General features: G+C 35.0%; 1 pseudogene; it reads left to right on the top strand.

Annotated features, from left to right (window-relative positions):
- The first annotated feature begins 23,681 nt into the window (after positions 1–23,681).
- On the top strand, positions 23,682–36,085 carry LOC114712122 (tetratricopeptide repeat protein 5-like; annotated as a pseudogene).
- The last annotated feature ends 16,003 nt before the right edge of the window (positions 36,086–52,088 follow it).

Raw genomic sequence — 52,088 nt, forward strand, 5'->3', positions numbered from 1 at the left:
TTTTTAAAATACCAAAACCCCCACTGGCTGGCCGGTCACTTGAGCTCCGGCGGCGGCAGGTATCAAAGCTCTGGCGATCAGCCGACAATTGTCACCGGAGCTCCAACAGTCCGCAATAATTTTTTTAAAAATTTTTACAAACTTCAGTGTAGCAGTTAACAACAGGTTTTCTAAGAAATTCAACAAGTTTCGATGGCCAGAAACAATTTTTTGAAAATTTTTACAATTTCAGTATAACAGTTAACAACTTGTGACGTTATTAACAACTTTAGTATAGCAATTAACAACAGGTTTTTTAGAAAATTCAACAATTGGTTGCCGGAGCTCCCGCAGCCGGAAACAATTTTTTGAAAATTTTTACAACTTCATATAAAACAGTTAACAACTTTGTGTAACGCTATTAACAATTTCAGTATAATTAACAGTTAACAAGTACAATATTTTCAGTTAAAATGCTACAATTTTTGAATTTTTCGTTAAACTTGTTGTTAACTACTATACTGCGGTTTTTAATAACATTACAAAATTTTGTTTACCGTTGTATACTGAAGTTATAAAAAATTTCAAAAAAAAAGTAATTGCTAAAGTTGTAAAAATGCTATTTTTTTGAAGTTTTAAGAAAACATGTTGAATGCTATACTAAAGTTGTTAATAGAATTACGGAACTTGTTAACGGCATTATTGAAGTTGTAAAAATGCTACCTTTTGAATTTATCAAAAAACCTATTGTTAATAGCTTTACAAAAGTTGTTAACCGTTATACCGACGTTGTAAAAATTTTCAAAAAAATTGTTTCCGGCCATCGAAACTCCAAGCGAGCAATTGTTGAATTTTTCTGAAAAACCTGTTGTTAATTGCTATACTGAAATTGTTAATAACGTCACAAAAGTTGTTAACTGTTATACTGAAGTTGTAAAAATTTTCAAAAAAATTATTTCCAACCACCGAAGCTTGTTGAATTTCTCAAAAAACATGTTGTTAACTGCTATAATAAAGTTGTTAATAGCGTCACGAAATTGTTAACTGTTATGCTGAAGTTATAAAATTTTTTTTTGACCACCGGAGCTTGTTGAATTTTCCAAAAAACTTGTATTAACTGCTATACTGAAGTTGTTAATAGTCTTATAAAAGTTGTTAACTATTATACAGTTTCAGTAGTTTTAAGTAATGGTTTTCACGAGTTTTGTCAAGCAATTTTCACATAACCACCTTAATTAAATTTTTTCCTTCCACTGCATCATTCTGACAATCGATTGTACAATATTAAACACAATACTTTATCATAAAAACCAAGAGAAATTATTGACGGTCTCTTTGCCTATATTTCCCTTATGAGTCATCGCATTGAACTTTCTGCCTCTTTGCTTCATGGTAATCTAAATAGTTTATGATAAGGAGGAGGAAGACAACTAGCAAGGAAAAAGGAACATGAAAGATTAACAACTATTTATATATGCATGAAAAAGAAATCACCTAATTAATTAATTGGTCTAAGAATTGCAATTATAATTAATCATAATTAAAGGAAAGCACTTTGGTGATAATAGGAAAGATGAAAGAAGGACGAGTGTCTACTTTTTTTTTTTTATAATAAAAGGAAATCTCATTAGGTAACCACAGGATTGCTACCAACAGTATTGCAATCTAAATCCAAAATAGAAACTACCTCCTTAGGTAATTTGCATTCTCATCTTTCTTCCTTGGTCACAAGCTGAAACTGACACACACAAACTTGTCTTTCTCATCCTTTGGCTACCCATGATAATAGAGATAGCCACCCAAATGGACAAATCGCATAAATGGAACATAAAAAGCAACAAGGTATCAAGTTAACAATAAGAAAAAGTTAGCATCACACCTGAAATTGGATGCCGAACACCAACCCCTTCAACGACAGGTCACGATGACACCGACGAGCACCACTTTCACTGATAGCTTTCGAAGCAAAAATTGGAAGGAAATGGGAACAAAAGGCCACAAGTTTTAGTTGGTTTTTGCTAATGGTTGATGCAAGTAGATTGGGTGAGATTTTCAGCTTCGAATGGAAGAAACGCTGATGAAGTTTGTGTTTGTTTCCCTCTTACTTTCTGCTTCTTTCCAAGGTAGAAATGTCTTTCCACGCTTTACTAAATTGCATTAAAGTTCTTTTGGGACTTCAAAAGAATTATCATATTTGAAGGGACTTTTTTGCTGTATACTTACTTGCGTGGGACCTCAATGTCATTTTCCCTAAAATCTTTTTAAAACTATTATTAAAATATTAAATTATAAAAATATAAATTATAAATTATAAACTATATTAAAATTTAATTTTAATGATTTGCAAGTGCACTAAATGTTCCTAAAAATTTTTTATAAATAGTTTATAAAAATTAAAATATAAACCATTGAAATACGTTAATCTAACGGTTAAAAAAAAGAGAGAGAGGAAAAAGGATGGAAAGAGAAGAGAAGAGATTCTGAACCGCGTGTCATTCTACATTTTGGCAAAATTTTCTAAAGTTACTCTTTTGGGCTTAAAATTAATATTTCAGATTTTAAATTAAATTGTTTTATTCCCAATGTTTTAGGACCCGCGCGGGTTGAAACTATGGGCACTATTAACAAAAGAAATTTCTTGAAATAAATGAAATTGCTATATCTTATAGCTCACTATAGAGAAAGAAGATTGTTAGAGTAGAATTAAACAGAGCAATTCCAAATTGAGTGCAACTGATTGCTCACACATTATAGGTGAAGACTAAACATAAATGTTGAAAACCTCTCTAAATAATATTGTTAGTCTTGTTACTTGTTGTCCATCAGTATCCAAGACTAAAATTTTCATACCATCTTTCTGCATTATACGGGATACAAAAACAAATAACTGTCCGTGAATAAATATTGGCCATGGAAGAAATAAGCTCACAATAAACAAATTGAGCCCCTAACTTTTTTTTTTATTGTAAGAGTATCACTGTGAATCGATGTCTACATAGTGTGAATAGATATCCTGAATTAGATGGTAACAATAGTTAGCTACGTTATTATTACTTTTTGGTTGGTCATAGGACCTGTTAAGATTTCACATCCAGTTAGGAGCCGGCAATCCAACCCCACAAAAAATGCTAGGTTCAAAATCATATATTAAGGATGAAGAGTAAATATAAATACTACCTCCGATCTTTAATATAAGACATCATTTGACTTTTATTTTTGTCATAAATATAAAACTCTAATCCACTTTGTTTCTCATATTGATTCATTTTTTCCCCCAAAATAGTCCTTCTAATAATGATAGTTCTAACTAGTAAACTTGATTAGTTAGATATTTTAGAAAAGATAACACCTATGTATTACAAATAACTAAATTAACTTACTCTTTTCATCTATTTAAATGAGTCAACTAACTCTTATATTTAGGACTGGAGTTAGTGTTATAGAAAACCTCTTTAATACTATGAAGTCTCGTTTGTTGGCTGTAAAGTTGACAATCAAGTTGGGCCCACCAGCCTAACCCATCAACCCATAGAAGGGAATAGGTCCAGATTTAGCCAACCCACCAAGAAGCAGGACTTTGGTCTCTTCGCCCATGCCACTGAAGCTGGTGCCCATGGCTGATTAACCCAAAAGCCACAGGATAACGTGGAATTTTTTTTTTTTTTAATTTCGTTTGGAAAATCATATCTGGACTTTGGTTGTTTTAAATGTTTCGTTCTTTTGTTCATGGTATTTTCGATAATTTGCTAGTATTTTCTATTAAATTATAGATTGTTAGTGTTAAGGATGGTTTAGCTGGTTATTTACATTTAGTTTTACTAATAAAATTGAGTGCTTTAAATATAACATCAATATATTACCAACAAAAATGTATCCCAAAAAATAAGATAGTACCTCTGGTACTTAATATAAACTATCATTTGACTTTTATTTTGATCCTAAATATAAGACCTTAATCTATTTTGTCTATCATATTTATTCAATTCTTTCAAAGTAGTCTTTATAGTAGTTCTACATATTAAATATTTAATCAAATGATAGTTTTAGTTAGTACATTTGATTAGCAAGGGTATTTTGAAGAAGACAACACTTGAGCATTACAAATAACAAACTCAACAAACTTTTTTAATCTATTCAAATTAATCAATTATCTCTTATATTAAAGATCGAAAGTAGTACTACCAAATTAGAATTTGAATTAACCAAGAAGGAAAGAGTATAAAGAGCTCAAGATACATTGTATAAGAAAAAAATGACAACATAAAATTAAAAAAAAAAAAAAAAGCCCACAAAGGTGAGGTTGAGTTAGCCTTCTCGCAATCGAGCCTTCACGGCCCGCACCACCCGCAACCCATGTCAACAAAGAAATCATGCTTGCATATCCCTTGAAAGAAAAAAAAAAAATCAAAATCTTACTTTTAAATTTATAATAAAAATAGTCTTAATTGATCCTAAGTTAGGGAGTTATGATTTTTTTAAAAATTTTTAGATTATACGAATTAAGATAACAACGGAAAAATGAGTGAAATTGAAAAGCTATTTCCCTTGATGATTCTCTCATCTGCTTATTTAGCCACCCTCCAAAATGAAGATTAGAAATGAACTTAGCTATGATATTTGCTGCGAAACGTAGTAAAAGTGAAATATTCTAGAGAAGAATTAAACATAGTTAAAAAAAAAATCTAAAAACAAAAGAGAGAAGAGTCACAGCCCAGTCATCAAATATCAAGTTCATTTAGAATGATAAAATCTCCAGAGGAGCTTTGCAAATAAATTGCTATGCCCACAACTAATTTGCTATTGATTTTATTTTTTATATTAATGTATGAAATTAATTATGAATTTACTTAGAACATATCATATATAGCAAATATTTTTTATTTTTGGAATTTTAAGTGGTTTTTAATTATGGGTCTACACTCAAAAGTTTAGCAATTATTTTTACTAAGTGAGAAAGTGAACATATGTCCTATATTTATACTTGCTATTGATCCATTCTATTTTCACATGTTTTTAATAAATTGTATTATTTTTATATTGACATGATTTTAATTTTCTTATACTTATGCACGAAATCAATGCTGAGTTTTATTCAAAACATATCATATAATATTTTTTATTTTTAAAATGTTTAAAGTTTTTTTCAAGTATGTATTTGCGGTTTAAATGTTCAGGAATTATTTTCATTAAATAGGAAAGTAAACATGTGTCCCATTGTGATATTTGCTGTTAGAACCGCGCGATTTTTAGAGCTTTAAATAAACTCCCTTGTTTATATTTTGGATTGTTATTGATTTTGTTTTCTATACTGATATATGAAATTAAGAATGAATTTATTCAGAACATATTATATATATATATAGCAAATATTTATTATTTTAAGAATTTTAAGAGTTTCTTAATTATGAGCCTTCGCTTAAAAAGATTGGGAATTATTTTAACTGAGTGAGAAAGTAAACATTTATCGCTTTTTTATGCATGCATTGACTCGTGCCATTTTCACTTTTCCTTAATACACTGTTATTTATATATGACTCTTTCTGTCTCATATTATAAGCAACAACTACCATATTTACCTTGTCCCTAAATATAAGCAACTTTTAACAGTTGTCTTAAATTTTTATAACAAATTTCCTGTTTTGCCTCTAATAAATACTTATTTTAATATAATATCCATTCATTATATATTCTCTCTCTTTCATAATTCTCTCATCATAAATAAGGGTATTTTGTAGAGAAAAAATTTAATTTTTATACATTTATTGTCTTTAACCAATTTTAACTATCACTTTTATTTACGTAATCTAATATAAAGTTGCTCATGATATGGGATGGAGGGAGTAACTTGCTTATTATTCTTCTAGTTTTTAATATAGGACTTAATCGTTGAATTTATTTTAGTCCTAAATATAAGACCTATCTCTCATATTTATCAATTTTTTTCTAAATTATCCCTATTGATACTCCCTCAACCATAATCAAATAGTTGGGGGTGGTGGAAAGTTGGGGGTTGAGTTTAAAAAACCCCCCTCTCCCAATAAATGTGTGGGGGTGTTAAATACACCCCCAGCAATTCATTCTTCCCCCCGGCAGACGCAAGAGGAAAGAGAAAAAGAGAAGAAGAAAAGAGAGAAAGAGAGTTGGAGTGTGCGTGAGAGAGAGGAGCATACCGGTGAAGGAGAAAGTAAGCTTTAAAGATATTTTAAGTACATAAAATTACTTCTTTTTATCAAACTTTCTTTATGAATATTTCCTGTATATTTTGAGCTTCCTATTTACATTATTACTGTAGTGATTGGAGAAAATTTTGAGACTTATATATGATCTAAGTATTGAATTTTGACAAAAGATGACTATAGAAATTTAGAAGTAAATGAGTTGTTAATGTTAATCAGTTAGATTTGTCCATTTGTTGGTTTTTAGTATTTGAATTAGTTTTTCTAGTTGAAAAATCTGTTATATATGATTTATATTATATTTTTACCGATTAAATTCAAGTTAAGTAATTTATTTGGGTTGTTTGGCATATTATTAAGATTTTAATCGGTTTAGTTTTATTTATTGGGTGACTGGAGGTTTTAAAATAATTATTGTAGCTAAAAAGTTTATTATTTGTGGAAATATATATATATGTGGTAGTTATACCATTAAAGGTTTTTATCACATTATTTATTTATAAATACTTGAAGTATTATTGAATTTTTGATAGTTTGATTTTGAGATTTAAACTTAAAATGAGATTTTTAGAATTTAAAACATAATAATTTTATATTTAGAAATTGTGGAAAATCCTTTTTATTAAGGTAAATAATTTGGAGGTGGTAAATAAATAATTTGGGTTGTTAGAAATTTTAAGTTGTTTCTAAAATACTTAATAATTTTTGGGTTATGAGAGTTGCGAGAATTTAGAATAAAAATTTAATTAAATTAGAAATTTAACTAATATAGAGAAGTTAAATTAATTAATTAGTTTGCATTAATATGTGGTTATATTAATTGTGTAGATTAATTTTTGGTTGAGCAAAGGATTGACCTTGTGGAAATTCTTAGTATTGCTTTGGTAAGAGGTAACCACTTTCCACTTGTTATATGTGCTAATATGTTGTTTGTGAGTATTTTCCTATTTTTGAATAATATTTGTTATTTGGAATTCGAGTAGATATATTATATTTGTTGAGCTATGAAAATTGTCTGGTGGGATTTTTGGAATTGTGATTGAGAAGTTTGGAAAAGATATATAATTTATATCTTATGAATTATACTGAGAAAAGATTGAGACATTTTTATTATATTGTGAATGATTGGTTGTTATTTGGATTTTGGGATTGAGTCCTATCCTACCACGTGGTAAGGCCGCCATTGGTGCACATTGGTTGGCTTCTTCTTTCGTCCTCCATAGTGAGGGATAGGCCTTTGTGGCTTCTTATTCGTCCCTCAAAGTGAGGGATAGGCCCATATGTTTGATTGATCCCCCAGAGTGAGGGATAGACTTATGTGGCTTGTGTGTTGACCTCCATAGTGAGGGTTTGGATGATTGAAATTACATTTTTATGGATATATCTATGTTTCTCGAGAATTAATAACTATCCCACTTGACACATCACGAGCACGTGTTAGTATGTATGATGAGTTGGAAAGCTGGTTACTGAGGCATTTGTCTCACCTCGTGGTTTAACATTTTCAGGCGATAGTTCAGGTGGTGGCCCATCAGGGAAGGCTTCGGAGACATAGTGTGCTGTTATAGCTTGTATAGCCTCCCTGCTTTTGTTCTATGTGCTGACTTGTTATATATTGCCACATAGGGCTCATCTACTATCATGATGTAAAAGAATACTTTTAATTACTACTATCTGGTATGATAGGGCCGTGAGGAGGCCCGAGACATCTTAGACTCTGCATGTAACGCTCCTTCGAAATTGTTGACTTTTGACTAATGAGCTTTATAGTTTATATTAAATTGATTTATCAGTTCGTATGTTTGAACATATAAGTTTGGTTTGGGCTAATGGTTGAATGATATTTCTGGACTTTGGAAGTCCAAGGCCCAAGGTAACGATCGATGTTACTCGTATTATAAGTTTATTTCTTTTAACCATGATAGCGATTTAAAAATGTTAAGGTTTCTTCTTTTCTATCGTGGTTAATCATTCAAATAAATTGTTGAAAATTTTGATCTAAATGGGTTTTAAAGGAACGGTTGTCACAAATTGCATTGTTTATATTTTGGTATGGGTTAAAATGCAATTTTAACAACACTACAAAATTATACATGAAATTGTCAAAATGAAGCATCTGATATCATGCCATTAACGTCCGTTAATTTATTGTTAGAGGGGTCCATAAAGTCAGTTTTAAGATCTATTTTTATCAACAAAGTTTATATCAGGAGGCACTAGGCATTATAAAGTTTATGTGGGTGCAAAAAAATATAAGAACTTTCTAAAAGGAAAAAATAACAAAATTTTTTAACTCCCACAAACATCCATTAATTTTATTCTTTTAGGTCTCACCAAATGCCATATTTGTTTCCATCAATTTTTACTTCCAAGTTGATCCATCTTTCTCTCATCATAGTCAACAAGCATATTCCCTCTATCATGTCGTTTTCTCAGCTTCCAAACCTTTTATATGTATTTGCACAAAACGACGTCTTTCCCTTTTAGGATATGAGGTTCATTACTTGCACCCAAATACTACTTCTAGTCCTTAATATAAGAAGCAATAGACTAATTTGAGAAGATTAAAGAAATTAAATAAATTACTTTAAGGTATTATACTTATTATTTTTTTCCAAATTAATTTGCTTGACTTGTAAACTAATATATAATCTAATTATGCATATAAATATTTTAGAGAGATCATATATTTAAGTAATTGTTTTGCTTTTTAATTTTTTTCCCCCCAAATTTGTCCATTATACTAAAGAGAAGAGGAAATAGAAATGAAAAGAGAGAAAACATGATATTTTGTGGGACCCAAAAAATTAAATTAATGGATGTTTATGTGAGTTGGAGAATTTAGTTATATTTTTCTCTTTTAGAAAGTTCATGTATTTTTTTTTGCATCCCCGTAAACTTCACGGTGCCTAATACTCCTTGATATAAATTTTGTTGTTAAAAATGCACCTTAAAACTGACTTCATGGGCCCCTCTGATGGTGAATTAACGAACGTTAACGACGTGGTGTCAGATACCCCCTTTTGACAACTTCAAGTATATTTTTACACCCAAATAAACTTTATAGTGTCTAATGCCTCTTAGGATAAATTTTGTCGTTAAAATTGCACTTTAACCTTTTTGGTATTAATTTTATCTCTTATATTGATATATGAAATTAATGCTGAACTTATTTATATAGCAAATATTTTTTATTCTAATATTTTAAATAGTTTTTTTAATTATGGGTATGCACTTAAAAAGTCTAGGTTATTTTGACTAAGTGGCAAAATGAACATTTGTTTTTCTTTTTTAAGGTTATTTTGACTAAGTGACAAAATGAATATTTGTTTTTTTTTTTTAAATGCATGTCATTCACCCAGGCCATTTTCACTTTTTTTTAATACGCTATATTACTTTTGAAGCTGTGCTACTTATCATGGCCAGGTCCATTAGTTAAGTGAAAGGGTAACCTAACTCACAATTCTAAATCTGCGGACCCTAATTCCTATACCTAACTACCAGCAGTCTATGTAATAGCTTAAGCAAAGGCCAAGCATGATCATTACTTTTGAAGCCGTGCTACTTATCATGGCCAGGTCCATTAGTTAAGTGAAAGGGTAACCTAACTCACAATTCTAAATCTGCGGACCCTAATTCCTATACTTAACTACCAGCAGTCTATGTAATAGCTTAAGGCCAAGCATGATCATCAATGGCAAATAAGAGGGTATAAAATATGCAATTTTTTAGGGTTGGTCATGTTATTAAAAGTGTCTATATTCATCGATTCACACTCCACAAAAAAAGACCAAACATATCAATTTTCTTCCTTAGAGTAAAAGATAGCGGGGTGAAATAGGAAAAAAAAATGGCTTGATATTCTCAAGCAGTGAACTGAAGCCTGGCAGTAGTTATTCCCACATAAAATCTGCAATAGACAGACTTCGCCATTATAGCTTCAAAGTTCACAAATTAAATAATATTATATATTATATAAAATATATATTTTAATTTTAATATTTATTAACATATATTTGTATTTGTATTTTAAATATTAAATATATGTTTTAACTATATCTCAAATTTTAACTATATCAAGCTAACTCTATATATAGCTGTTCAAAAAAATCTCTATATATATATCTCTATTTAGATTTAGAATTTAGAATTTTATATTAATTAGAATAATGAAATTCTATTTAAATTAAATATGAAAGTAATAATATTTAAATATTAATTAAACTTTTAAACTATAAACTTATAAACTAATTATTGTTATTAATTTAAACTATTTATTAAGTAAAATAACAAAATTTGAATTCAAATTCAAAAATGAAAAAAGGAAAACCTTACCATACTAATTAAGATATTGATATTAATATAAAGATATTGATCATTAATATTGATTGTTGAGAAACATAATACATATAATAAATAGATTGAAATATATTCTATTAATCCTTATCTTCAAATTGTTAACTTACACTGAATGCCATTAATATAAATTTCATAGTTTTTTCTGATTTTTTTTTATAGTCACCAATTAAAAAGAAATATTTATTACATTTAAAACCCACATATATGACAAAATTCTAAAATGGAAGAAAGGAATAAATGTATAGTTGCCTAGTAAACTAAAAATAAATGCAAGATACAAAGGAAGTAATTAAAAACATGAGGATGGACCCAATAAAATTTCAAAAGTAAAAATAGAAGACGACAAACTCTGTTATCGAAATTTGGCTTTAGATTTCTGAGGACAAGATTCTTGATAGAGAAGCCATCGGATAAAAGAACCATTGAAAGAAACCCTAAGAAACTGAAAGGAAAGAATTTTCCCAACAGTTTCACCTGCCTCCTGGAAGGAGTACAAAAGAGCATGGAAGCTGTTGATTAGATGACCAGTTGCAGTTCCATTTGGATATGTCAATTTAAAGCCAATGATCATAACCTGCAACCGAAAGAAAATATCAAAAAACAGAAGCTTAAAGTGGTGAAGACATGAAGGATTATACTACTAAAGTTACTATAAAGAGATAGAGAATATGCAGGTTCTCTTGTGGAAAAAGCTATGTAATTCTAAAACTTCATGTGAAAAAGGTCCTACAAATTCTAAAGTTACATGGTTCTATGTAAAAGTGCGACGAATTGATTGGAATGAGCTGCATCTTTGGGTAGAAGGTACAGTTTGGGAACATTTATGGGAATGAACTATGATTTAGAAGTTTTGGGAGTTTAAATGGACGGGCGCGTTTATTTTTAACTACTTCTAATTGACACAAAGTAAAAGTAATTCAAGCATTAGTTTACTAACTAAATGCAACCAAATGATCAACATAAAAAGAGAAATACTTTGGCATAGAAAGATGCAGCTCTAAGAGAACCCTTTGTGGAAAAGGCAGCTTCAGCCTGAACACAAAACATCCAAATCAAAGGCCAGAACTAGCTATATGGCAAGAAATTTGAAAGGGAAAAATATCTGTAGCCACATCAACGATTGTCTTGTCACTGTAAAGATATATGAACAGTACCTGAACTGTTAGAATAATAAGACAATGGATTGAAAATGTATCGGGTCGAATCTTCTTAGCTCATGCTTAAGCTAGACTATAAAAGTCTAAGCTTTTAAGTGCACAGTAGAGCACCTCTTTGCAAGAAAGAAATAAGAGAGAGAGAGATAGTAGGAAAGCTCAACTACTAGAGTGATTTGAACTGATGAGGGGAAGCCTCTATTTATAGCTTTTGTCAGGGGTATTTTGGGTAGCCAAAAACATCCACTGAGCCCATCAGATAAAATCTGAGATGGGATATATAAATATATCCTTATAATATCATGATATTTGAATTCAAATCCAGAATCAATCACAATTAATTCTAAATATATATACTTAATATATATTTAATCTACACAATATAAATTAATTAATTTAATATAAACTAATCAGATTTATATCGTAACCGATTGGATATGATTCAGGTTGTTTGACCAAGTCAAACATATCATAATATCGCCTGGATATTTGACTGGTATATTCTCTTTATACCCGGTCAAATAATCTGGCCCATCAAGGGCGGATCCAAGCCCAAAATCCAACATCTCCCACTCACACTTGATGGGCTGCCCATCATGCGATAGCTAAATCTTTCATTGCTTCATACTAGCTATCTGTCGTGACCGCGTGGGCATGATGTCATCGATTCGGGTACTTGTGCACTAGGAATCCTTTATGCAAGACCAGCACACAAGGACACCCTTGGTGTACCTGCAAATTGTATGCTTGTTGCCTCGAATGCCCTAATTTTATCCATATACTTTACTTGTGACATATCTAATCCCTCTCGAGTTATTTGGTTTTAATAGCACCGTACAGACTTAAGTTCCAAATGCACTCCAACATTTGAACCAGGAGCTCTTTCATCACAACTATTTATGATGTCTTACTGGTGAAGAGTTCCTTGTCTAGCTATAGGTCTCATGGATGACACATTATCCATGATTCGGCCCAGACTTTTATGCGTCTCATCTCAGTCTTGCTGAGGCGACATTTGTGCAGTGATTCTTCTCTACCATCTCATGGTGATCATCTACTGTCAAACATTCTATGTCCCATGAGAACATAGCGAGGCAGTTGCTCGTGTGAGTGAGCCAACCTTGTGACCTGTACGACATATTTGTATTGCATATCTCGTGCCTATGCATGTATAAATACACAAATGTATATACAAGAAAATTTTCTTTGAACTAGATAAAATGCATTGAATTACTAAGTAAGAGGAAACGAAAAAGTTCAGTACAACATGCCTTGTGCTTGCGTATTTGAACAAGAAAAAGGAGTTCAATACATCATGCTCTACGCATGCTCAAGGCCTTTACATGCTTGACAAAAGGATCTCTAGCTATAAGCTTGGTTAGGAGATCTGCCAACATCTTATGAGTGGACAAGTATTGAACTGTCACTTGTTTCTTAGCGATCATATCCCTTACAAAGTGATATTTTACGTCTATATGCTTAGTACGATTGTGGTACTTAGGGTCCTTTGCATAGGCTATTGCTACTTGACTATCACAGTGAATCAGAGTTGGTCCCTCACTTCCACCATGGATTTCCAATCGTACTAAGAAACTTTTGAGCCACATAACTTCTTGGACAGCTGCAGAACATGCTACATATTCTGCTTCCATGGATGAAAGAGACACACACATTTGTTTCTTGCTGCTCCAGGAGATTGCTTTGTTATTCAGTAGGAAAGCATAGCCTAACGTCGAGTGTCGCCTGTCCAAGTCTCCTGCCCAATCAGCATCGGAATAACTCTTCGCACGAAGGCTGTTTCCTTGATAGCACAACTCATAGTCCACGGTTCCTTTTAGATACCTCATAATCCTCTTTACAGCTTCCTAGTGTTTTACTCTTGGATTGGATTGGAATCGGCTCACAAGTCCAATTGCGAAGCATATGTCTGGCCTGGTACACAACATGACGTACATTAGGCTGCCAATAGCACTTACTCTTGGATTGGATTGGAATCGGCTCACAAGTCCAACTGCGAAGCATATGTCTGGCCTGGTACACAACATGACGTACATTAGGCTACCAACAGCACTTGAGTATGGGACTCTCTTCATGAGTTCTATATTGCATTGTTTTGTAGGGCACATTTCCTCGCTTAGGTTATGTCCCTTAACCACAGGAGTATCTATAGGCTTATAGTCTCTCATATTGAAACGCTCAAGAGTCTTTGCTATGTATGCCTTTTGTAACAATGACAGCAATTTTCTAGAACGATCTCTTCTTATCTTAACGCCTAAGATATATTCTGTTTCGCTCATGTCTTTCATCTCGAAGTTCAAGGATAACCAATCTTTGATCATTTCTATTAGTTTAAGATTGGTACCAGCTAGGAGTATGTTGTCGACATAGAGGGATAGAATGACAAAGTTGTCTCCAAACCGCTTCATATAAACGTAGTGATCTTCCTCTATCATTTCAAAGTCATAGGAGCTTATAGCTTTGTGGAACTTTAAGTACCACTGCCTAGATGATTGCTTGAGTCCATATATGGATTTCAAGAGTTTACAAACCTTTTGTTCGTCTCTTTCTATATGAAGCCCTCAAGCTATTCCATATAGATTTTTTCATCTAGTTCTCCATTCAGGAAAGCAGTTTTTATATCCATCTGATGTAACTCTAAGTCTAAACTTGCTATTAGAGCCAGTATCAGTTTTATCGAGTTGAAACATGCAACAGGTGAGAAAGTGTCTCCGTAATCCACTCCTTCCTGTTGCGTATACCCTTTGGCAACTAACCTTGCTTTGGGTTTATCAATTGATCCATCAGCCTTACGTTTGTACTTGAGAACCCACTTGCTCCCAATTGCCTTTCGGCTAGGTGGTAGATCAACTAATTCCCATACTTGGTTGGATTCCATGGAATCCATTTCCTCTTGTAAGGCCTTTTGCCATTTTTCCTTAGCAGGTCCTGTTAGTGCTTCTTTAACACTTACGGGGTCTTCTTCATTGTTTTCTGGACTAACAATGAAGGTTGCTCCTTTAATTGAGAAGCGTCTTCTAGGAGTTTTGTCTCTTTTACTTCGCCTAAGTAGGGTTGCTGCAGGACTTTCTTCCTGTGGCTGGGTTAGACCTCGTTGTGAAAATGGTTCAACCCTCCCACTCAGATCAGTAGACTGAGGAACACTTTGTTGTACCTCATTGCTATCATCCTCATAAAGACAACTTGTTCGATCAATACTCCCTCTGCTAGGAAATTCGATTTCTATGAATGTTGCGTCCCTTGACTCTATCTCAGTCACTGAGCCATCATCATTTTCACCAATGAAGACATACCCCTTAGAGTTCTCATAGTATCTTATGAAGATACACTTTTTGCCTCTTAGTTCTAGCTTGTCATACTTATGGGAAGAATCACGAATGTAGGCCACTGACCCCCATGGTCTTAGGATGCTTAGATTTGGTTTGCGGTTTGTCCATGATTCATAAGGGGTTGTGGTGATTGATTTAGAAGGCACTCGGTTAAGTATGAATATGACAGTTAGAAGAGCATCTCCCCAATATGAGGTTGGAAACTCAGCTTGTGCCATCATTGATCTAAACATATCGGGGAGAGTTCTGTTTCTCCTTTCAGCAACTCCTTTTTGTTGAGGAGTGCCGGGGATTGTTAGTTGCCTAACAATACCCCTTTCTTCACAGAGCTCCTTGAACTGATCAGAGACGTATTCTCGACCTCGATCAGTTCTTAAGGCTTTGATTCTTGAACTTAGCTGATTTTTTACTAAATTGAGATATTTTCTAAAGCACTCTAATGCCTCATATTTATGGAAAATCAGGTAAGTATAGCCATATCAGGAAGAATCATCGATGAAGGTAATAAAATACCATGCTCCGTGACATGCCCTAACACTCGTTGGTCTGTAAATCTCAGAGTGTACCAGTTTAAGAGGGTGGTTAGCCCTGGTTGCCTTTCTAACAGGTTTCCTTGTGCTCTTGCCAGCGAAGCAATGTTCTCACAGAGACATTTTCTTTTTGGACACGTTTCCTAGCAAACCTTCTTTTGCCAGTTTGGTCATGCGTTCTTGACCAATATGTCCTAATCTAGCGTGGCATATATCGTAATTGACATCGAAAGAAAGTGCATAGCAAGAACTAGAAAAATTGTCATTAAAATTCTCTAAAACAAAGAAACCATCCAAAACAGAACCGGAAACTGAAAAATTAGTCCCATACGAAATGTCTACTGTGAAATCATGAAAAAAGACATTGAAATGAAATTTAACTAAGGAAATAACAAACACAATATTTTGTCGAATTTTCAGAGTGTAGAGGACATTTTGCAGGACTAGGGTTTTTCCTCCATGCAGGGTCAGCTCACAAGTACCGATCCCTTTGACTTCTACTCTCGCATTGTTCCCAACATAAAGCCATCTGCTTCTTGCTGGTAATCGATGAAATTCTGTGAAGTTGCCACGATCCTTGCTCACATGGTTTGTGGCCCCTGAGTCTTTTTCTGCTTAGGGCAGTCCTTGACATAATGCCCCTTCTGTTAGCAAGCATAGCATTTGATGGTTGCTATGTTCCGCTTCTTTGCAGGTTTCTTACCTGTCTTGAAGGAATTTTTTCCCTTCTTCACTTTAGGGCCGCTTTTCTTATTTTGAGAGCCTTTGCTTCTCTTGGATTGGTTTTGGGAGGTCGTTTCTCCCTTTCCTTTAGTTAAATATGCCTTACTGATAGGTTTCACAGTTTCCATCCGGTCATCCTCCATTTGGAGGTGGCGAGCTACATCAGCAAAGGTTTTTATACTCTCGTTATGAGTAATGGGGTGTTTCATGGTGTCCCAACTTGTTGGGAGAGATCTCATGACAGCTTAAATCTATTGCTCATCAGATAAGGCGCCTCCGGCTTCCTTAAGCTCCCTGATTAAGTTATGCGTTGCCCTTAGGTGATGCCTTATGGGAGTGTTAGGACCCAGCTTAAAATTATCAAGTTTGACAGTGAGTCTCCTAAGCCTTGCAGCAGAGGTACCGTCAAATTCGGATTTCAACACTGCCCACATGGCAGAGGCAAAAGGGTGTGTTTCGAATTGCACCAACACATCATCAGTCATGGCACTTAGCATAGTAATTCTGGCGATAGTATCCCTTCTTTTCCAGGCCGTGTAGCCGTCCTGGTCCCTTCACGATGCATTCGCCTCAGGCTCTGGAAGAAAAGTTGTCAACACATCAATGACTCTTGTTCTTTGAGGAAATATGATATCTTACGATGCCACATGCTGTAATTGTCTTCATTCAGCTTGTCACCTCCTACGAGGTCAGCTATAATGGACTTGATTCCTCTTTGAGACATTGTGCTATCATATAGACAACAATGCATTTTAGTATGGTATGCAACATACACGTTATTCAAGTAGGTCATAGATCGTCCGGGTAAGAGTCTTGCCATTTTCATGATTAGGAGACAACTAGGTTGGCTCCCATCTCATTACTCTTGGTTAGCCTCTTACCTTTCTTATCTTTGACTTTCCTTGAACATATCTCCAATTTGAGTTTTCCTTATGAAACTTCCACTCAAGTAAAGCATTTATAATAAAAAAAACTTTATTAACGAAGCATAAATGTTTACAAAGATTTGGATAATTCAAAAATAAAGTCTCAAAGAGTAAACATAAAATGAAAAAGGAAAAAAAATAAACACGAACAAAAACTCATTCGTTTATGATATATTTTATCATGGGTTCTCTCAAACTTTTTTTAACATCCTTCCAGCATCTACAAAGACTTTGCTTAAAAAATCCTTCACTAAATATGTGTCCCCTCCTTGCCAGTTCCTCTCTGTATTGGATTGCAATGTTTGAGAAAAAGAGTGCGTCTTGCTCATTGATAATTTGTTTAGCATAATAACTCAATTTTGAAAATAGACATTTTTTTATGCTTGTATTCATCAGCATGCTTTTTTGCTATTTGTTCTATTAAGTTTATGTCCTTGGGTCTGCAGACTTCTTCCTCTTGTTGGTCAGGAACACATTTCCTTTTACCAGTGCTCCCCTCAGGTACATTAGAGTTCACTCATGATTGAGGCGTTTTTCTTTTATTTGTACTTTTTTCAGCATAATTATTTGAAGACATTGAAGCATCAGAAATGGGAGAATAACTTGGATATATTTCAAAAGAGTGGTTAGAATTTGAGTTTGCCATTTCTTAAACCCAAAAAAAAGAAGTTAAGAAAATATAAAAATAAATATTCAAAACATTTATTTGGAGCTTATGATTTTAGAAATATTTCAGGTCAAATAGGGCCCTAAAATAAGCCCGCACGCTCCCTCACACGCCCCAATAAGCATCTCAAAAAAATTGTTTTTTTTAATTATTCTTTTTTGGGTCGGGTCAGTCTACTAACCTGACTTCCAGCGAGGAACCGGGTCAACCAGACCCGAAAATGCAGCCTTTCACTTAAAGTGAAACGCTGTGTCCTGGGCAGCCCAAAACGGCCGTTTTGGGCTGGTCAGGTCGTCCCTGACCTCCAGCCAGGTTGCCCAAAATCCGGCTGGAGCTCCAGCGGGTCCGTTGCGACCCACCAATTTCAAACCTCTATATCTTCCACCTCCGAGCTCTTTTTATGCATTTTAAGTGTCTATGAACTCATATTTTCATGCTCTACAACTCTATGGGTTCATTTTCTTTTAAAAAAAAATATCATTTTTAAAGACCCAAAAACGGTTTTGTACGGTCGATGTTAGAGCTTTTCAAAAAATGGATTTCGATCACGTTTTTGAACCTCACGGCATTACAGGTAATGTTTTCGAGCTTCAAATATATAGGCAGAGTGTGTATTCAAGTTTAAAACACAAGCATATCAAATTCAAATGATATACGGGCATATTAGTAGCAGCGGAAAAAAAACGAATATATATATTGAAAGCCTCAAGATCATCGTGGCTCTGATGCCAATGTTAGAATAATAAGACAATGGATCAAAAACATACGGGATCGGATCTAGGGTCGGGTCGGTCGGATCTTCTTAGCCCACGCTTAAGCTAGACTATAAAAGTCTAAGGTTTTAGGTGCACAGCAGAGCACCTCTTTGCAAGAAAGAAATAAGAGAGAGAGAGAGAGAGATAGTAGGAAAGTTCAACTACTGGAGTGATTTGAATTGATAGGGGGAAGCCTTTATTTATAACTTTTGTCAGGGGTATTTTGGGTAGCCAAAAATATCCATTGAGCCCATCAGATAAAATTTGAGATGGGATATATAAATATATCCTTATAATATCATGATATTTGAATTCAAATCCAGAATCAATCAAAATTAATTCTAAATATATATATTTAATATATATTTAATCTACACAATATAAATTAATTAATTTAATATAAACTAATCAGATTTATATCATAACCGATTGGATATGATTCAGGGTGTTTGACTAAGTCAAACATATCATAATATCGCCTGGATATTTGACTGGTATATTCTCTTTATACCCGGTCAAATAATCCGGCCCATTAAGGGCGGATCCAAACCCAAAATCCAACATGAAATGTATATACTTGGTCCCTTCAAAGACGGTCACGACAATTTGCCATAGCAGCTGCATATTCTTTCTTGTCAACATATACCTTTCGCTTATCTTGACCAACATCATTAATAGACGCCTAAACCACATTCAAAAGTTTCATAGATTTCTAGTTAATTATGAGAAAGTAAAAAGACGCACTCGTAAGCTTGTGCCACTTTCTCCTCCTTATGATATTCACCTACACATGATAGGCAAGAAGCAATAAAAACAGAAATCAATATCTTCTTAAAGCAAAATGATGATTGACCTTGAAGAGTATCTGATGATGCTTCTGTAGTTAAAGCACTCAATTAAATTAGGTTTCTAATTAATTTATAGTTTAGGATCAACTTAGGTAATTAGTTCCAAGGAGCAAGTTATGAGTTTCTCTATATAAAAGTTTAGGTGATGAAAAATGCAATAAAATAGACCTAAACTAAAATGCAAAATTCTAGTTCTAAATGCAAGATGCAAATGTCCTAAAATCTATACAAAATTAAATTAAACTAAATGAACACAAATGTAATTTTTGAAGAGGTTTTTTAGAAAGAAAAATTAAAATGATAAGAAAAGAAAATTAACTAGAGAGTAAAGAAAATTAACAAGTAAAGGTGAGAGGTTTCTTTTCAAGTACGGTAGAAGCTAGAACAACTTAAGATTCACATAGAGTTAACTTTCATAACCTAAATCAATTAATTAGACCAAAAGAAGGTGATAGTAAAATTAATAAGTTTGACTACCTACTTGAAACAAAGGAAACTCTCAATTTCAAAAACTCTTAAACCATTATAGAACTCATAACGGTATAAGATTAGTTAATTAAACTCATTAAAATCAATGACAAATAATTCAAATTAATTCTGAAAATTATGCTTAGAATTATCCAATCAAACAATTAGATAATTTTACCAACTCAATTAAACAATCAAGAGATAAAAGAACCCGGGGAGAATGACAAAAAAAGAAGTTGGAAATTACAAATCCCAAATCAGATTTGGTAACACAACTTTATTCGATATTGATGAGTTTGAATTTGCAAATGACAACAAATTTTTGTTGACATTCTTTATTTGGCATTAACAAAATTCCAGCTTCTTTTTTTGTCATTATCCCAATAACCCGAATTTGCAATTCAAACAACATGGGTAATTAAATCCATAATGAAAATTTAATTAATAGTGTGAAGTTTCATAAACATAAATTTAATTGATTCATATAATCTCCCAAAATTATGTCATTTAATTTAATTGATTCATATAATGTCCCAAACTTATATCATTTTTACCATATGATAAAAAATATGGGGTTTAAAATATTTTTAGCTATTTGAAAGGAATCTAAAAAATAAGTTTCAATATGTTATAAAAACAAAGAAATAAGTTTCAATAAATGTGATTAAAAATTAAAAATATAAAATTTTATGATATAATCTAAATTAATAAAATTATAAAATATTAAAAGTTTGAAAATATATGTATTTGAATAATTTTTATAAAAATTATTTTTAAAGATGTTTAAATAATTCTCATATTAAGAAAGGTATTTTGGTCAAAATAAAATTTAAGAGTCAAACTTAACGGTTAACTTGGATGGATGGAAATGAATTCTGAATCATATAAAGAAGGTTTGTGTAGCACACTTTTTAAGTTCAATGTAGGTTTACATTTTCAAATTAGAGGGGAAGTTTCTGTAATTTAAGTAAAGTAAAAGGATGATTAACATATTTTACTCTATTGTCTAATGGATATTTAGTTTTGAGCTATGTGTCCTTAAGATTTTTTTTTTTTCGTGTGCGTTCTTATGGATTATAAATATTCACATAGCATAGCACTTGACTCCTGAGATTATTATGTCCGGTTGTAAGTGGCTAGGATGTTGCTCAATGTGCCCGGTAGTGTTCATGTCTTTTGTCTGAATTAGTGAAGATTGAAATTGGGTAAATTTTGAATTAAATCAAATTAAAATTGGCGAAACATCTGTTTCGATCAATGTTTTAAAAATCGGGCAGAAAGTTGAACCGGAAAAACCAATGAATTATAATTCAAACAGGAGAATTGCTCAGACTGATGATGTAATAATTAAATAAAAATAATGTTATAAATAAGTACATTTAAATAATTCAAAATTATGATGACTAGTTTCTTAGTTCTTCTGTTAAAAATAACTCATCATTATCTTATATGCTCTCAATTTGAGTGTCCGTGGATAAGGAACTTGAATGTATGCTATCCTATCATAATATTAGATAAGTGAATAGTTATGCGAACAGTGAACATTGCTAGTGATGGTATGAGATAAGTGAATAATTATGCGAACACTGAACATTGCAGTGATCACTCCGTCCGGTCCTCCATATAAGTAATTAACAACAAATCAAATCACATAAATCAAAATGTTTGTTGAAATTAGTTAAAATGAACAAATGTGTAAGATGTCATTTTTTTCGAAGTATTCTCTTATTTATTGAGAGGAAGGAAAGAGAAAAGACGAGAGGGATTTTAATATTATCCTTTTGATGAGGGGAGAGGAGAGGGGAGAGATTTTTTATAATCTAATAAGAGTGCCACAGTTACCATTCCTTTCCCGCGTGATTTGAGATCAAAAGGATAAACTAATTATAGGAATATTAGTAAGAACAAGCTTAAATATTATTATTTCCCTCCAAATTCTTCCAATTCACGAGGGGAGGGTTATGAGAGAAGAGGATGGAAAATCTCAAAAATTTTTCTCTCCTCCTAAAAATTTTAGTAACCCAAACAAGGGGAGGAGAGTCAAATCCCTCCGGCCTCCCTCTCCCTCTCTTCTCCTCTCATGCCAAATAAGCTCTTAGTGGTTTCAATGTGAGCAATATATAGTTGTCTATCATAGTTCACGCAAAAGATTGATTTTTAGTAGTCAATCACACAGCCATTTAAAACTAATACTTAAAAATTATGATTGTTCTATTTTTGGACCTTTTTTTCTCTATTTACTCAATAATTTAACAAGCACAAATCCCCGTATTTATAGGCTTATGATACTTGCCTATATTTTAAATCTAAGGGGATAAGTGGAAGCTTTTTTTTGGCCATTCGATAAGTAGGGATATTATGTAAGGTAAAGAGTTTTCATTGGGAAATTTCTGGAGACAGATTTGTTATTAAGCAATATAATTGTGGTCTAAATAGGTTTGTCCTAATGAATTTTTATAGTGACGGTTTTAAGAGGTTTCAAAGCTTAAGTATAGATGAGCCTTGCTAGAAAAGGGATGGAAAATTTGGCTTGAATTATAGTGGGGTGTGTAATTTGATATCGAAAAGAAAATTGGAAGGGAATGTCAATATGATCATACCGTAATAAAATTTATTTTACGATTTTTTGTATGTTTTGCATAATTTATTTAAGGATTATTATGCAAGAAATATATTATTAAGATATTTTAAATAGATGAAATGGTAATAAATGATATTTTATGGGAAGACATCAATGGAAGTTTCTACAGGGGGGCGCAAAGACTTTAACTTTTTTCACTCACAGAGAAAAAAACTCTACAATTTTCAAGTTAGATTTATGACTATCCCAATAAACATATATGTGTTTTTATTATTTATACGTTCAACAAATAATGGTGGCATAATATTCAAAGGATAGTCATCTCATAGTAATTCATAACGTTATATGTTATTCTTTGATCTTTAATATAAGATCTATTTAACCTAATTTAATTATATTAAAAAAGTTAGGTAAGTTAGTTAATTATAAGAAAAGTAACACATTTTTCCTAGAACACTATAATCATCTTTCTTAATACCTCTCTTCCTCTTCCACTTGATTATGGTTGAGAGAGTATCTATAGGGATAATTTAGAGAAAATTAATTAGATATGAGAAATGAGTCTTATATTTAGGATCAAAACCAATTTAAAAATTGAGTCCGATATTAAAGACTAGAGGAGTAACATTTTTAGGATTATACTAAGTGCCAATTGGTTACATTTGTGGTCGTGGTTATCATCACACTGTCGTTGATGTTTCAAGATCTATAAACCCTAAGCCAAACATCACTATTACTCCTTCAGTATTTAATACAAGATCTAATATGAGAGTTAATATTAATTATATACGTAACATCTATTTCACATTTTTATCAATTTCTTTTTTTCAAATTAACTTCATTGATGTTCTCCAACGATGATCAAGTAGGAGAGTGAGAGAGGGAGAGAATTAAAGAAAATGCTTAGAGTATTTGTTTTTATAATTATAACGCATTAATTACTATGACGTTTAGTATTTTTTAATATATTTCAAAAAACTTGAAATCTGAGTAATTAAATTGTGAGTGATCCATCTATCCCTGCAACTGAGCCCACGGCCAGCGGTGTCTAATTACTCTATATATGTGTACTTGCGTATAGGCGCATAGCGCTGCTTGGCTCTCAAGTTTCAGCGGCTTGCTTGCGAAGTTTCAATTTCAAATGAAGAGTCTTTTTAGTTTCGCTGAGATGAGCAGCACAACTGACTCTTTAGCGAACGCCTGTCAAGTTGCTGAAGATCTTTACCTCACCCGAGCAAATTATGTGGAGAATGAAGCTGATAAAATCTCCAAATTGCAAGAACAATTTGATGTTGCCCTGAAACTCCTCGATTATATTCCTTCAGGTAAATTTTCTTTTCGATATTCTTGTACGACAGAGTATTCTATTCTCCTGATAAACTCTGTGTATCCGTCTAAAATGGGATCGTGCGGGATCTCTCTTCTACTACTCCGGAAAACTGAGGCAGCGGGGTATTGGGATTGAGAAAATTGAACATAATTAAAAATGGGTGTGAGACGCTATGATGTGATATTTGTGGGGTGAGGGAGGCTGTTAGCGGTTAATATAGTGGACCGAGCGTGTGGCGTAGGGTGAGGGAAGGAAAGTTTTGGTTTTGTTGATATATTCTCTGATCTAGTGAGTTCTAGAGGAATACTTTTCTTTTTGCTATCATTCTACTGTCTTGTTTCTTTTGCTGACTAAAATGTATTAGCTTTATTTATTGAATAATCCAAATTTTGATTTTGGTTTAGTCGAAATATCCAAAATTCATTTCATTGATTTTTTGTAATTCAAAAAACCATAAATGATCCCTTTTGCTAGAGGAAAGAAAGTTACCCTTGGAACAAGCAACATTTAACTATCTGAGAGGGAAGATATCGGATATGTGCCCTCGCTATAGCAAAGAAGCAGAGGATCACCTATTTCATTCAGTAAGTACAATGAAGTTGTTAGTTTTTGCGTCTAAGCGCACACACGGTCATGACCGACTCTTCTATTTCTCTGCAGCAGGTCAAGTTAAGCCCACCAGTTGCTAACGCTTGGTTATGTTTGAGTAACTGCTTTTATGAGAGAGGGGATCTACCTGTGGCAAAAGACTGTCTCTGTGTTGCATTAAGCAAGGTTAATGCTGAAATTAAATTCCTAGTACTTCTCACCAAAAAAAAAAAAAAAAAATCCATGGTACTTGGTCGAAATTGAAGATGATGGGTCCGTTTGGTAAGGCTTTTAGACAGCTTAAAAGGAGCTTAAAAGCAGTGTAAGCCCGATTGGTCTAATGATCCTGTTTGGTTGGGCTTAAAAAAAAAAGTAGCTTATGGAATTTAAGTTGATGAATGCACGTTCTGGCCCAAGCTATCTTTTGTGGCTTATTGGATCAGTGTAATGGCTTATTTTTTTTATTGTTGAGATATCTGTCGGCCAGTCCCTCATTTCTTCCTGAAGTCTTCGAAGTCTCTCATTTCTTTTTTTCTTCCTGAAGTCTTCTTTCTTTTTTTCTTTCGCGTCTGCTCTCCATTCTCCGCAACCCGCGAGCCCTCATCCTGCCTCCTCTGTCGCGTCATTGCCAGAACCACCGAGAGTTGTCGTGAGCTCCGTCGCGTCTCCTTCCTGAGGTCATCGTGTTGGGTATGGCTTCGAGTGACCGAGAGCCTGGTCCTTCACGCGAGCAAGCTTGGAGGAGGTAGTGTTGATTGACTGGGTGAGGGACTTGTACGCGAACGGGAGTGTAGTCGACGCGGCGGATGCAAGGATTAAGGGTGAGTATGATGAGAGAGACATGGAGATGATTTTGAAGCTTGGTTTAGCTTGTTGTCACCCTGATCCGCAGAGAAGGCCAACCATGAGGGAGGTCGATGTGCTTTTGTTGGGCGAGGAACTCGGGGCAGTGCCGGTGGAATCGTTGTCTGAGTTAGCTCACGGTGAGAGCAGCCCCGTGAATGGTGACAGCGACGAGGAATCACAAGAGGCGGCCCTACAGGGGACCATGCATGCGGTTTAACTCTGTTATTTTGTCTTGTGCTCTGTTTTGCTTTTAATCAGTAAATATTGTAATTAATGATTTATTACGGGGTAATGGATTCGTTAAACTTTTTATGAAAATTCCCAAGTCTGCCGGGGAAAAAAGTTTTGTAATTGCTGTTGTGATTAATTAATTTTTTAAATTTGTAACTTATCTTTTTTTTATATAGATTTTTTATGGCAATCGTTTTAAGGTTACAGTCCAAAAATTATTTTGTTTCTATTTACTACATATATTAAATAATTAAAACTTGAATTTAAACAGTTTTAGTCAAACCAGCTTCTGCCCGGGGATAAAAATTAGACGGTGCAATGGTAAGTACAATGCAAGGATATGTTTTTGTATGTTCAACGTTAGCATTCAAGGTAGAGAGGTTGGTGAGGACACATTTGAGAATGGAATAAAGAAGGGAAAATTACACTCAGGTCCCACAGAGTACAATTAATATCAAAAAGGTCCCACGAAATCACGAAATGATTCTGAAGTCCCCAGGGACCTGTGTGTAATTAATTCTAATTGTGAAATTACCTACTTACCCCTGTTAATTTTATTGCAACAATTCGTTTACAATCTCAACAGTGGCTGTTAACAACCCGAGAAGACGTGATTGACAACCTCGGCAGTGCTTATGACAACTCACTCTGTGGAATGCCAGGGGCGTTGTTGAGGTTGTTAACCACCTCTTCTCGGGTTGTTAACAGCCACTGTTGATGTTGTAAATAGGTTCTAATTTTATTTACAATCTCAACAGTGCTGTTAACAACCCGAGAAGACGTGATTGACAACATCGGCAGTGCTCATGACAACTTACTGTGTGGAATACCAGGGGCGTTGTTGAGGTTGTTAACCACCTCTTCTCGGGTTGTTAACAGCCACTGTTGAGGTTGTAAATAGGTTCAAATTAACAGGGGTAAGTAGGTAATTTCACAATTAGAATTAATTACACACAGGTCCCTGGGGACTTCAGAATCATTTCGCGATTTCGAGGGACCTTTTTGATATTAATTGTGTTGTGTGGGACTTGAGTGTAATTTTCCCAATAAAGAAACTTGTCCTTCAAATATTGGGAGTTGGAATCTTGGAAAGAATATCTTTAGAGAAAGATCTACTTAATCACTAATCAAGACCCTAATCCAAATTAGACGTACAAATCATTCATAGTTTATCAATTAATTAATTATGTAATATTATTTTGTTTTACTTTGTCAATTGGAGTTCAAAACTTTGTTATCCATTTAAATTATGTTTAGTTTTCAAAACTTTGTAATATAACAATCTTTTTTTTCATTTCTCTGAAGCTTTCAAATTTAATTCACTCAATCAATTTCACTTCTTCGTATTAAATTAATTTAAATTTATTGTATTATGTTAATACATTTTTTTTTTATCATGTTGCACTTCATTTCTTACATATTTTTTATGATTTCTCTAAAGTTCTTAATTCTAATTCACTCATTAAATTTTACTTCTTTATTATATCATCTCAATTCAATTTTTTTCTTCTTTCACTTTATATTTAAAATAATTTTTTTCATTTCTCTAAAATTTTAATATTTAATTCACTTATTCATATTAAATTATTTTAATTCCATTGTATTATATCAAATTATTTTTTTCCATTTTTTATTATTTATTAAAACTCATGTCCATTTTGGTCATTTTACAACCAAACTTACTTTTACTCAACCATAATCCAAACAACTTTTTACCAATATCACTTTTGCAAACGGGCTTTTCTGAACTCCAATCCAAACACAATTCAGCTTATCCAATTTAGCTTTTATCCCACTTCACTTATTCATAAGCTGCTTTTTCAATAAGTAGCTTTTCCAATCGCTCATCCAAACGGGCACGATATGTTGTAGAGCCGAATTGCATGTTATTTTTGTTTTACTTTTTCCTCTTGTTGATGGATGGAAACTTATTGAATGACAACCATGACTTTACCCTATCTGATCTTGTTCATATGGTGGGATTCTATTATGAGCTTGATAGGTTTGAAGCTTTTAATATTGATTAATTGTCACCATGGGAGAACAAAATGACCTGGAAAGGTGAACATAGATAAACAAATAAACGAGGGAGATAAATTTTTTCTGAATATATATATTTGAGATTCTTCATTGTAGCTTGAGTGGAAAGCAAAATCAATGTTTTAAGTGAGGATGGCAAAATTCTATAGAGTTATGACATCTTTGGTTCGATGAGGGCCATCTAGTTGAAGGGGAATGCTTGGATTTTCTTGAACAAGCCTTTGTGGTTAAATCTAATATGGTCTATGATTGTTCATAAGGCTTCTCTTTGATGTTCAGTGAGCACATGGATTAATAAGTGCTATGCCGCTTAATAAGGCTTCTCTTTGATGTTCAGTGAGCACCCAATTTTATACTCTAATAATATAACAAATACTTTTTTAGCCTTCCCTAATACAAATGCTTAAATATCTTTTACCATAGCTGCTATGCCGCTTAATAAGTGCTCCAGCTATTTTGTTTTTTCTAGATTGATTGAGATGGTATCTTGATGTAGTAGTTTTCTTCTTGATTTTTGGATATTACCTGTAGAGAATTTTGTTACAGAGGAGAAATTTATTGGGATGACTGAATATGTTTATGATTTTAAAATAACAACATGTGTGTGTGTGTGTGTTAAAAGCCATAAATTTCCTTTCCAAGTTTCAGTTTTACATTCCTCTGGTTCAGATTTTGTGCGTTGATTGGCATAATGATAGGCATTGGTTGTTCTTTCAGGGTCCTGATAAGAAGATTCTTTGTCAATTATCAATGCTTACTAGAAAAATGTCAAAAGGTAAGGGATTGAATTGTAATTTTATCATTCAATATCTTTTAAGTTGTTCAAATTCCTTGGTAATTGTAAGTTGTAATGTTGTTAGATTGCATATGGGGTGTTTGTGGACGTGACTTTGGTTCGTTTTATAATGCAAGTACTATTTGGATTTCTACGTATCTGTCCCTTCTCAGGTGCTAAGAATGAGGCAGAACTTCTTGAGGAAAGCATTCGACATGCCAAGGAAGCTATTGCTTTGGATGTCAAGGATGGGTATTCTTGGTGTAAGATTTCTTTTACTACTAACATATATTCAAAGAACAAAGTCTGATTTGGTATCAAGCAAAAAGTGTACTCATTCATCAAAAAATCACCTTGAACATTTGAAGTTCATATCACCTTGTCTTTATTTGAGCTCCATTATATAAGTTATCTCCTCTCAGGGAATGCAAGGAGTCATATATTATCTTTTATGATGTGGGAAATTTGGCTGTTTATAGAGATGTCAATGATAGAACAGAACATACTCACGAAGATAACAAAATACTTTTATTTCTTTCCCTTGCAGTGATTGAAATAAAACATCATGTTGATGCAGAACAATGTAGAGGGAGGGGAGTGAGGGGAGAGGAGAGCCAAGGGATGGGGAGGCTTTGCTGTCATCTGTCTCTTGTGCTGGATTTCCCTCCTCTGTCTTCTCTCTGTGGGTGGGGGAAATTGAGTTGGAATTGTAGACAAGAATAGTTCAAAACGCATTGTTTATTTCACTGAGAAGGAATGTATTATACAAAGGGAGCGAGCCTTAGTAAGTTATAAGTTATGCTTAGTGCAACTAACACCTAATATATAATAAATGAAAGGCTATTTACACTTGTATTCTCACATATCCCCTGAAGTTGGGGTATAAATTTTAATCATGCCCAACTTGTTGCAACCAAGATATTTAACACGAGACACCCAATTAATATCCACTCCTAACATGCCCTGTGGAGATCAAATTCAGTTTTTATGATGTGAATGAATATTGCACATAAGTGGCCCAATTTCCTTTCTCCTTGTTCACTTTATAATACTTAGCTGTTCCTAAAATAAATGGCAACATTTATATGTTTTGACATCATACTGATCTTCCTGGCAGATAATTTAGGAAATGCATGTTTTACGAGTTTTTTGGTCTCTGGAGCTCGGGATGATAGCAAACTGTTAGATTCTCTAAAAGCATATCTAAATGTTGTGAGCATGCTGAAAACTTAACCATGGTAGTTTGTGTATTTAATAAAGTTATCTCCTTTTTTTTTGTTGTTACTTCCATTATAAGAAGTTGATGAGCATGTGACTTTTAGAATACTCTTTATAATAGTATTGGGATGGGTCGCCACTAGGTCCAAGACATTATGGTTTTTCTGGTATTAATTTTTCAATTTTTTCTGATATTGTTAGGATTTACTTTTATACCATGGTATCTTTATTTATTCTTTAGGATGGCCCGTAGCTTTTGGGCCTAGGATGGCAAGGGCTTATCATGAGGAAATAAAGACAATAAGATAGTACAAGATGGTTGGCCATGTGTGAGTAGGATAAATTAGAGAAGAGAGTCTGTGCACGGGGTGGGGAGGTGTTTTAAGGGGTTTTTCATAGAGAGGGGGATCAATGAAGAATTTGTCTTTGTGTGAGGAGAGAATCCTAACCTCTCGAAAGCTTAGTGAGTGTCTTTTCTTTTCCTATAGTTTTTTTAATATATTTTCAATGTTGCGTGTTTTAATTTGTCAATATGTTGCATCAGTTGATGTAATGTGAGTCTTCTATTTTATTGAGTCACAATCAATATCAGACATTTGTGTTCAGTCCATATTGGATTGGCTTGGCTTGGCTTGGCTTGGGTTCCATCAGTTTTATCTATTTTTTGACTATGATTTCTTTATTTAGGAATATACTAGGGAGTGGCTGGCTTGTAGTCAAACATTGTGCTATATATGTTTTTCTGTTGGCAGGATAAAAGAACATGCTGACTTTGCCTAAGAAAATCCTCAGAGATTATTATACTGTGTACTACCACTAGTGAATTGTAGGTTTTTGTTTTAATAACACAGAAGACGTAATGTCTTTTTTATATATACCAGGATAAAGATGAAAGAATGAAGTCCAACCCCCATTTATCTTTTAATAATGCCAAAGTAAGTGCACTTCTCCTCCTCTGTTTGTGCTTTTGTATCTTTGATTCTTTATTGAATTGTGTCACATTTCAACAATTCACTATGCCTATATTTTCAATCCTTCCGAAACCTTTATTTGCTCTCTGATGTGGAATTCACGATCATGATGATTAGTTGCTGCAAAGCCTAACATTATGCTATCATTATCTGCGTGGTCTTGTGTCCATTATCTTAGGTTCTAGTTACTTTCACTATCAGTTGATTTTAATGGAACCTAAACACACAAAAATAAAAATTTCTCACAAGCCTTGTGTTTGATTTGACATCTTTGGTGAGGAAAAGAGCATAGGAAAAATGTTTAACCATGAAAATGTGTCTTTTCAACTTAAAATTAGGAATGTAGTCATTCAGTTATTTGTGTATCAATTTTTATTTCTGATTATTTGAGATTTTGTTTTGCATGTGACATTTATTTTCCATTATACACGTGGCTCATTATTATCAAGCCTTGTGTAATGGAATGATTTTTAATTGGTGAAGGGGCACTTAACTATCACCACAGAGACTGATTTCTGATTTTTCTGTACTCTGTTCTCTCATTTTTGTGGGCGTAATTATTCTCTTTTTTCCTTGCATTACATGTCTAGATTTTACTGCTTCTTTTCTTAATTTAATTCCTCGGAAAAAGTTTGTTTTCACCGTCATTTATGGAGACACTTTTGGGTTCTCGTTATCAGTTTATCTGTGTTTTTTCTTTACTTGCACACAGAATGGAACCCGTGAATATGCATATAAGTATGTGCCTCTTCCGTTTTGGTCGTGCCTCTTAACAATCCCCAACTCCTTAAGTAATGAAAGACACAAAAATAACTTTGTCAAATACTCAAAATCATTCATACTGCCTGCTTTGCGCATCTTTTGTTTCACACAAATAGTATCTAGTTATGACTTCTGCTTGTGAATTGTTGTCATACATAATTTTGTTACAGTTATTCAGATATCTAGAGGATTATGAGGGGGCCATCAGTGCATTTGAGGCTGTTGTTTAAAAGAACCCCAAGTCTGAATGCTGCTGCCGACGTTCAGAATATAGTCAATCTACTTGACGAGCTGGATAATCTGATGAGGGTAAAAAAAAAATTTTCGCATTGATTGTGGGCTATGAAGTACTGTGTGTCAATATATAGCCACTGGCTTCTTGATTGCTATTTTTATTTGATTTGCTTTGGTAATTTGATTTCCTAATATGGAGGATTCATATAATGATAGAAGCTGGTAATTGCACTAATCATTTATTCTAGTTTTTCCCCATTCCCTCTCTCCCCTTCACAAAACAAGAAGTATGAAAGAGAATGATGACAGCCAATAAATTATTTTTGTAATTTATCTGATATTAGAGTTCTTGTGCTTCATGAAAGATTTATATGCAGTGGGGGCATCTAAGATCTAAGCGAAAGGCAAGATTGGCCTCATCTTTGGCTGTTGTTAAATGTAAGCTACCTTTTGAACTATATATTTTAGTTCATAGCGTCCTTGAATTTTGCTGCCTCTCCTCACCACTGTTTTTTTTCATGTTTTGAATAATATTTGATTAATAAACTCACTGTATTCTCATTCTTCCTCATGAAAGTGAATTCATCATACAAAAGAGCTACCATAGACCTTTTATTGAAGGGTTTGAACAGAGCAGTAACTGTGGACGGGAGGGTATTGTGCTTTGTTATGAATGACGTTGATGTTCCCCTGTAAGTTTTGATATCCTGAGAATTATTTTCATGTTTGAATTATGTCCAACGCACTTTCTTTGCTGGTGATGTTATTATTTTATTGCATGGTATATCAGAAGTCTATGAATTATATGCTGATTCTTTTAAGAGTATCTATTTTTATTATTTTTATGTTTTCTTGCACAGAATCTGTTCCTATTTAAGCATATTGTGTGTTTGTGTGTATAAAGTCTTTTGGAGGTAGAAGAGTAGTTGCTATTGCTATTATGTTTTTTTTTTCTTTTCTTTTTTTTCCCTTGGGGGGTTGGATCATGGTCAGAATTTAGGGGTTTCAACATTCAAAATTGTTTTGTCAATGTAAGGCAACCATATATAGCAAGTGGAATGGCAAACTCATGATGAATATTATCTGAAAAATGAAATTAAGCATTCATCTCTTTTAGAAAGATAAAAGATAAGTGTGGGGCAGCATTTTAATTGTAGTTTCTTTTTATTTCCTTGCTAATAATTGTTACTATACACCTTTTCCTGTATAGAAGAATTTATTCGCCTGTGTTTTCCATTTCTAGTTACTTGTTTCTAGTAGTGAATGCTGGACCCATGGGTAGAGGGTACAATTTATATATATACATTTTAATTATTTATATTTGAAAATAATATGTATTTCAGAGAAAATATTCTCATTCGAATTATTGAATTATGTCAATAAGTCGCCTTTAATATTCTATCACTTAAATTTAGAAAACATGTCGTATTTAAATTGAAAAAATATATAACGAATTACACATATCTGTAGTTTCACTATCTAAATACTTATAATAGGATATAATTTTATGATAATTCATGTAACACTTAAAAGAAGGATACAGCTAAAAAATATATCATGCGTTTTTTTGACCAGGGAAATAACTTTCATTAAACCAGCAAAAACAAAGGAAAACAACGTTCAGCAGAAAAGAAAGCAGCTAAAAGATAAAACTAACGAACAGGAGAATTTAGCCTATGCCTTCCCTGTCTGCTTCAGAAGCACCCTGGTCCATAAGAGAAGTGTTCTCATCTTGCGCGTCACGAAGAATGATGGAAGCTAGAGGAGGTGGAGATTCAAGAATCAGACCTTTAGGTCCCAACTCCCTTGAAGCCATGGCAGCCAAGTAGTCGGCAGCAGTGTTCCCTGAACGAGGAATAAGAGACAAAGAAATCAATCTTCGATCAGACAGCATATCAAGAACATCAGCTGCAAGATCATGAGAGATCCATGATAGATCCATGGGCAAGATCATCAGCTAAAAAATATATCATGCGTAGTCACTTAATATCATAATATTTTCATGAAATGTTAAGAATAACATTTTGAAAGAAAATGATTTCATCTCATAATCAATTAAATGTTGTAGAAAGTCTTGTACCAAGGGCTGTGAGTAGAGATCCTAATAAGACATGGAGGGAGTGAGTGATTCAAGATAAGAAGTAAACAGTTAACAAAATACATCATATTCACATTATGAACAAAGCTTAGGATAAGTTCCTTCCAACCAGTGGCCAAAAAGAAAAAGTTTCTAATAATCATTATGTCAAGTTTTTGGAACACAATTTGTCATGTTTCCTATTTTTTCATTTAATCCAGATGAAAGAAATAGGACACATGACAAAGTGTGATTAGAGAACTTGACATAATGGTAATAAGAAACTTGACCTAAATTTTGTCCATACATTACTTTATATGCAGGGGCATTTGCTGCCTCCTATGCCCAAAGGGCCTCAATATTTGAGGAGGTACAGCTCCACCCAGAGGCTCTCTTAGAAAAATTACATGGAGACGTTGTGGAATTCGATAATTAACCCCGGGGGGTGGTTGCTAGGACCGTCTGTCTGTCTTATTTAATTTTGAACCTACTAAACGTAATCTCAATTGTATTGTTGTCCAGTTCTTATTTAGTATGTTAACTTAAATCCAGTGAACTTAAATTTAAAACTTTGAACAGCAGATCCCAACTCTCCCACAATTTGTATTTTTGATCTTGTAATTTGAACTCAGTAAACTCATTTTTCCTAACTCATTGAACCCAAACTTACACATAATGTGATTAAACCCAATCAAGGCGAATTTAAGATCTTGAACCCATCCGACCAGAGCCCTGATATTATTTAGTTTACAATGAACTGTGTCTATTTGTTTTACAATGAACTCAAGCTGATATGAAGGCTGTTTACTCTATGGGTAGTGCACATAGCAATCTAACTTTTGTGCGATAGTGTGGCAAGATGGCAAGATTTGTGACAATCCGGTATTTAATGTTTATATAGTTGTAAATATTACTACTCCCTCTGGTTCAAAATATAAGCTAACATTGGTTGAGGGGCTTGGTTTTTTTTTATTTTTTATAAGACAAACATTTCAAATTTGTCCAAGCATTTAATGAGTATTTTCCCATTTTACCCCTAACATATGCTTTTAATTTTTTTTTTTTGGTTATTGATAGCATCAATTGCAGAAAGTGGCTGGTTTACGGGCATGGAAAGAGAGAAAGGTGTTTTAAACAAAGTGAATAGAGGAGAGAAGCTTCAATATATAAGGGCATATTTGAAAAATATATATATGCCTTACACATGTATTGTTTTAAACTGCTTTTATTTTATTTCTTGATAAATGTAAATGAGCTAACCTTAGCTTATATTTTGGACCGGAGGAAGATTCCATAGGATTAGAATCTTGAACTTTTTGCTCCTTTTCTCTGAATATATGCCTCCTCTATACTCCATTTTGAATCAATGAGAAACAGTAACTTGAAGTCCCACTGATGGTTTTACCTTTAAGTTCAATGCTTATTCTCATTAGCAATAATTTTCTCCCCATACTTGACCACTAGCTTTAATAATATTGTGATGTAATGACTATAAATAAAATAGGGCTCATAAATGAATGCCTACCTGCGTAGTTATGAAAAAAATACTTAGAAACTAATTTGGGAGTCAATTTGGCATCTTATGTTATAGTTTTGTTCTGCAGATACTACTTGCTTCGTGATTCAAATCAGACTTGCTTTGTTCTTACAGTTTATGGTGTGCGTAAGGATGTGGTAAGAATTAGTTGCTGCAGCTTTATATTGTTTTCTTTTTCCTCCTTATGTACTTTAGGCTTATGAACATTAAGGACTTTAGGGTGATAAACCAGTGGGATAACTGAAGCTTAAGCTCATTCGGATGTTTGTGTGGTTTTAAGTTAGTAGAGACACTTGTTATCATTGTACTCAAAAGTTGCTTAGAGCAGAAATACTGCATTATACTTGTTTTGGAGTACCCATAGGGGCTTGGGTAAGGCTTGAATTTAGAAGTACGCATGCTGGGTGGTGAAGATAGCCTGGTAAAGAGAGTCATAGGAAAGACAAAAGGTGATGTGCTTATGTGTGGCCTTAGTGTTGCTTATGTGTAGATTTATGTTCACATCATCTAAGGCCAAAACATGAGAAGAAAAGGAGAGGAAAAAACAAAAGCATAGCTCTTATTGATATATTGTTTCTACTGAATAAGCATATTGGAATTATTTGGTCCTTTCTCTTTCAGATCAAAGAAACAGATCGGTTGACACTGCTGGACCCTAAATTCCGTCATTTTGATTTTTCGTGGAGGGGGAAGGTATGCTTTTCTATCCAATTCATGCTCACTCTAATTAATTATGTTCTGGTTGCACCACCAGTCCAATAATTTCCTGATTCTTCGGTCTGCATGTAATAAAGCTATTCATTCTGAGTATCCACCTTGTGTTATGTGTGTATGACATTAGCATTACCACTTTGAGTCTACACGCGTGGACTTCCCGGAACAAGTGCTTGTAATGAAAAAGTTGTGACTCCTCAACAAGCTATTCACTCATCCACCTACGCCCGACATATATGTACGACATAAACCTCAAAGGGAGGACTGGTGACATCATACGAACTGTTTCTTTGTTGGCCATCTCAACGTAGCACTTTTGAGTTTTGAGGACAAACATAACTTCTTAAATATGTTTTTATATTTTCTATTTAATGATTTTTAGTTCGTTAAGTACAACTATCATACCTATTTATTTTAACGTTATCTTTTGAGGACCAATGTGTGGAGGAAAAGCATTTTAGTTCCTATTTACAAGAATAAAGGAGACATCCAAAACTGTGCAAGCTACAGGGGGATAAAACTTATGAGTCATACAATGAAATTGTGGGAAAAAGTGATGGAATATAGATTGAGGTTGGAGACTTCTATTTCGGAAAACCAATTTGGATTTATGCCAGGGAGATCCACATCGGAAGCAATCTATTTACTAAGGGGGTTAATGGAGAGATATAGAAGTAAAAGAAGAGATTTACATATGGTTTCTATTGACCTGGAAAAGGCTTATGATCGTGTGCCAAGAGAAGTATTGTGGAAGGCTTTGGAAAAGAAAGGTGTACGGGTTGCGTATATCAAAGTCATACAAGATATGTATGAGGCGGTAACTACCAGTGTAAGGACGCCTGGGGGGGAGACAAAGGACGTTCCTATTAAGATTGGCCTACATCAGGGATCCTCTCTGAGTCCGTACTTGTTCAACATTGTTCTGGATGTTCTAACTAAACCTATTCAAGAAAGAATCCCTAAGTCCATACTCTTCGAGGATGATATAATTCTTATGGCGGAATCAAAAGAAGAGATTAACACTAGTTTGGAGTTATGGAGAAGGACTTTGGAGTCGAAAGGTTTCCGTTTGAGCAGGAACAAAACAGAATATATGCATTGTGATTTTGGAGGGAGGCAAGGTAATAGGGATTTGGAGGTGAGGATGGGAGAGCAAATTATTCCTCAAGTATCAAAGTTTAAATACCTAGGATCCATTATACAGGAGGATGGGGAAATTGATGGAGACATTTCTCATAGAATACAAGCTGGCTGGTTAAAGTGGAGGAAAGCTACCGGAGTTATTTGCGATAAGAAGGTACCTGAGAAACTTAAAGGAAAATTTTATCGGACTGCTATAAGACCAGCTATGATGTATGGTAGTGAATGTTGGGCAATAAAAGGAAAACAAGAGCACAAAGTCGGAGTAGCAGAAATGAGGATGTTGAGATGGATGTGTGGTCATACAAGAAAAGATAGGATTCGAAATGAAAAGATCAGGACAAGAGTCGGTGTGGCACCTATCCAAGAGAAAATGGTTGAAAATCGCTTAAGATGGTTTGGACATGTGCAGAGAAGGCCTTTGGAGGCCCCGGTGAGGAGGGTAGATCAAACAAGATGGAGTCCCATAAAAAGAGGCAGGGGAAGACCGAGAAGAACGCTGAATGAGGTCATTGAACGAGACCTCCTAATCAACAACATATCTAAGGATTGGGTTGTTGACAGAGCACGATAGCGTCGTGTGATTCATGTAGCCGACCCCACCTAGTGGGATAAGGCTTGTTGTTTGTTTTGTTTGTTGTTTGTTTTGAGGACCAATGTGGCTTCTTAATCATGTTTAGATGTTTTTAATTTAAATCCCATGTGAGGAAGTTAATGTTGATTATATTCTCCCAAAATTCACTAATTATAGTGTATTTTGGGAGAATATAATCGACATTATAGTGTAATCTCTTGACACTTCATGAGTGCCATTTTTTTTTTTTCATGAATAGGAAATAACCAAGATGTCTTTTGGCCACTAACTATGGGGGATTTTAATCAAATCATTTATCCTCCAAAGAATTCAGTCAGAATCATCAGATTAGAGGGGCACAACTGTTTAAAAATGTTATCAATTCTGCTAATCTGATTGATGTTTGTCCTCATGGGAGTGGTTTACCCGGAACAATAAAAGACAAGCACTGAGGCGGTTTGGTAGAGGCTTGATCATGCCCTATGTAATGCTTACTGGCTTTCATCTTTTTCAGGCTTCAATCTTCAAATTCTTTTTACTATTGCCGGCTCTGATCATGCTCCCCTTTGTTCATTTTAGAGGAACAACAAACTTTTTTTTGGTAACAATCCTTTCAGCTTTGAAAACTTTTGGACTAAATTTTTTGAATGTGGCTCCATCGTAAGAAGGGTCTGGTTTTCTTTGTTGAATGATGATTGTGTCTGGGCTGCCATTTGTAAGCTTGAATCGTTTAAAAGAGGAACTTAAGCCCTGAAATAAATATAAAGTGGGTAAAATAAATAATAATATCCGCAATTTGGAAGCCATGCATAGTAATGTCCAAACCAGTTTGCATCTGAATGGTGTGATAAAATGGATTTCTGTTTTATTTCCGAAGCAAACTGGATTTATGGTTGGATTTCGTTTTTTGGAGTTTGATATAAAAAAGTTAAAGTGAGTTGAGTCTTAGAAGTTTACTAGGGTCAGCAGATGTGTTGGGACTGGTTTTTTTTTTTTTTTTTTTGGTCACAAGAGAGGGCAAAGCTTGTTGGGACTGGTTTTTGTTGATATTATGGTTGGAATTTGAAGAAACGTCATGGGTTCAAAAAGCTCATCATTCTAAAGCCCAATTCGGGGACAAAAGTGCAACTTACTAAAAAAAAGGGGAGGATTTTGGGGGGAAAAAAGAGAGGATTTTTACTTCTAACCTTATACTAAAGGATAATAATAATTGCTGGGTCTTGGGACAGCACAATCCTGAAAACTTTGCGGTCAATCATTTTCTATAGCATTTTTCAAGTGAGGAGGAATCCATTTCCGAGGAGTATTCATCTAAATGAGTTAGATCTCCCAACATTTAGTTGGCTATAAACATATTTCATCACTAAAAATTTTGTGATGGAATTAAAAACAGAAATTAGCGGCAGAAACATTCCATTACTAAATTCTGCCACTAATCCTGTTATAACGGAATTAGCAACAGAATTTACCAATAAAATTTTATTTTTTTTGATGGAATTTACGAGGAATAGAGTTTCTCGCTGATTCTGTTGATAATAGCCTTGGCTGAAAATGATGGATTCATTCGCTGGTCATAGGAACCCACCATACTGTCAAGCTTTTGTCCATACTTCCACCGTAAAGCCAAACGCCACCATCACTTGTACTTCGAAAATATGTCTCTAGACGCTTTAGTGGCGGTTCATGTCTACCTACTCACCCAATTTTACAAAGCCTACCATTACGTCCCTCTCTCTTACAAATTCCTGTACTCTTATTTGATGATCCACTTAACAAAATCTCCCCTCTTAAACACATGCACAAAACAGCCATTGAATTTTGGTTTGCTTGAACACATTCTCTGAACTTCTAGAAACCTTCCAGACTCTGATTCTGCCATCTTGATGAGCCGAGAAGATCTTGTTTCCAACTGTTACAAGACCGTAAAGCCAAACGCCACCATCACTTGTACTTTGAAAATATGTCTCTAGACGCTTCAGTGGCCGTTCATGTCCACCTACTCACCCAATTTTACAAAGCCTACCATTACGTCCCTCTCTCTTACAAATTCCTGTACTCTTATTTGATGATCCACTTAACAAAATCTCCCCTCTTAAACACATGCACAAAACAACCATTGAATTTCGGTTTGCTTGAACACATTCTCTGAACTTCTAGAAACCTTCCAGACTCTGATTCTGCCATCTTGATGAGCCGAGAAGATCTTGTTTCCGACTGTTACAAGGGATTTAACTGACTCCTCTCCATCTCCGAACTTGTTGATAAGCTTGAAATCTGGGTCAGTCCTTCTGAGAGGCACTCAGAATGAAGTCTCCACATAGGGTTAAACAAGAAACAGAGGCAGTATGTCCAGAAGGAACAGCTAGTGGGTGATGTGATAAGGATTTAGAAATATGTGTGAAGGGCAACTGAAGCTTCGTCTGTTGTAGAGAAAAGGGACTGGTTTCTTCGGGTTCGCTAGCGGTGGAGTAGGACTTCATGGTTCAGAGAGTAATAATGAGGAGAAATTTTAGATTTTGAAACGGGGGAGAGTTTGATCATAGATGAGTTAAGGAAACGAGGATAGTATGTACACAGACACATATATGGAAAAATAATTGCACTAAGGCCCAAGGAACAAAGAGTACAACAAAAAGGTCCTACAAGAGTTTCAAATTACTTAGAAGGCCGAATCTAAGTGTAAGATATTGTAATTTTACTAAAAAACCCTAATTGCCCCTACTGATGCCCTCACTGGTTAATACATGATGTGATAATTGTTAGTATAACTAGTTTAATTGTTAATGACAAGTATGTGGTGCACATTAGTATTAGTTGTTAATATATGATGCAATAGTTATTAATGTTAGCACATTAACTTATCATTTTTGTGATGCTACAAGTCTAATAAATGACTTGTTAATGTAGGCACATTCAGTTACCATTGCAAGCTTCCTAAGTTGGTTTTTGGAATTTAATTATATTAATTTGATTTACAGAGTTTTATTTGAAGATTTAATTTTAAGCAATGAATGCAATGTACTCTCCACTTTAAATTGTATATGATAATTTAAAATGGCTTTTATTTTGAATAAGTTAATCATTTTAAAATAATATGAATTGTCATTTTGATATAAAGTGAGTAGTTATTCTTAGCATCCTTACTTGGTAATACTAGAACCTTAACTTGTCAATACAAGTGTTTGCAGTTTAGCGTAAATTGTAAGCACATGGATCATATAAGTAGCATAGAGATAATAAGTTATTGTTCCCATGGGAACTAAGGCAAAACTAAATTAATTCTTACAACCATGCTTTTAATTGGGTTAAATGATAAATAATCTGAAAGGTTTGAGTCTAAAAAAAAATTAATTGATTAAAATAAGAACATAGCAGAGAAGAATGTAACAAAACTTTGAATTTTCAAGACAAATGGTGCCTATGATTATTTCTTACCATCGTATTTTGTAAAATTTAATCAACTTCCTAGCAATTAGAATGCGTTTGTCTAAGATTCTAAAACAAGTGGCTGAATGCGTTTGTCTAAGATTCCAAAACAAGTGATTAGTCTTTCTCAAGTCACAAATCAAGTTTTTCTTTTCATTAAAATCACAATCTCTTGCTGGTATTAATGAAAATCCACTTTGAGCTATAACTTAATGTGACAATGCAAGGTGAATAACTATACATCTTTATGTTATCAACAAACTATCCATTCAACAACTAAATTCTCTGGCCAAGCAAGAATTTATCCAATTTCTAACATTAAATTATCTTTCTCAAGCATAACTTAAATAAACAACAATCCAAATGGTGACCAATAACTCATAAGTAGAGCCAGAAAAATAGGTCATACCCGTCGAGCCGACCTCTTTAAACTTGTTTAAATTGAGGGCCGGCCTTGTAATTTGAAATTTTCAAAAGGAACTTGGACTTAAAAGGGCCACTCCTATATGGCTCGAAAATAAAAAAGTCAGCCCTGTAGGGTCGTAGGCCAGCTTGTTTAAGCCCACCAGCAATAATTTTTTTTAATTTATATATTTTTGACCCTGACCTAAGTCCCTACCATTTTACACACTCTTCCTCTCTCAGTTTCACTTTCGGTTTTTCACTCACTCTCAACTCCTCAATCTCTAATGGTATTAAAATAAATAAAAATATATTCTCCATATCCTAAATCAGATTTCAAATTTTCAATCTTGTTAAGTCTAATGGATGTTTTAGATTTTTCGTATGTTGATGGACATTTAGATATGATGATTTTTTATATTTGTGACTTAATTTAATTTTATTCATATTTATATACTTTACTAGTAATTTCATTAGTTTATTTTTATTTTTTGATAAAACATATGAGAAATATGAAAAATTTAAAAAAAAATTTAAATGGGCCGAAAGCCCGTGGGTTGGCCTTGAGCCCATTTGCTTAAGGGTCGGACTTAGCAAATTAGAGTATTTTTGAAATTTCGACCCTGTAAGTTTGGTTCTTTTAAGCTCGTCAGCCTTGCACAGAGCTGGCCCGGCCTGCCCCGTTTTCCCAACTCTGCTCATAAATATAGGATAAACTCAATACATAGCAATTAAGTTTTAATCAATATAATGGTTCGAAATAAACCTAGAATAAGCAAATTAGCCACTCATATGCATCAAATAACTACACCTGCCTCTCACAAATACACCCGTATCAGAAAAATCAGTGAAGAAGAAAGGGAAAGCAAGAAAATCGAGGAAAGAGGCTCCAACTCGCTTTAAAGCTTCAATTCCAATCTTCCCCGCCTTCAATCCCTGTTTCCTAAAGCAAAACCATCTCTAAAATGTCTTCATGAGTCAAAGAATGGCGGCCTATCTCTTGCAGGTTGCATCCTGAATGCCTAACCCTCGAAACTTCCTTCCGTTTACCTTTTTTTTATTTAGAAATTTGAAACTCCGCATTTCACTAAAATTCACTCTTTGCCGTGGCGAAGCTTCATTTGTTGTGACAAAGGTGCTCTGGAGACTTTTTTTCCCCCTCTCCAATTCTGCCCTTCCAACTTAGGCCTTCACTTTGGGCCAAACTACATGCAATCATAAGTCCATTACTAGATATTCAGATCCGGAATTTATCAAAATAAGGCATCACCTACCAGACCTCCAATTTTCTTAATTTTGTTCCAATTAGGTCTTCAATTTCTCATAAATGATAAGCAGGTGACTCCCCTTTAAATGCAATTGTGAATAAAACATGATAAAGTCATGGGAGTCATCAACAGGCAATTTCACTTGTAAATTCCTTGCTACTAAAAATTTGATATAAAATTATGATGCCATCTAATTTCAAGTTACATATGCTTACAAGATATGTTTTGCTTATAAATATGTCAAATAATAAAATTTTTTTTGCTTATATTCTAATGTAAAGTGACTTGTCATTGAAAACACCCTCCCTTGTATGCATAATCCCTCACTTATCAATACTTACTTTACCTTGTCATTTCATGATAATAAAAATCTAATATAATGTCATTAATTACAATTACATTCTTGTATATGACTTCTCAATTGAATTTATGTTTTCTTTATTCTAAACAGTATTTCTTTTAATAGTATTTCTTTTAATTTCCAGTCAATTGACTCATTATTTCATCAATAGTGTTCGAGTTGAATTTTATGATTTCATTGTTAATATTAGCATGTTAACTTATCAGTCTAGGCACTCTCACTTGTTAATTTCCTATTACTATAAATATGATATAATATTCACAATCAAGTTTTCATGGACTAGTTTAAAGAGAAAATATTCCTCCGCTACCATTAGTATTTATTATGATATACAATATAATCATTGAATAATAATAAGAGAATCATTAAATAGAAAATTATATTTGTATAATTCAATATCCAATACATTATAAATAAATATCATAAAATTTAAAAGAAATCAATCACTTACCACTCCCTATACAAAAGAATATTGTCGTATATTTAAATTCTAAAAGAAATTCTATTAATAAAAAATTCCTAAAAGCGGGTTCTTGATCAAGCACCATCTCTCTACCGGCTGCATATTCACTCATAGCTACAATACTCAAAAGCAGTGAATGATGCCCGAAGAAATCTGACTTCTGTTGTCTCAAATTGCTTGAAAGAGGTAAATTGAATATGTGAGAAAAGAAATATAACAAGAAGTTGAGGGAAACCTTTCAAATTCTGTTGTACTAGATTTAAATTTGTTATTTCCTTGAAACCTGCATTATTGATTATCGCTAAGACATTCAATTAAATTAGGTCCAACTACAAATGCAATATAGTGATAACCTAGGTTATTCTTTCAAGAAACAATTTAGCTTTTCTTTAGATATAAATTTAGGTGATGGAAAATATGATGAAATGGACCTAACTAAAATGCAAAACACTAAGTAAGTCTAAACGCAATATGCGAATGCCATAAAATCTATATGAAAATGAAATTAAACAAAACAAATGCAAATAAAATTTTTGGAGAAATTTTTGTAGAAGGAAAAATTAAAATGCTAAAAGGAAAATTAAGCACAAATCAAAGAAAATTAACAAGCCAAAACAGGGATTTTTTTTTAGGTAAGGTAGAAGAGCATAACTTAGGATTCGTAACGACTTAACTTTCATGGTCCAAATTAATTAATTAGACCAAAAGGAAGTGATAAGAGAGAGAAATTAATAAGTTTAATTACCTATCTGAAATAAGAAAAACCCTCAAGTTCATGAATACTTAAACGATTAGAAAATTCATAATGGGATAAGGCCAATTAATTAAACCGTTAAAACAAATAACAACTTATTTAAATTAACTCTGAAAATTATGTTTAAAATTATCCATTTAAATAATTAGACAATTAGCCAACTTAATTAAACAATCAAGAGGCAAAGGAACCCAAATTTGCAATTCAAATCACATTGATAATTAAACCCATAATGAAAACTCAATTATTGTTATGAATATAATAATATCTTTGTAGATGTCCATATATCTCTCATTATCTCTTATATCTCCTATAATCTCTAATATCTCCCATTATCTCTATATCCTACAATTATCTCATATTATTATGTAATCTATAGATTCTATCAAAGGTGTAAAGCTATGCCTATAAACAGAGGCCACGTATAATATATTGAGCACTCTTGAATGGAATAAGAAATACTCTCTCTTGTTGATGCTCTCTTCCTCTGTATGATTCTTCTCTATATTTCTTCTCTATTTATAACACGTTATCAGCATGAAGTTCTAACCAAGGTACGTATGACATACCTTTCTACCCTAACACATACTTACACATGCATGGCTTAATCTTTGAGACAAGCATATGACTACTAGTAGGATCAACCAGGTAGCAATCCTTTCGAGACGTCACGATATTGCCAGCGAACCGCTGAGGCAGTCACGAAGCAAAGCGCAGCCATCGTTCAAAAGATCGAAACTTCCAACATGGGACTAAGAGAGGTGTTCGCCCCTCTCATCCACGGCATGCACTGGGTCCGAGAGCAAAGCATGGCCACATGTCCCGCGCGACCGGTGAAGGCTCGGTGGAGCATGAGGCATGCTTTGAGGTCCCCCGACAACCCTTGCAAGGTGTCGGGTGGAGGGTAAGTCTGAAAAGGTGTCAGTCTCCTGTTGAACAGGCAGGCAACACAAGATCCACCGCGGGGTATCGTTAAGCATGACCTTGGTTGCACTTGATTGCGTGTCGATAGTTCGATGGACGAAGCACGGAGCCAGCCGACACAGCGGCAATCGAAACACCACTCACACACCAGCACGTTTGCCCAGATTAACACCACTGTGGCAACCACACCCGCAACCCTAGAGGGGAAAGTGAGCAAATGGAAGAGACGGGAGGTGCCGGCCCAAGCCCGTTAGTGATGAACGCATCTTTTAGGGACCAAGCGACACATGCCCCTATGCACCTCATGCGAAGGATTCCAACCCCGCTCAACCTTGGCCAAGCAACAAAAGGCTATATCTGAAGGCTACATCGATCGGGTTGTTTGTCCGCCGTCATCGCGAGGGGGGAATACATCGCATCAGGGCCAGTGAATGAGATTCCAAATGGGGGGATGGGGGAGCGCACCAAACGTGACACACGAAACGCCCGAGAACGGTAACCCCTCCACGGTCTTGCTTATTAAGCACCCGGTGGGAAAAAGTCCCTTGACAGATGCTGTTTTGCAACTTTGTGTTGGGGATCCCTCTTGAAAAGTTCCGATTGACATCGACGAGCACGTGAGTCCAACCTAGCCCTCACTTGAGCAACCGTGAGGATGCCTTTTCGCTCAGGTTTCGACGGGAAACACACGCTGGGGAGGTCTATGAATCCTTGGTATGTGCCACCATCCATCTGTTTGCAATCCCACACACTTTCAGGGGCCAATGATGTCGACCCTGGGCACCTCATGCAAAGGATTCCAACCCCGCTCAAGCTTGGCCAAGCAGCAAAAGGCTACATCGATCGGGTTGCTTGTCCGTCGTCTTCGTGAGGGGGGAATCCGGCACATGATGGGCCATGAATGAGATTCCAGATGGGGGGATGGGGGAACGCACCAAACGTGCCGCACGACACGCCCGAGAATATCAACCCCTCCACGGTCTTGCTTATTAAGCACCCCGTAGGAAAAAGTCCCTTGGCGGATACCGTTTCGTAACTTTATGTTAGGGATTCCTCTTGAAAAGTTCCAATTGACAACGACGAGCACGTGAGTCCAACCTAGCCCTCGCTTACTGAGCAACCATGAGGATGCCTTTCCGCTCAGGTTTTGATGGGAAACACATGCTGGGGAGGTCCATGAATCTTTGGTATGCGCCACCATCCATCCCATTTGCAATCCCACACATTTTTAGAGGCCAATGACGTTGACCCTGGGCACCTCATGTGAAGGATTCCAACCCCGCTCAAGCTTGGCCAAGCAACAAAAGGCTACATCGATCGGGTTGCTTGTCTGTCGTCATCACGAGGGGGGAATACACTGTATGAGGGGCAGTGAATAATATTTCAAATGGGGGGATGGGGGAGCGCACCAAACGTGCCACACGAAACGCCCAAGAACATCAACCCCTCCACGGTCTTGCTTATTAAGCACCCGGTGGGAAAAGTCCCTTGGCGGATGCCGTTTCACAACTTTGGGTCGGGGATCCCTCTCAGAAAGTTCCGATTGACAACGACAAGCACGTGAGTCCAACCTAGCCCGCTTACTGAGCACAACCATGAAGATGCCTTTCTGCTCAGGTTTTGACGGGAAACACATGCTGGGGAGGTCCATGAATCCTTGGTACGTGCCACCATCCATCCCGTTTGCAATCCCACACACTTTTAGGGGCCAATGACGTCAACCCTGGGCAGCTCATGCGAAGGATTCCAACCTCGATCAAGCATGGCCAAGCAACAAAGGCTACATTGATCGGGTTGCTTGTCTGCCATCGTCGCGAAGGGGAATACATCACATGAGGGGCAGTGAATGAGATTCCAAATGGGGGGATGGGGGAGCGCACCAAACGTGCCGTATGAAACGCCCGAGAACATCACCCCTCCACGGTCTTGCTTATTAAGCACCCGTGGGAAAAACGTCCCTTGGCAGATGCCGTTTAGCAACTTTGTATCGGGGATCCTTCTTGAAAAGTTCTGATTGACAACGACGAGCACGTGAGTCCAACCTAGCCCTCGCTCACTGAGCAACCATGAGGATGCCTTTCCGCTCAGGTTTCGACGGGAAACATATGCTAGGGAGGTCTATGACTCCTTGGTACGCGCCACCATCCATCCCATTTGCAATCCCACACACTTCGAGGGCCTAGATTTTCCGGATCAATGACTTTCACCCCAAACCGGTATGTACGCACTTCACACGGAGAATTCCAATCGTGCTCAAGCTTGGCCAAGCAACAAAAGGCTACATCTGAAGGCTACATCGATTGGGTTGCTTGTCCGCCATCGTCGCAGGGCGGGAATCCTACGCATGAGGGGCATGAATGAGATTTCAAATGGGGGGATGGGGGAATGTACCATCCGAAGGCTACCAAAAGAGGTTTCGAGTGCCTCACAAACATGATAGTCTAACCTCCCTTGCTTACTGAGCAACCGCGAGGAAAACGCCCCAACGGATGCCTTTCTGCTCGAGTTTTGACGAGAATAACGTGCAAGGAAGGTCCAATAACCCCTAGATACACCCATCCATCCATCCCATTTGAAATTCACATATTTTAAGGGTCACCGGAAAAGTCGCTAGAAAATCTCGCCAGCGGCCACCGTTGCCACCGTGGGGGTGGTCGACGTTATGGGAGGGACGCCCCATGGACTTACTCATACCTTGATCTTGTCTATTAGGAGGGGCATACATGTGGTAGTGTGAGCAAGGCCATGGGGAGGGGGGTTGGGGGTGCCCCCCTATATATGCAAAATGAGCCTTTTCCCATATGCCACGAATAGACATACTTTTTTTGTAAGATGACAATCTCTGTTTGAGGGACCTAGAGATTGTATTTTCACGTGGATTTTTACAGCATTCCTTGGCATCATATAAGGATGCTTCCTCCTGTCAAGTTTCATAATTTTTTGACAACCATAGAATATTTTTGAAATTTTTTAGTGTTTCACAAAGTGCGCGCTCCACGAGCCACCACGGGCGGCGGCACCGGCGACGGCACCCTCTAACATTTAGGGGTCTATAAAACCATCAGGACTCAAATGTAACAAGTAGATTTAATTTTGGTACAGGAGTGAAATTTTTGGATTGTGCTGGAACAGTCCGGGACTGGTCCTGGACTAGTCCTGGACGTACCAGGGCAGTCCTGGACGTGCCTGGACATGCCAGGACGTCCCAGAACCTTGCCAAATTGTACCAGGACTTGCCCAAACCTTGCCAACCGGTGCCCGGACCTTGTCCAAGCCTCCCAACACTTGCCCGAACCTTATCCAAGCCTCCCAACACTTGCCCGGACCTTGTCCAAGCTTGCCAAACCATACAAGTACCTTGTCCGGACCTTGTCCAAGCTTGCCAAACCATACAAGAACCTTGCCCACGCCTACCAACACTTACCCGGACCTTGTCCAAGCTTGCCAACCGTTCAAGAACCTTGCCCACTCATGCCAACACTTGCCCGGACCTTGTCCAAGCTCGCCAAACCACACAAGCACCTTGCCCACACATGCCAACACTTGCTCGAACCTTGTCCGAGCTTGCCAAACGTACAAGAACCTTGCCCACACATGCCAATGCTTGCCCGGATCTTGTCCGAGCTTGCCAAACCGTACAAGAACCTTGCCCACACATGCCAACGCTTGCCCGGACCTTGTCCGAACTTGCCAAACCGTACAAGAACCTTGCCCACACCATGCCAACGCTTGCCCGGACCTTGTCCGAGCTTGCCAAACCGTACAAGAACCTTGCCCACCCATGCCAACGCTTGCCCGGACCTTGTCCGAGCTTGCCAAACCGTACAAGAACCTTGCCCACACATGCCAACGCTTGCCCGGACCTTGTCCGAGCTTGCCAAACCGTACAAGCACCTTGCCCAGATCTTGTCCGAGCTTTGCCCACCGTTGCCACGACCTTGCCCAAGGGTCCATGCGCATTGCCCAAGCACCTTGATCCTTGTACACGTGCACGCGCAACATGCCAACGTGCCAAGTGCCAAGTGCCAGTGTTAGTGCTAGTGCTAGTGCTAAAGAAAAGGAATGTGCGCGAGGGGTTACCCCCTATAGTAGCTTTCTGGGAAAATTTCCAAGTGTCACGAACGGGGATACTATTCATGGCTAACCTCACCCACATTTTTTCAAATTCCACTCCCCGAAAATCAGGGTGAACTCACAAGGCCTTGCCAAGACCTTGCCCGGACCATGCCGGGACCTACCCAGACTTGTGCCAACCTTGCCCGAACCATGCCAGGACTTGCTCGCGCTTGCTCCAACCTTGCTCGGACCGTGCCAGGACTTGCCCACCCCTTGAGGAGTCCCCCCTATAGTAGCTTTTTGGGAAAATTTCCGAGTGCCACGAACAGAGATACTATTCATGGCTAACCTCACCCACGTTTTTTCAAATTCTACTCCCGTTTAGAGCATCATCTCTATTATTTTTCTAAAGTACCCTTTACTCTGTTCAAATAAAAATATCTTGAGCATCATATATATGGTTTTCAGAGTATTCGTATTCCTATTCAATTTATCTAGGATAATCTAAGCCATTATATGGAATTAAAAGGATTATCTACCGTTTTTTCAAATATCAGGTTCCATAGCTATGATTGAAGATTTTGCTTTACTTTTTAGTGCTACAATTTAATTTTAATATAGATATTATATCTTCCGAACTAATTATAATGAGAGGATGTTTTTCCCCTCTATTCCTTATTGACCTAATGTCACTATTTTGATGGAACCCGAAGTTGCAATAGATACTAGCAGTATCCGTAAAGAGTTACCATTTAAAGTTAAATGGCCAAAAGCCATGTAATTCTAAGTTTTCATCTCATTGTAATTAAATGGCCAGAAGCTATATAACTCTGATTTTCCATTCTTTTCAAATTACATGGTTAAAAGCCATATAATTTTAATTTTCTATATTATAGCCAAAAGCTATACAACTTTGATTTTTTATCTTATGGCTAATTCTTTTTTTTTTTTAAATGGCTTGAAGCTATATATATTTGATATTTTATCCCATTAAATAACCAAAAGTATTTAGGTATAACTTTTCTATCTTATGGCTAGAAGCCATATAATTTGAATTTTCTATTTTATAGCCAGAAGCTCCATATATATTTAATTTTTCTTTATCTTATTAAATGGCTAGTTGCCATATAATTTTGATTTTCTATCTTATGGCCAGAAGCCATATATATTTGAATTTTTTTATCTCATTAAAGGCCAGAAGCCATATAATTTGTATTTTCTATTTTATGGCTAGAAGCCATATGTATTTAATTTATCTTTATTTATATATATCATGTTGAATTTCTTATTTTATGGCCAAAAGCCCCACACACACACACACACACACACACACACCCACACACACACACATATATTCTTAAATAGCTCGCATCCATACAACTTTGATGTTCTATCTTATGGCCAGAAGTCATAAATATTTATTTTTTTTGTTATTTTATTAATTGGCTAGAAGACATATAATATCAAATTTTTATCTTATGGTTAAAAACCATGTATCTTTAATTTTTTATTTTGAAATTAAATAGCTAGATACCATGTATCTTTATTTTCTTTATTAAATGGCCTGAAGCTATATAGTTTTGATTATGATAAGGATCATTATATGGTTTGTTTATAAGAAAAATTTTGACAATCAAAATTATAAATAATATAGCCTAGAAAACTAATGACTATATAACGAATGATGTGTAGGTAAAAGATTTTACTTTTTCTCTTTATTTCATATTACATTTAATTAATTTAAATTTAAGTTTTATTCTCATCTTATTCTTATATATTCTTGACATTCAATTTGATATTTATTAATATTATAATTTTCTATTACTAAATAGCCAGCAGCCATTACACTCATGTTATTGAATGACATGAAAATAATAACTTATGATATTTTAAAGCCTCGAAGGCTTATGTTTCAAATATTAAGATGAAAAATGAATAATATGACATGGTAATAAAAAGTTTACCAATAATTGAGAATAAATCCTATGTGAATCCCAGAAGGATTCAAATCCTTATATAAATTCAAACGATCCAATACATGAACAGATCTAGATTATAATGTATGAAAATCCTTGAAGGATTTGAGTTTCTAGAAACATACAATTATGTTCTCAAGAACATTATTCAATTAAGTCTCTACATGAGGCATATGTGGTTAATATTGATTGAATGAATGATGTAAACATATTCCAACTTGTCCATTTGTGAAAAGATTCAAAATGAGTTTATTATCAGTACTATTTACGATAATAGTATCAAACTCCTAATGAGTTTTCAAAAGCTACGAATTACTTAAAGAAAAAGTTTGAAATGAAAGCTTTGGGGAAGAATACATATGTATAAGTGACAATCATTACGTGGATAAGTAACATCTATTATATGTTTCGGTAGTTGTGAGATCTTTAAATATGGACTAAAAATCGATTTAGACCTCTAGAAGGTAATAAATAAACACTTGGTCCAGAAGTACCATATCTTAGTATTACTTAAGCATTTATATATCTATCTAGTGATACAAAACCTGATATATCATTTGCTGATTAACAAGATATAGTTCTTTATCAACATGAAGATGTTGGAATGAAGTTAAAAATATTCTTTGTTACTTTAAGGGTGCCATGGAGGTAATATTATTTTATCTAAAGGTATCCAAGACTAATCTTAATGGCTATATAGATAAAGTATTCTTGTTTAATCCTCATGTCAAGAGATCACAATATGACCCATATGGGTAAACCATAAAAGAACTATTTGTCTTATGATTTTCAAAAGATTATAAAATTCATATTTGACGTTTTTATCTCACTTCAATATTTAGAAGGCTTGTTCATTATATTAGACTTTGCAAGCTCGAAGATGGCAACTGATGTTGCCAAGAGGGGGA

Source organism: Neltuma alba, unplaced genomic scaffold, assembly GCF_004799145.2.
Source record: "Neltuma alba isolate B1F8T4 unplaced genomic scaffold, ASM479914v2 tig00001818_pilon, whole genome shotgun sequence".
Taxonomy (NCBI): Eukaryota; Viridiplantae; Streptophyta; class Magnoliopsida; order Fabales; family Fabaceae; genus Neltuma; species Neltuma alba.